Here is a 72089-nt window from a genome sequence, read left to right on the forward strand (position 1 = left end):
CAAGAAGAGTAACAACTAGCAGCTAACATTTATTGAAAGATTGCTGTGTATTAACCCACTAGTGGAGAGCCTCAGGAAATTAAGTATGATCAGGCATAACGATATTGAAAGTACAGGCAGCCTAGTGTTCAAACAGAGTATCTTTCCTGTTTTTGTTTTAAATTTTCTCCAGTAACCATGGTCAACACTCTTAGGTCACTTTGGACTTAATTAATGAGCTAATCTCCTAATTGGTCTCCCTGGCTTTTTTGCCAGGCCCACTGACAAACCTGCTCTGTATTTCTCTTAAAAGTGATTTATGAATGTATCATAGATTTCATAACATTAGATATATAAAGGATTTATTTTTGAGAATAATAAAATGAATACCTTCATGCCCCTTAGTGCATCTTCCTGCTTCTCTTTTACTCTCTTACACACACACACACACATACACATTTTGAGATTATAATAATATATAATACTAGTATAGTACTATCCGGCAGGCATTTAAAATATTTTTTATATATTAACTTATTTAATCCTCCTAATAATCTTATGAGGTTGGCATTAGTATTTCCATTTTTGAATGAGCAGAATGAGGGACAAAGAGGTTAAGTCAAGGTTACACAACTAGTAAATGGCAGAGACTCTTTTATATTTCTGTACAGTATAGTATCTTGATGGGCTTTGGGGTTTTTAAGGTTTGTTCATTTGTTTGCCAGCTCTTATAAACAGTCCTGTTGTGATCATCTCTATATGTTTCACATGTGCAAAATTTTCTCTAGCGTGGCAGTTCTCAAAGAGTGGTCTGAAGACCTTTGGGGGTCTACAGTGTCCTTCCTTATCCAGCCACTTTGTGGGAGACCAGATTCTTCATGTACATCAACCAAAACAGAATGCAGAAGCAAAAAAATCTGGCAGCCTTCTTTAAGCCAAGAGTTAAAGAGATTTGCAAAAAATGTAAAACAGTGCCACTCTTTTCACTAGTTTTTTGGATGATATAGTTATTTTTCATTCAAAAATTATATTCATGATAACATCATGGGTTTAATATTTTTAAATTAGTAAATATCTTTACATTTTCTCTGTTATAATTTTTCATGTGATAAATATCAATTGATATAACCCATATAAGCAAAAGCTTTTTGGGATCTTCAGTAATTTTTAAGAGTATAAGGGCATCCTGAGACTAAACAGTTTGAGGTGCAGTGATTTGTAAAACGCAGCTTTGGGTGGTGGGTTACAACTCAGTAATGGGTTGTAGTGTATGTTTAGAAATTTAGGACTGACTTTTTTTTTTTTTTTTTTTGAGGAGAGAGAGAAAATAGTTCAGTGAAATGCTGGGTTATAGAGTGTGTGCATCTTTGGCTTTATTTGATAAAGCTGAATTGTTTCCCAAAGTGATTGTACCTGTTTACATTCCCATCAACAATCCCCTTTATATCCTCTTTAACCGGTGGTGGTGTGTCTTTTTTTTTTTTTTTTTTTTTTTTTGCTGAGAGATGAGTGTGATGTGGTATCCTGTTCTTATTTGTGTTCTCTGATCATTGATGAACATACACTCTTTTTTTCATAATTTTACTAGTCTTTTGTGGGTTTTGTTCTTTTTCTGTGAAATGCCTCTTAGTACCTTTTGCCTGTTTTCAATTGGTTTGTCTTTTTTTTCTTGCTGATTTATAATCATTCTTTATGTATTCTGGATGTTAATCAACTATTAGGAGTCTTCTAATGCTCTTTGGCTTGTCCTTTTATGATATGTTTTGATTAGCAGGAGTTCTTTATTTTAATGTAAAATTTATTCTTTCTTTTGTGATTATTGCTTTTTGTCTAAATTCTTCCTTATAGCCAAGGCCTTAATGATATTCTTCTATATTTTTCTCTACAGATTTTAAAGTCGGGGCCTATTGTCTTTTATTTGCTTGAAATTAATTTGTGTGCTTATGAGGTAGGGATGTTTTATTTATGATACGCATTTCAGCATTACTTGTTTAAACTCATCCTTTCCCCAGTGGTTTACGGTTCCAGCTGTCAGTATATTAATTTCCATATGTGTATGAACGTGTTACTGGGCTCTTTGTTCCACTGTTGTATTTTTCTATACTCACTGTCTTAATGATTTCCTTTTTTTTTTGGGTCTGAGAGGCCAACTATCTTCCTTGTTCCTCAGAAGAAATGGAGCTAGTCTTGGTCCTCTGCTGTTCTTCAGTAGAAATTCTAGAATCTGGTATTGGAATTTTGATGGAAATTGAATTGAATTTCTAGTTCATTTTGGGAATAACTGATGTCTTCAGGATATTGAGCTGTCTATCTGAACATGTTATTCCAGTTTTTTGGAGTAACATTTATTTGAACATTTTTCAGTAAAGTTTTATAGTTTCAGGTCTTGTATATTTATTAAGTTTATTTCTAGTTACTTTATTTTTTATATGTTTTCATAATTTGCATTTTCTAACTAGGATATAGAATTATTATTGATTATTGCATATTAATTTAACTCAGCAACTTTCCTAAACTCCAGTTCTAATAATTGAGGGTTCTTGGTATTTTCTGTTGAGACAGTCATAATCAGTGGAGTTTGGATTCTTCCTTTACAGTTTTAACATCTGTTATTTCTTTTCATTATCTTAATGTGCAGGCTAGGAAATAACAGCACAACATTGACTAGAAGTTGTCTTGTAGATAATCTTTGCCTTGTTCCTGAATTTAAAAGGGATGCTTTAAATTTTGCACCATTAAACATGTTGCCGTTTTTTTGGTAAATTTTCTAATTACTATAAGAAAAAAGTTATTTAATAATGGCTAGATATTAAATTTTATTGACTACCCTTTTGCATTTGTTGCTCATATGGATTTTCACTTTAATGGGATGGATTGCATCAAAAGATGTTCTAATGTTCACACAGTTTTAGTTTCCTGGAATAACCCCACCTTGGTCATACTGCTTTATCTCTTCTATGTATTTGTGTATGGTCTGCTAAATGGTATTTAAATTTTTATGTTCCTGATTTTTATTTCTTCCAGCTGTGTTGCACACTTCACACAGTGTCATACATGGAGATGTTTCATAAATATTTGAGGGGACTTCTCTGGTAGTCCAGTGGTAAAGAATCTGCCTTCCAATGCAGGGGACACGGGTTTGATCCCTGTTCGGGGAACTAAGATCCCACATGCCGTGGGGCAGCTGAGGCCACGCGCCACAACTACTGAGCTCACGTGCCTCAAGGAGAGAGCCTGCGTGCTGCAGACTATGGAGCCCACACACCCTGGAGCCCATGCGCCGAACTAGAGAGAGAAAAAGAGAAAACCCGCATGCCACAGCTAGAGAGAAGCCCAGGCACCACAACGAAGAGCTTGCATGCCTCAATCAATCAGTCAATAGTCTTTTAAAAATATAAATAAATAAATAAATAAATAAATAAATAAATAAATAAATAAATAAATAAATAAATAATTGAGATATAAGCGTTCCTAAGTAGGATGTTTGCCCTAACAACTAAAGCTACCGGGAAAGAAAGTGGTTAGGTTAAAAATTTTGCCTTTAATCCTGAAAGTTTTTCCTAGAATCCTATCATTTTAGTTGGAAAAATATTTGGAAGGAGGACTGGATTAGGAGCTGGACTTGGGCTCCTTAGTAGCTGTGAAACCTGAAGCAAATGGTTTATGTTTTCTTAGCCTCTATTTTCCCCTACAAAATGGGGACAGTAATATTTGCTCTGCTTGCTTCATAGGGTTCTTGTGATAATTGAAGGAGAATATGAGTGTGCTTAGAGAAAACAATGTGCTAACAAATCTAAGATACCATGTTCATTGTTCTGAAAATAAATCCAAGTATATTTTCCTGAACTATAAAGTGGAGATACTTTCTTACTTGTCAGGAATGTTGTGAAGATCAACCCAGATAATGAATGTGTAGGTTGTAAAGTGCAAGGTGAGTTTGAGGATTATGGGTTGTTTTTAGTATTAATATGAGAGAAGATAGCATAAACAGTATGCTTAAAGGATCCTTTGCCCTTCCATAGTTCTCAGGTACCATGATTGGATGCATATGGCGTTGAAGACAGAAAAGAATTCTCTTGAAATCTTCCATAATTCTATATGACTTGTTATTTTTAGAAAGGACTGTTTGCAAGGTTAGCTCTTCCTTGGCATCTGTGAACTTGAGTGGTAAACAGTTTCCTACACAGATCTAGAACTTTAACCTAAATCAGGAAAGAGTGGCTTATTGTGCTTAAACTGTTTATGCAAACAATGTTGAACACCTGTTTTCCTTCTGGGAGTCAGGAATATAACCAGCCTCAAATGAAAACCGTGGCCACTGAGTCTAAAGAGCTTCCTTAGTCGACGCCACTTGACACAGCTGTCACTATTAGTTGCTCGAGGAATTAAGCACATCCTGTATGACTCTACCTGGAGAGGAATTTTCAGAGCTTGCTCCTGATCTCCTGTAGCTTTTCCCTTTCCTGATTTTGCTTTGTATCCTTTTGTTGTAAGAAATCATAGCCGTAAGTATAACCCTGTGCTGAGTTTTGTCAGTTCTTCAAGCAAATCATTGAACCCGGGGCTGGTCTTGGGGACCCCTGACTCTAATGGTGACAATATTTGGAACCTTGCCAAAATTCAAGTTCCAAAATACCAGCCAAGAACTAACCTTGCAGGCAGACCTGGAGTCTGCTATGTTAACTCTTTCTACACAGCCTCCCTATGATATTTGTGCTATTATTTGGTACAAAAGAAACCAAAAGCTTTTGTCTTCTAAGAGATTATAGTAACTTTATTGAATAGGATTATTGAGTTTTATAAGCATTATGCACTTTTCATGTTTTGTAAAATATTTATATAATTAATTCGTTCAACAGATTTATTGAGTGTCTATTTGGAACTTAAACCCTTAATGGGGTGACTATATTTTTCCAACATGCAATTTTTCTATGCCAGCTGGGTGTCTTACAATTCAATTCTGACACTAGTTGGAGATAGTACAAACAGCACAGGTTAAGACAGTAGGTCCCGCAAGACTGCCTCTATTTCAGTTGCCACCTGCAAGTCCCAGATGTCCCCAAGGAACCTGTACTTCTGCGCAGCCAACTGTAGATTAAGGAGTTCTGACTCTTCCCCCGTCAGATTCAGTAATTTGCTACAGTGACTCACGGAACTCAGGAAAACACTACACTTACAATTAAAACTTTTTTAAAACTTTTTCTTAAAACGAATACAACTCCAGAACCATCAAATGGAAGAGACACACAGGGTAAGATGTAAAGGGACTTCCAATCTGGACACTCCTGGGACCTCATTGAACGAAGAGTTTTTTAGGGAAGTTTCATTATGTGGGTAGGATTGACTAAATCATTAGCCGTTGGTGAGTGAACTCAATCTCTAGCCCCTCTTCCTTCTCTTGAGGGCAGGGGGTGGGACTGAAATTTCTAACCCTCTAATGGCCTGATAGGTTTTTCTGGCTATCTGCCCTCATCCTAAAGCTATCCACGGCCCCCACTATTCCCATAACAAAGACACTCCTATCACTTAAAAATTCTGAGAGTTTTTAAAACTCTTTCAGGGACCAAAACTAAATATATTTTTAATTTTTCCACAGGGCATAGAGATGATAATAAATATATCAGGTAGAAATAGTGTTTCTTAAAAGGGTAAGGAGATAGAGTGACAAAAGGTGCTACTTTAGATAGGATAGTCAGGGAAAACCTCACTGACAGACTTTTGAGTAGATAACTGAGTAGTGGGAGGAAGGGAGCTTTCCAGGCAGAGTAAATGTAGCAAGTGAAAACAGTGTACTGTGCATTTTAGAAATCCAAAAGTTGGTCAGTATGGCTGGAAAATATGGGGGGGGGGGATAGGTGGTGTGGAGAGAGACTGCTAAGGGATGAGGTCAGGGTTAGCCTGGGGTCAGTTAATGTGGGGTCATGGTAAGAATTTTGGATTTTATTCTGGGATGGAAAGCCATTGAAAGGTTCTGATAGGGGCATAACTTGAATTATTTTCTTAAAGAATCATAACGGCGACTATTCGGAGAACAGACTGGGGGGGACCTCGACAAAAGTGGTTAGGAGGCTATTATGGTAGTCCAGACAAAAACATCACAGTGGTGTCAAGCAGGGAATTAGTAGTGGAATTGATGAGAAGTTGAAGACTTTGTGTATATATGGTCAAGACAGAGACCCAGCCAGATACACTGAAAGACTGGATGTGAGATGTGTATGAGAAATGACTCGTGCAAGGGTTTCGGCTTGAGCAGCTGGGTAAGTGGTGGTGCCAGTTATTGTGGTATGCTTTGAGGAGTTGGTTTGGGAAATAGATTCAAGAATTTGGTTATAGACATGCTAAGTTTGGGGTCCTCATATTGACATCCAAGTGGAGACAGCGAGTAGGAAGGTTGATTTGAATATAGAGTTTCAAGAGGGAGAGCTATCTATATATAACATATTTACACTTGAAAGTCATCAGCAGATAGAGGCTTTTTGAAAGCCCTGAGAGTTGATGAGATAATCAGAGGTATCCGTGTAGATGAGACAAGAGGAGGAAGGACTAAGCTTTAGGGAACCTCTAGCATTTAGAAGGAGGAAGGAGAGAGCCCAGGAGATTCTGAGGGAGACGCCTGGTGTTAGAAGGAAAATCCGACTGTGGTGTTCCATCCACTGAAGGAAGTATTGGGATGAGGTGATCTGCTGTATCACATGCTTCTGGGAGGTCAGTGAGTTCAGCACTGTAAAAGTCACTGGTGAATTTGAAGAGCTGTTTCTCTGAATTGGTGAGGATTGAAGTCTGGAGGGGATTAAAAGGGAAGGTAATTAAGAAGTGGCAGCAATTACAAGCAAGTAATTTGAGGGACTTTGTTATAAAAGCTGAGAAATGAGACAGGAGCTGGAGAGGAGTGCTAAAGGTCAGAAAAGTCTATCTTTCCTTCCTTCCTCCCTTCCCTCCGCTTTCACTGTTGCCTTCTGTCTCTTCCTTTCCTCCTTCCTTTCTCTCCTTTCTCCCTTCCTCCCTCCCTCTTTCTCTCCCTTTCTTTCCTTCCGTCCCTTCCTTTCCTTCCAAATGGCAGTATGCAAGGTCTAGTAGGGAGGGAGAAATCGATGGCATCTGGAGAGATACCATGTCCTTTAGAAAGGACAACCAAGACTTTGAGTAGGTGAGTGGAGATAGGTCTGTTATACAAAGCTCATTCCCTGTGTTATGTGTGTGAGAACAAATGCAAGTAGGTTTGTGGGTTCTCTTTTGAAAGCTAGTTAATTTTTCAGTTAAACATAGAATGTGATTGCCCTGATTCTACTGGAGGTCAGGTTGGTGTGACAACTCACTATTTTCTTATTATCTTTAGTTGTTTACCTAGTACTTTATCATCTTAACCATTTTTAAATGTACAGTTGAGTAGTATTCAACATATTCACATCGTTGTGAAACAGATCTCCAGAACTTTTTCATCTTGCAATACGGAAACTCTGTATCTGTTAAACAACTCCCCTCTGCAACCTCCCCCCAGCCCCTGGTAACCACCATATTTCTACTTTGTTTCTATGAGTGTAACTACTTTACCTCATGTAAGTGGAATCATAAAATATTTGTCTTTTTGTGACAGGCTTATTTCACTAAGCATAATATCCTAAAGGTTCATCCTTTATGTAGCACGTGATGGGATTTCCCTCCTTTTTAAGGCTGAATAATATCGTATGTAGGTACCACATTTTATCCTCTACAATTTTTAATAGACACTATGTGTATGTAATTGAGTTATCAGTTTCTTAGTTCTTGGTTTAATTTTATTTCAAAATAGTTCTTGTAAATAATTTTTATAAAGCCATTTTGTTTTCTTTCTTCCTTTTGCTTTGGGTTGATTTATGTATTCTTCCTATTCTTTGCTTCAGACTTCTGGCAGCAAATGAGGACATTGATCCAAAACATTCATAGTTAACAATGACTTTCATTGCTTAAACCCTGACATTCAAAATGAGGTGACTGACTTAGAAAATGGAATATATTTAGAATTACTATTGCAGAAAAAAAGTCTCATTATAACTTGCATTTTTATATTAAGACTTTTCTTAATTTGTCAACTGACCCAAGCAGTATTTTGATGATGTATATGTAACAAATTTTGTTGAAAGACAAATATTGAACTGTTCATTTTATAAGAGCTAGCAGGCAATGAATTTAGCAAAGATGGTTTGTTCTCATTTCTTGATGGGGTGTTTTGTTTTTGTTTTCTTTGGGGTTTTGGTAAATTATATATGCATAATCCTTCTGTTAATATCTGTGCAGTGTTTGGTAATACTAATACAATTCATTTTGAAAATCATAAGTGAATTTGCTCATGGTTTATGTTCACAGATATGTTAAATGCTTCCTAACCATTGTTCTTTGAATGGTAGTTGTTAAATGAGAAGATTCTAGTAGGTTGTATGGAGACATGAGGTACTCTGTAAAGAACAATATTTAAAGTTAAGCTATGTGATTGATTATGCATGGTGTTTTGCAAGAGCTTTGGCAGTATTATATATTTTAAGAATTGAAAAACACCCTATTTTCTAGCCACCTGCAAAACTTGATGTCAGTTTGCCCCAAAGTTGAAAAAATGCCAACTATTAGTCCTTGTTGCAAGTGAACACATGTTTCACGGTAGAGTAGCATGGGTTTAAGTACTGCTTTTGAGACTTACCTCCTACCCTTTCCAAGCTCTTTGCCCTCTCTTTTAGTTTTCACAGCCATAGTGTATGTTTTGTATTTGCTTTCTTAAATCAACTGGAACATTGCATGGTTTTTAACATGGAAATACAGTCTTCAATTTTTAATAAGATTTAGATACGGTATGGTTTTTGATGGCCTTTTATCCCAGGAGGCGGTTTACTGTATTGTAAATATTCATTGTTCCTTTTTAACTTTCTGGACACAGGTTATTCTGGTACTTTATAGTCATAGTTCCCCAAGGTAAGAGTTGAGAACCTAGTTTTCTGTGGCTATTTGAATAAGAAAAATGGATGTCTGAGAGTTTTGAGCAGCTAGCAGTCATATCTTCCACCTGAGCTTTTCCCACTCTAGGTCTTTCTACCAAAAGGAAGTCACGTACCAAAAGCAAAACAGTTAGCATCCCCTGCACTGAAAATTATCATGTGGAATGTAATCCCAAATTGAACAGTATGACAAATGCAGAATGGTATATGTGTGGAAATAAAGTTTTATATTGATGTGTTTGATAAGCTTTTATGTTTTCTAATGGCTTCTCCCATTTTTCCCCCTAACTAAATGTAAAATTTTTGAGACAAGAAATATGGCTTATTTTCTTTCTATATACCCCAGAGTTTTGGACATTTGATAGATACTCAGGAATTGTGTAGTTGATTGGGGAAAGATTAATTTAGTCATTTCCTAGCAGTTTCTGATACTGTAAAAAGATAATATTTACTTTGCTGAATATATATCTTACAGTACATATTTTTAAAATAAACTATATTAATAAATTTAATTTATTTTATAATAAACTAATTAAACTATACTCACAGTATTCATTGTGAGTACCATATTTAAGTATCTGCAGCATTTGTATTCAAGTTGTGTGAACATTAATTCCTTTTATAGTATTTGCCATATGGCTACATTTAGATATATGAAACACATTAAAAGTTTTATTATTTTCAAGTAATGTTTGAATTCTGTTGTGTTTGGTCAGTGGACTTTAGTTTTTGCCTCCATCAGTGGAACATATGTATATATACACATGCTATTTGTGGTTTAAAATTTTGAAAGGTAATTTCTGTATTTTTATTTTTCAGAACATCTTAGCAGAACCATCAAAGTCTAATGGAAGTATGGTTCACGATTCCTCATCTCCATATGTAATACATCCACCTGATAGGCCTTTCCTTAATAGTGATCTGCAACGTTCCCCAAATAAGCCTACATTTGCCTATCCAGAAAGCAACAGCAGAGGTAATAGAGCCTAACAAAATGGAGGTTTCTTTTGTGTGTTTACTCACTGCTTAAAAGCTCTTAATTGTGTCTTCCATGTATTGTAAAATGAGAGGGGGAGAGTATACTTCCCCCTTCCTGTTTTTAACCTTCTCACAATAGAATGCCTTTCTTTTGTTCCTTGATTATTAGGCATCATCATCCACCTGATCATCAAGACTATGTTACTTTGAGTCATCTAGGACTGCTCTGTCACTTCCAGCATCACTCAGGAGCCAAGACTTGTGTTTTGCTTCTGAAATATCCCCAAAACTTACAGGTTTTCTCTGTTTCTTCATTCTCATTGGTTTGGTTCAGGTTCTCATCATCTATTGCATAGTTAACTGCAATACACTTTTAACTAATTTCCCTGCCCTTGGTCTCCCTCTCATCCCCAGTTAACAGCATTGCTGCCATTTGCTGTTACTCAGCGTCTCTCCCACTGTGAAGAAAAGCTTCAGCACCTCTCCATGGCTTAACTAATGAAGTCTTAGATTTTTTATAACTTAGGCTCTACCTGCTTTATCAGCTTTATCCCTAGCCACCCTTCCATTCTTCCTTCCCCACACATCCTTTGCTTTGGCTGCTTTGAAATACAGTTGTTCCTGAAACTTGCCATCTGTATTCGTTTTCTTGCTGCCTTAACAAATTATGACAAACTGAGCAGTCTTAAATAACCAAAATGTATTATCTGAGAGTTTCTGTAGGACTAGCAGGGTGCTCTATTTAGGCTCCTGAAATCACGGTGTTGACTGGACTGTGTTCCTCACTGGAGAGTCTAGGGAAGAACCTGTTGCTAGCTCATTCAGATTCTTGGCCAGATTCTGTTCCTTGTGGTTGAAGAACTGAGGTTCCATTGTCTTGCCGACCTTCAGTCAGCACCAGTCTTTGCTTCTAGAATCTGTCTGCATTCTCGTGCTTTTCTTATGGTCCCCTACAGGAATGGTGGGTCATGTCTCTCTCATGCTTCCAATTTCTCTGACTTCTCCCTCTGCTTCTTTCTAATTACAGCCAGAGAAAATTGTCAGCTTTTAAGGGTTCATGTATTTTAGTTAGATTGAGCCCAGTCAAATAATCAGATATAATTTCCCTATCTGTAAGGTCCATAGCTTTAAGTACATCTCCCAAAGTCCTTTTTACCATATAACAGGTATTCAGAGATTCTAGGATTAGGACATAGGCATCTTTGAGTGTCTGTTTTGCCTACCACACCAGCCACGGTGAAAATTATACTCTTTTCTCTAAAGCCTGGATTGTGTATTATTTCTTCATGGAAGTCTTCTTCTCTACCAGCTTCCTCAACACATACCTCTCTCTGCTGTCTTCAGATGTCTCTTCTGAACTCTCTTGGCCCTTTGGTCATACCTCATAGCCTTTACTTTTTTGTCTGGGGCGAGGGGTGGTGGTTTCTGTGTCTATCCATCCTATACTGAACGTAGGTATCATTGGATTGATACCAGAAACACTGTAGAAGTATAATGGATCATAATGATTATCTTGGGGCATTGCTACCCAGTTCATAACACCATGTTCTGAAGAATAAAAGAAGCTTATTTACTGTCTTCCAAATTATGTTTTCTCATTTACTTTCTTCTTCCTCTCCTTTTTTCTGCCCTTTCTCTCTCATTTTCCTGAAAACAACTAATTACTCACAGGCAGAATTTAGCTTTATTGCTAACACACTAGGTTAAATACTTGCTAACCTTTGCTCTGTGAATAAATCTGCCCCATTTAATTTTTCTTTTTCATGGATTCTTTAGTAATTTGCTTTTCTCTGAACTTAAAAAAAAGTTTCTTTAGATCTATGTATAGATCAACGTAAAGATCAAAACCAGATGAAATATCGTGATGGGATTAGTATCTAATTCTCAGACCTTATGTTCCTGCTAGAACTCTTGCATGTTTTTGTGTGTGCTTATTTTTTTAAAAGGAATTATTACTAAAATTTAACTGATTTTTGCTCCACTGTGGGCTTCAGTTATTTGTGTTTTGCTTTTTTAACCTATGTTGTTTGAAGGTTACACAACTTTGGTTATTTTTCTAAATTGCCAGTCTTTAGCTGTTGTATTCTGATGAGTAGCACTTTATCAATTGTTTTATTAACTGTTAAATTAATTAGTATTTTCTTTATCATCATCTTTGAGATACAGTATCTTATGGATAAGATGTTTCTAGTTAGTAAATTGAGTATCACCTATTGAAATTCTTAAAAGACACTTAAAAGAAATTCTTAAAGGCCTCAGGTTAAATTTATTTCAGCAAACACTTCTAATGCCCCATTACAGGCTAGGATTTACCTTGGTAACTCTACTTAGATATTGTTACCTACCTAGTATTTTATTATACAGCCAGTACACAGTTTACAAACCAGTGTTAATTTGAGATTGATTTTTAAGATATTTGCAATGCATTTCCCAATTGAAACAAAAGGGTTCCTAAACTAATTTACAAACAGCTGTTTAACCCATATGTGGCTAAAATATAACACTTGTTTTATCTAGAAAATAAATATAGTTGTCACACTACTGATTAAACACAACTTTAAAAAAAAATGAAAGGAATGAAATGTAGTAACATTTCAGACATAGCAAATATATTTCATTTCATCCTCTCCGGAAAACTGTATAAAGTAGGTATATTCAAAATTAACTGATGAAGAAACATCTCAAAGATGATTACTTTAACATATGCAGTATCGAAACCATTTTCTCCTCCCACTTTTTCCCTGATTTGTTCAGTGAACCCTCAAATATTTACTAAATGAATGAAGGCTTATTTTGAATAGGTACTTGGCTATGATAAACTTTTTCTTTTATACTTAGTAAATGTTGTTTTCTCACTAATACTTCAGAGGGAAAAACTTGTTATTTTTTAGTTTAGTTATGGTTTAACATTTTCATTGATAAATTACCATTTCACTTCACTATGTGGAAATCACTTTGTAAATATAATTTGACTAATGCCATGGAAAGAGATAAACTGTGCTTCTTGTAATTCTCATATTAATTTTGAACTTTAGTTAGAAAAGAAATGAACAAGAAATTCAAAATGATTACTGACATCAAAAAATGTACTAATGTTTTTAGAGAGTTCTTTAAAAAAATGGTAACATCATTCCAAAGATTTTCAGTATAACCCATAGCTCATGTCACTTGTTCAGTATATTTCAAATGATAATAATGTGAAGAATGGCTTGGATGTTTGAAGCAAGTTAAGAAGCTACAAGGTAGTTCTACTAGGCCAGTGGTTTCCAACCTTTCACATACCATAGTACATCTGGACAATAAAATGGTAATATATATACAGCACACTGAGATAAACTGGTGGGGTTGGTGGCAACTAATCTGGGGTCTTTTACTGTCCCAAGCTACTCTTGATCCCCCTAAGAGCTGAGTGTAAGAACATCTTGGCGTATCTATTACAAATTTGTGTTGGAACACTCAGTGTTATTGGGACCAGTGTTATACTCAAGTTATAGCTATTGTGTTAGGTACTGATAACAATTTACTGCCCATCTGTTCTTCTAAAGCATTGGTTCTCAATTTTTTTTGGTCCAGGAAACCCATTACATGTGTACATAAGTATTTCAATGAAGAATATTTTTCCAAATTTAAAAAACATACTATAAAGAGTGGCATTGTTTTATTTTACACCGTGTAAATCTCTTTATTTCTGGCTTAGTAGAAGACAGCTTAACTCTCATATCTACTTTTGAATTCCACTTGTGGTGATAAACTGTTCTGATTGAAGTATGTGGGAAAGAAAATCTGGCCTTACACAGATACCCAGTTGGAAAACGAGTAAATTTTAATAGCCTTTCCAACAATCTGTGGCTATTCTTCTTTGACGCTACATCACAAGTTGGCAAATACAGTTTCTTAAAATTTAGCTGCAGTGTGGATTATGGAAACATTACTGAGTTTTTCATACTCTGGGACCTCCGGACCACATACGTGGTTGCATATTAACTAGAAGGATTTAAGATGCAGAAGCAGTTGTAATTACACCTGTGGTTTATTACAGTGGAATCTGGAGAAATCCAGATTCAGGCTTCCAAAGTTTTTTCTTGTGATCACATAAAGCACACTTCTTCCTCCGGCAATAAACTGCGTAACTAGGCTCAGAGACAAGGGCTTTTATTTGGAGTTGGTCACACAGACACTTTGTGCCTGCTCAGCCAGTCAAGATATTCACCATAAAACTTATTGTTTACACAATCTAGGCAGACTTCTGCAGCAGGATTCAGTGCCCTAGTCATACAAAACAACCTTATCGGTTAGTAACATAGAGAACATTTCCGAAGCCAATTCCCAGAAGTTAGTCAAGGTTCAAGCCTGTAAACCGTTTTTATTTTTGTTTTTTGAGTGCTATTCCACTGAAATTCATTGGTTTGTTTTGAACTTTGAATGGCTCTTTTCCCCATGCATGACTTGTTAATTGTATTGACTTATACACACTCGTAAAATTTGACATTTCTTTATACAATATCAAAAAGATTACATTTGTTAATATCACTTGCTCTTGATGGAAGAAAATCTTTATATTGGGAAAGTATAAAGCTCACAGAACAGATAACTTTTTTTTTTTAGAATTTTAACTTTCACTTGAATTTTATCATTGGCAGCAATTACTGTCAGCTCTTTGAAGGCCCATGTCATTTGAGAAATTCAGGACAAGCTCATTAGGAAAATGACTAAATACCCTAAGTCTGAATAGAACAGAAAGTCTGAACAGAAGTTCTTTCAAATAAAAAGGGTGTTCCTTTGAAGGAAATGGTTTTTATTCCGTTCTCAAGTCAAACATTTGTACATCAAGACCATTGTCCTTTGTTAAGTACTTTACAGATGTGTCCTTCCCATTTTGTCACACAGTATTAAGTAGATGTGTACTCAAGGCTTGAGATTTAATGATTTTTACTGCTTCATCGAGGACAAACAAGCGGCTTTGTTTTTTCTTACTGGGAGTGAATGGCTGTGATGAATACAATGCCAAAATTATTGTCAGTGCCAGTGCTTTGATTTGTGCTAAAATTAGTAGTTCTACCCAACATTGCTCTTGCATCATCTTTGCAAATGTCAACACAGTGAAAAGAGTGAATAAAATCTTAGTAGTGTAATGAAACTAGTGTTGATCTCACAGACCCTGGTGATGAGCCCCACCTCCCCATGGGGCCATGCCCCATGCTTTGAGAACCAACATAGTAAAGGCTCTGAGTACATACAGAGTCATGTTTTCGTTTATGTAAATATTTCTCATCAGGTGTGGGAAGAGTAGATAGTAGCTTCTCTTTCCAGAAACTAGAGAATAGCTCCTTGAAAGCGAGGAGTATCTTAATTATTTTTATGTTCTCTTCTTCATCTTGCATAGTACCTTACACATATGTGCTCTATAAATGCAGAACTGAAAGTTAGGTCAGAAATTCGTCTAAACGGAAGCAATGCCAGTTGGGATAGAGAACAGGAGACTGATTAAGGAGAGATTTATGCATATTTTCTTGGACAGTGAAGAAGAAGTGCAAGATTTCTATTGTGGGGAATGGTAGTGTGCTTAGGACAAACTACAGGAAAGCTAGAACATTTCAAGGAAAGATAATGAATATAATTTTGGCTATATCAAAGTTGAGATGCCTATGAGTTAGGTGGAGATAAAATAGTAAGCAAATGAAAATAAAAGTGGAGTGTAAAAGAGAACTCTGCACTAATGAACTCAGGCTTGAACAGGGATACGGTAGTAAATGAAGCTATATGTGTGTGGAGGGGTTTCTCTGGAAAGAAAGTAGAGGGGGAAAGGGTTTTGGAAAATAGCACTGTTTAAATAGTGAGGTAAAATTAGTGGGAATAGTCAGAAGGGTAGAGAACTATGAAGACAGAAAAATACTAGGGAAGTTGAAGATGTGTACTAGTGATTTGGGTCTCCTCATGTCCCCCCCACCCTTAATCTGCAGTAAAGTCGTGCTGATAAGTTAGTGATAGAAATATTCCAGATAATAGACCCCACTTTGTTGTTAATGAGATGATACTGAGGTCTGCTAGGCTTAATGTACCCCAGATTCTGAATGAATGACAAGCTGGATTGAGAAGAGGAGAAAGTCTTTCATTCTTTTCGTGCTCTAGATGTTATTGGAAAGTTTTCAAACTTTGCACATTAGAATCACCTGAGGAGCTTCTTGGACTCCTGCCTTTCGTTCCAAATATTCTGTGGTGGTTTTTGCTTGTTTGTTTGGGGTTTTGGGGGTTTTTTTCTGTTTTTGTTTGTATCGGGTATGGTCTGGGCATTAGTATTTTTTAAAGCTCACCAAGTAGTACAGAAGATGCAGTGAAGGTGGGGAATCACTGATTGTCTTAGGGAAAGAATGAATTATAAATTACTAAGATGAGGTTTAATTTTATTAGGTAAAGAGTTAGAAAGAGATTGCTGCCATGCCTTCTAATTGATATTTTAAATTAATAATCGTGGTGACTTCCCTAGATATGTTTATTGAAACATCTACATACCAACTATGTGCCACACATAGTATGTAGCATTGGCATTTGAATGATGAATAATAGGTTGTCTCTTTCCTCTGCAGAGTTCACATTTCAGAGATGATTAAAGTTTAAGGAAAACTCGGTATCTATCTTGGACGCTAAGTTTTCCAGAGGCAATTTGCACTCTCCTACTCAACTAACCAAAATGTATTTCATTTTGAAATGTATGTTCAGGGATACTATGGGTAAGGAGGATAAAAATTTTAAATCTAGTGTTTGCTGTGGGAAGGTCTGTTTGTGAAAATACAACAAATATGTACAGTATTATTATATTTTAGTATGTCACTTTTTTTCCATCTTTCAGTGTTTGAATTTGCTTCTTGTTCTAGAAATATATTTCCCACTGTACACCTTCCCAATATACGAAGTTAAAAATGTCTCATTGTTCATTTCTATATAGAACACTTTTCACTCAAGGGAATTTCTAGGTAATGTGGTTATTTGAACATAAATGCAGTGGTGCATGACCTCATAGATGTGAGGGCAGTAGATGGGAGAAAAAAGCAAGAGCTCACTCACATACTTCCCTAAGGAAAAACAAAAAACTTAACATCCATCATTTCATCACCTAGAATGTTTTTTAACTCAGTAAAGCAGGCATGTTTGTATGAAAACTAAATATAAAGCTGAAAAACTATGCCAGATGTAACTCTTAAAGAGAAGATATAATGTACATGAACTTCCTTTCATACAAAATCTCATTTTTGACATAGAAAATGTATTCAGGGATGTGTGTGCATATGTACTTAGGTGTTTATATTTTACATATATATTAGGCATTTGGTAGAATAAAGTCATTTTGCATCTTTATGGTACTGGATTTATTTAATAAAAACTTAGAAAACAAAGAGCAGTTAATGAAAACCTAGCTATTAGTGATAGACATTACCAGTCTGAAGTAGCTTTGGCAAAGAATATTTTTGGTTTAGAAACATGCTAGGGAGGATTGAACAACCAAGAACAGAAAGGCAGATATACAGGTGGACTTCAAGAACATTAGAAACCAGGGACTCAAACATGACCAACACTTTCTCCCTGTCTATTTTTTAAATTCTTCTTCTGGCTAGCTTCATTCTCTCTAGCCACAGAAGAGCTTTTCCACATATCAGGAAACATGGCTACTAAAAGCTTGAGTTTTAAGTTGAACTAATTCTGGCTTCAGCTTTTGGGGCCAGAGTCCAAAAATCCCAAGAAGAAAGCCATTGTCTGGGCTTCAGTTGGGTATCGCTGTGGGTCAGTCAGCTGTGGCCATATTTGTGAGAGGGTACTAAAGGAACACATCAGTTGTATTTATAGCCATGTTGAGGTAAGAGGAAATTACCAGGAAAAGACATGTATAAGCCAGACAAACAGTTCCCAAGATGTATGCTATACTTCATCCAGTAAAATATAATAATAAAGAAAAATCAAGGAAACAAAATTAGGAATCGTAGAATATAGTGAAAAAAAATAGGGTGACATTTATCAGATGTGATGACATTGATTATGTTAAAAAGAAAAAAGAAAAACTCAAGAGTCAGTATATGCTTTTTAAGCCAAGCAGAATGACACAGATTAAAAGTAAAAAATCTGGCAAAGGCATGTTAGGAACATAACAAATAAAAAGGATGACGGGCAAGAAATTTGGCCTTAAAGAAGACATAGTGTAGGAGCTGAGGGAAATGTGCGATCAAGGGAAGGTTTTTGTTTATCTTTTACAGGTAGCAATAGCTACCTTTCCTTCATTCCTATATCCAATACATTAGCAAGCCCATTTAGGTCTTTGTCTAAAATATATCACAAACCTGTCCATCTCTCACCTACTACCCAGATGACTCCCTGGTTCGGGCCATTATTATCCTCACTTGGATTCATTCAGTAGCCTCCTAACTGGTTTCTCTGCTTCCATTCTTATTTTGTTCCTGTCATTTCCAAACCACACAGCAGGGGAAGTAAATCAAACATGGCACCTGGAATACAACCCAAACTCTTGGTCTTGCCCTGTAAGACTGGGTATGATCAGGACCGTCTCCTACCTCATCTCATCCCATTTACACCCCCCAGCTGGAGTGGTCCCCCAGCTCCACACCCTTGATCCTGGTTTTTGTTGTTTTTGTTCTTGCCTTGCTCACTGTTCCCAGAGCTTAGCAAGCTTCCTCCTAAATCTCTGAGTAGCTGACTCCTTTTCATTATTCATGACTCTGCTCAAATGTCACCGCATCCAAGAAGTCTTCCCTGACCTTCTTAACCCGCTCCGTCCCCATCCTCACTCCCTGTTTTATCTTCTTTTTGGCTCTTATCAGCTGAAATGAAGTTGTTCATTTATTTATTTATTGTTGATTACTTACATCTTCCCATTAAAAGTAAAGTCTGGGGAAAACTGGGTGAAGTTTATAGGATTATTATGTATGATCGTTTGTGTGTATTGCGTATTATGTATTACCATGGATTTTTTTAAATAAAAAGAGTGTGAGTTTATATCTCCCCCCCAAAAAAATAAAAATAAAAAATAAAATAAAAAGGATGATGGCAATATTACTGTCAAAGACAGAATAATTGTCATAGACAAATATCAGCAGTTTCATGTGATAATAAATAACATAACCCAGCTTTAAATTAAGAAAGGGAAATACCTAGGTGCCAGAAATAAAATGAATTTAAGGCCAAAAGCCTCAGGGACACTATTAGGAGTCTTGGTATTAGATATAAGCCTTAGGAATTGGGGTACAATAGGGGAGAAGTTGGGATTTTAAATCTAGGTAGCGACTGGAGACAGAAGCTTTAGGCCCAGGTGAAGTGGCTTCTGGAATAATGCTTCCTTTGCAAATCTACTTTGGAGAAAAGGAACTGGAATCGCTCAGCCACCTGGCCTGGGAAAGAAGTCATGGTAGAAAAGTCACCTGAGGTAAATCATCCTAGGCCTGTTCTGTGTGCTCTGTGAGGAGAATACTTGAAGACTTGACTAACTGGAGCTGTGCAGTGTTCCTCAGTGGGAACTCTTAATATTGTGAATATCACTTAAAGAATGATGTGTGAGAGCTGCATTTTTTCTTTTAATAGAAGGCTTCACTCATATAAAGGATGGCCTCACCATGTCAACTAATAATAGATTATAGAGCTATAAAAATAGGAAGTGTGGTTTGAGCCGGTTCAGAACTAGACATTAGTGGAACAGAAAGTTCCTAGACAAGTATGTATAAGGGTGGAACTCTATAGACTGACATGGAGAAATACTCATATTTGAATAAGTGTGATATCAACTAGCAAAGGGATAATTTCACTAACTTATAAAAGCATAGAAAAATCCAAAAGGATTTCAACAAAATGTTTATAATTATTATACTGAGATGATAGGATTGTGGGTAGCTTGGTTTTCCTTTTCATTTCTGTTTTTTCCTAAATCCTGCTTAATGTGCATTTATTCAGATTTTTTGCAAAAGAAAACGGTTCAACATTACATACTTAAACTTACAGATTGCAGTACTTGGAAGGAAATTCACATAATCTTAAATACTTTCATTATCGAGCAAGAAAAGAATGAAAATAATTGCAGTTAACACTGCTGTATGATATATAGGAAAGTTGTCAAGACAGTAGATCCTAAGAGCTCTCATCACAAGGAGAAATTTCTTTTTATTTGTATTATATGAATATGAGATTTAAAAGTTAACTAAACCTACTGTGTTAATTTCACAATACATATAAACCAACCCATCATGCTGGACACCTTAAACTTATACATGGATGTATGTCAAGTATTTGTCAGCGAAACTGGGAAAAAAAAAAAAAACCTAAGCATTAATTCAAATTTGTTAAAGAACCAGTAGAGCTAAGAAAAGTGGGAGAAAGAAGTAATGTTTGGCTTTGTTTTGTTTTGAAATAAAAATGCTGAAGATTCCAAGGAACTTCTGAGAAAGATTCTAAAGAAATGCTAAGATTGTAAGGAAAGAACATAAATCAGTTATTCACAAAGTTAGAAATAAGGAGAATATGATAGATGACTGTAGGACTATTAAGTTCAGTTCTCTATTAATAAATTTGGGTGTCCTAATAAAATATTTCTAAACATAGAAACGAGGGGGAGGGGGTTGACTAGAAACAAATGTTTAAAACTGTCAAAGTCTCGGTAAGGTTCTAGCCCCAAGTAGTTTTAGGGAATATGTTTTGAGAAATGTTTAAATAAACCATCTCCATAATATATTAGCCATTTCAGAATGCAGTGAAGGAAAGCATATACTTTTGGGGTCTTTTCGTTACTCCAGCATATCCCTGCGATATCTTAGTGGCCGATGTATCAAACAACAATAGAGTGTTCCAGCCAATTGCAATAATAACTGTAAATACAAAACTAAAATACTAGCAAAATCATTTACTGTTAGGTACAGTTTAATGAAGGAATGCAAGAACTGTTTGCTATTACAAAGTTTAATAAATACTCAGTGGTTCAAAACAGGCAAAAAAACTCAAATGGCATGTATTAATTTTCTCTTTTTCTATTATATTTTTTATCTGATTATTCCAGGTATATCAAAGAATTATTGTTCCTTTAAATACTAGTCTTATGTCTGGGCTCTTTTCCTATTCTCATAGTCTTCTCAGTTGGTTTTTTCCGGTTTCTGAGTGTGTGTATTCGTTTCATATCTGTGTTCTTTCTAATTAGATTGTAGTCTCATTGCATACCAGCAAGAATAAGCTGGCTGTATTATAAAATGTATCATTCTCCTGTTTGGGGCCTGTCACATCCTAGGCACTGAAAAACTTGGTGGATTAATGAATTATGTTAATACATGGGAATGCGTGCCTTGTTTTGAGTGAGAAAGCTCGATTTTTAAAAGATGGTCGTTCTTCCTACTTATTGTATAGTTTACATGAAGTTTTATTTAAATTATTGTTTAGGCGAAATGATTCTGAATATTTAATTGGTAAGAATAACTTGGAAATGTTTTAAAGATTTATATACTGTAGGAGACTGGCAGAACTGATGTTTATATTATAAAGTTTTAGTAATGAAAATACTGGCATAATATTAATGAAACCAGAGTAAAAGAAAGTCCTGAAACTGTCTTGGGTATGTGTAAGTAATAATTATATCTGTATGTATTAGATATATGTGTGAACTTGGTATATGATAAAGTTGCCATTTAAAGTACTTCCTTCCATACAAAAATGTTTGTACTGACTTTTATTTGACTTAAAGAATTAAATGTAAAAGTGTATGAAACTACAATAAAGGAAAATACAAAGTTTATCTAATCTTGAGGTTACAGAAGAACTTCTTAACAAAGAACTTGATGGGAAAGATTGTTAGTTCTAGCTATGAAAAATCAAAACATCTTTGTATCAAAACTAGAATTAAAGACAATAAAATGGAACAGGGAGACTAATGAAAATTGGGCACAGGAATTCATAAAAGACGGCCAACAATATATAATAAAATATTTAAACTTTTAATAGAAATGCAAAATAAACTCACCAGAGTAGCATGGGTTTCTTAATCAGAATGGTAGAGATATTGTCTATATTGGCAAAGACATGTACTTCTGATGAAAGTATAAATTGATGAAACCCTTTTTGAAGGTACTTGGCTCAGGAGTCTTTAAAATATGAATGTTCTGGGACTTCCTGGTAGTCCAGTGGTTAAGACTCTGCTCTCTCAATGCAGGGGGCCCGGGTTCAATCGCTGGTCAGGGAACTAGATCCCGCATGCCACAACTAAGAGCCCGCATGCCACAAGTAAAGATCCTGCATGCCGCAACGAAGATCCCGTGTGCCACAGCTAAGACCAGCTGTGGCCAAATAAATAAATATGTTTAAAATAAAAATAAATAAATAAATAAATAAAATATGAATATTCTTTGATCCAGTAACTTAGTTTTTCAATTTCTAGTTGGTCACAAGGAAATAATCTTTTAAGTCTATCTGATTGCATGAGGGAATGCTCACAGTTCCATAATGCTAAGTGAAAACACTTAGATCAATTTTGATCTCAATTTATGTTATACATATAGGAAAAGACTGAAAGAAATGACCAAAATTGATAGTCATGATCCCTTAGGATTATCGGTTCTTGTCTTTGTTGTATTTTCCTGTGCTTTCTGCAGTGAGTATGTATTATTTTATAATCAAAAGCTTTTTGAGGGGCAGAGTGCTTAGGTTATTTTTGGAGATTGAAAAGAAATAGGCCTTTATGTGCTTGACTATTTTTAGCTCTATAATTGGATTCTGCATGTGATCCTGTTAGTAAAACAGAAAAGATATATAGTTAATAATGTGCCTTGGGACAGTTTATGTATTTTTTTGTGATTAGCTAAATATTTTTACCATTTTATAAAATCTTTGAAATGTTTTTAGCATGGCATTCTGCTTTTTACTTGAGTACCTAGCACATTTCATAAACTCAAAAGATGTCTTTAAATGGAGTTTTTTAAACAGTTACCATGTGATGATAATTCCCAAAGAGTGATCCTCCATCAATTTTATTTTTTATTTAAATGAGTTTATTCTTTTTCAGTGAACTTTTTCCGTATGTATTATAGTATCCATGTTTGTATTTGGCAGCTATATTTTCTGCTCTGAAGAATCTTCAAGAGGGCTTCCCTGGTGGCGCAGTGGTTGAGAGTCCGCCTGCTAATGCAGGCGACACAGGTTCGTTCCCTGGTCCAGGAAGATCCCACATGCCGCGGAGCGGCTAAGCCCGTGAGCCATGGCCTCTGAGCCTGCGCGTCAGAGGCCCGCATACCGCAAAAAAAAAAAAAGAATCTTCAAGATAAAATTCGACATTTAGAACTTGAAAGGATTCAGGCAGAAGAAAGTGTAAAAACCTTGTCTAAAGGAACAATTGAATATAAGAAAGTCCTGGATGAACAGTTACCAGAAAGGGAGAATTCAAAGAATGAGGAATCAAAGCACAATCAAGGTTTGTTTAATTATGAAAGAAATGAAACACTATCAAAATAAGTATTATAAAATCACTCTAAAAGAAATTCCACATGAGTGTTTTCTAGTGCTTAGTGTCTTTGAGCACTACAGAATTACATTTATATTTGGGAGCATTTTGTGGAACAAGTGCTGATGTCCTGTATTATATTTACTGTCTGAATTCAAGGCAGATTAGACTAACATACAGAAAGAGAATGACTTAGGTCATCTGAAAAGGCTAGAGCTACTGGAAAATGTTTATTATATATACTGTCGATTCATGTTAAGCAGCTTGTTAAAAATAAAACTTCTGCGAGTGAGCTAATTTCTGCTTTTCTTCTGTATTCTTTTTAGAGCTGACATCTTAGCTGTTAGCTGCAGAAAATAAATGTGATCTTTTAGAAAAACAATTGGAATACATGCGTAACATAATAAAGCATGCAGAACTGGAGAGGACATCTGTATTAGAGAAACAGGTATGTTACTTCATAGAGTCACTCTCAAGAAAAGTTAGTTATAGAGAAAATTAAGTTGATATAAAGACCTTTTTTCTCAGTGAGGACTGATGGTGCTGTTACAAATAATCAATTCTCTGTCCATCTTAAAAGGTAATAGTAACAGTAGTTCATTTTGAAAAAATGCTAGTGGAAGCTTTGAGAAAAACGTGGTTTGTTTTTTCAGTGAAGCTAAAAAGAGGAGTTTCCTTTTTGGATGACCCTCACACACACTGCCATATCCTGTACACACAGCTTTGACAGCTTCTGCTTTGGAACAGTACAACAGCACAGGACTGAAGTTACTTGGGATCAGTTATGGTGTCTGAAGATTTGATTGGTCTTCATTGTTATTGCTGTATTTGGTAGAGTTTTACTTAAATGGGGAAAATACTATACATTTAATAGTGTTTTCTTTCCAAGTCATGTTAACTTCTTTGTACACTATGAAAAGTATAAATAAGCATATTATGTACCTCTCTGCCTCTTGAATTTTGTTTAAAGACTCAACTCAGGTAGCACATTTCAAGGTTCTTTATACTTTGAAAAACTTTTTTACAGTTGTTATTTTACCAAAAATATTTTGCTCTGTCACACCAGAGGTATTTTAATTGAGGTAACCTATGCATTTATGAGAGGACATCTGCAACATCAGTCTCGAATATATATTTTAAAAACATACCTCCTTTTCCTGTTATGAATATAGAATTTGAATTCATCATGAATACCACAGTTTCTGGCATCTTCACTTTATTATGCAAAAGTTGAATGTTTATATGCTTAATATTTTGCTGGGTACTCTGCAGTGTGAAAGAAATTAAATGCTTTCCACCTCAGTCAGCTTTCAGTCATAGTTGGAGATATCAAAGAAATATTTGATTGCACAGCAATATTTAAGAGGATGTTTCAGCAATTTTCATTTGTATTATAGGTCTCTTTACTATGCCATTGAGTTTATCTGTGACCATATTTTTTTGTTTCCAGTTGGGTCCTCTGCAGTCCACCTATTTTTGTTGTTATTTTAATGTACCATTACTTTGCTTTTTATTCCTTCATTTTATCTCTTTGAACACTATAAAAATTCCCAGTCTTTTTAAAATCATTTTTTTCTTATGAGAACTGTATACGTATATATATATATTTTTTATGATGAACTCTTATTCTTTGGAGGTATCTTGGGAATTTCATACTTCTAAGTTGTGTAGGCAGCCTTATGAAATGGTGGTGGATTTGCCTTTGCTGGGGCTTGATGGGTTTCCCTGGTTCTGGTCTGCATTTATGATAGTTTGTTGGCTTTGGGCTCTTGCACCGTGCAGATGGTATATTGCCTGAGATTTATGTCATGTTCCTTGTGTATCTTATACACCAAGGCTATAGTCTTGCCTCATGTAATATTTGGCTTCAGTATTACTTGCTTTTGATTTATCCTTTTTGCATCTGAAGTGTTCCCTTTCTTCAAACTTGCTATGCAATTATTATTATTTCTGTGTTTTCTCTGACACTTTTATGTGATGGATGGGGTTGGGTGAGGGATGGTGAGTTAAATCTGCCACATGATTGGAAATGGCAAAACATTATGTACAGTAAGTAATACGCAGTTCTCTTCATCGGCATATTTCTGTTCTCGGGTTAGAAAGCATCTATACCACAACAGTGAGATGTCTTGACTAATATTGATATAGCTGTTAGACATACATATATATATATGTGTGTGTGTGTGTGTGTGTGTGTCTTTGAATTAAGCCCTGTTTTCATCAGTAAAGTTTGAGTAGCCCATTTTATAAGAGTCGTTCCAATAATGGAAGTGAAGTGTGATTTGTGCCAATATTTAACTTAATGTATTATTTCAAGGGCAGTAACTATCCACTAAGGTGGGTAGGAGGAAATTAGTAGTTCACACAAATTCCTGAGAAATCTATTGGTTTGTATTACTTTGTCATATTCAAATTTCTGTTAGTATGATACCTATTGCTACAGACTTGTATATGAAGATACACTGTTTACAAGTTCGCATGCTTAATGTTTTGCTTTTTACCAGTAGACCTCAGTTTAGCATACTTCCACTTCTTATCCTACTTTACTGGTTTATCCTGTGGCTGTCAGTCCTTAAATCTGATAGGTGGCAGTCTTTTCAAATCCTTGACCCTAAGCCTGAAAACAAAAAAAATGATGGATGTTATGCCTAGAATTCAGAGGAAGTGTAAATGTTACATACCCAAACCGTGATTATTGCCCTAATTAAGAGATTAACTAAGTAAGAGAACCAGACTAATTACAACTATTTGTGTGTAGCCTATATGTCTAGTAAATACCTTCATTCAGAGCGTATTAACAAGTCTTAGTATAGAGAACCAAATGTTATAATAGTATATAGTAAGAACAAGATTTCACTTGTATTTGTTAATTTTCCTCTGGTTTCATCTTAATATTGTTTTCCTGGAATTCCTCTGTAGTACCTAAATCGTTGTATGAAAAGCTAAACAACATCCCTAGGACTTATTTTACTTGTAACTGGACGTTTGTACTTTAAAATTTTTATTTTCTATTGCAATGTGGTTGATTGACAATGTTGTGTTAGTTTCAGGTATACAGCAGAGTGATTCAGTTATACATATACATGTATCTATTCTTTTTCAAATTATTTTCCCATTTAGGTTCTTATAGAATATTCAGCAGAGTTTCGTATGCTATACAGTAGGTCCTTGTTGGTGATCTATTTTAAGTATAGAAGTGTGTACATGTCAGTCCCAAACTCCCAATTTATCCGTTCCCCCCATCTTTCCCCTTTGGTGACCATAAGTTTGTTTTCTAAGTCTGTGAGTCTGAAGAAACTCAGTATTTTTTTGATTTTTCAAAGGACTGATTTGTAAAAGTCAGTTTTACAATTGTCTAGGTCATAGCCTACCTTTTCTCAAGTAAAGCTGGTTAGTCTCATTTTTGGTTATTGGGTTTTTTGCCTGGTTACGTTTCAAGGTTTTATATGGTGAAGCAATCTCAGATTCCTTTTAATTTTTTCAGGGAATTTAGATTACTTTTGATTAAGACCTGTAGATCAGATACTTAGGATAGAAGCATCATGAATGAAAAGCTATTCATAGGAACACCTTTCTAAAAGTATTATTTTCACTTGTCCAACAAGTATTTATAGCCACTGTACTAGGCAAGTGGAGACCACAAAAATCAGAGACTACTGTGATTGTGATTTATAGTCTTGTAATATAATAACATATATGTAAGTATAAAATAGTACACTAAAAATATAATATAAGAACTCTGAATAATCAAAAAAAAAAAAAGAAAAAAAAGAAAACCCAGACAAGTAACATACAACATAGTTCTCTCAGTGTTAGTTTTTCAGTTTTTTGTCAAATTATTATGCTGTATTTAATATTGTTTCCCAGGTTTCCCTAGAAAGAGAATGACAACGTGATCAAACGCATGTTCAAAACCAACTTGAAAAATTGGATCTTCTTGAACAGGAGTATAACAAGCTTACCAGGATGCAGGCCCTTGCAGAAGTCAGTGAAAATCTTCTTTACTCATCAATGCATAATATTGGTTCTTATGTAAAACTGGTTATTTTATAGGAAAAAAAGTGACCTTGTAGCAAAGAAACATATAGGAATTTTTTTAAAGGAAGAAATGTAAATTTGGAGAGAAAGTTCACATTTTACCATCTTAGTGTACATAAAGAAGGAGTTCTTTTTGAAAATGTTGAAAGATGAAGTGTTTTTGAGTATCCTTAAGGCTTGTATCACTTTGTTTTTGTTGTCTGAACTAATTTTAGTTTTTTGTTTGTTTGTTTTTCTAAAATTTTTATTTATTTTTGGCTGCATTGGGTCTTTGTTGCTGTGTGCGGGCTTTCTCTAGTTGTGGTGAGCGGGGGCTACTGTTCGCTGCAGTGTGCGCACTTCTCATTGCGGTGTCTTCCCTTGTTGCAGAGCATGTGTGCTAGGCCCGCGGGCTTCAGTAGCTGCAGCACGCAGACTCAGTAGTTGCAGCACATGGGCCCTAGAGCACATGGCCTTCAGTAGTTGTGGCTCGCAGGCTCTAGAGCTCAGGCTCAGCAGTTGTGACGCATGGGCCTAGTTCCTCCGCAGCATGTGGGATCTTCCCAGACCAGGGATCAAACCCGTGTCCCCTGCCTTGGCAGGTGTATTCCCAACCACTGTGCCACCAGGGAAGTCCTAATTTTAGTCTTAATTGATTCATTTGGAAAGTATTTAATACCACTGAGACTATAAAGCTTCAGATTCAGCTTCCATGTAGCCCAGGGGTCCCTAACTGATTAGGAACTGGGCCACATAGCAGGTGAGTGGTGGGTGAGTGAGCGAAGCATCATGTGCTGCTCCCCATCGCTCATGTTACTGCCTGAACCATCCCTCCCACCTCATGCATAGAAAGATTGTCTTCCGTGAGAAACCGGTCCCTGGTGGCAAAATGGTTGGGGACCGCTGATGTAGCCTATATGGCTTCATACACAGGCTGTGTTCTTTGGCCGTGAATTTTACCCATAATTCTGTGGAATTGCAAAGGAGAGTCATGGATAAAAATTTTACAAATAGACACTGACACTCTTTTCAATATTATCACTTTTAATATTTTTATCACTAGGAAAAAAGGCAAGAGTTAGAAGCAAAACTCCATCAAGAAGAACAGGAAAGGAAACGGATGCAAGCTAAGGCAGCCCAGGTAAGTTGAAATGTGAGCAGGTAGGCTTCTCACATTTCATGCTACTCTTTATATATAAATAGATGTAGATGTGCGCTGCTTTGATTATTTATCATTTGGAATGGTCCAATATATAAATTTGCAGACTTAGCTTAATATGGAAAACTATAAACATACTTTTATAGACAGAAAGTGAAAGCTGAGCAATTCTTTAGGGTTTTTAAAATTGTGGAATTTCGATCAGCTTTATTATTTTTTTTAATCAATAGACTAAAAACTATCAGCGACTGTATACATAATATAATACGTAATCATCTAAAACTTTTCACATTAGTCACTATTGGAAATGTTTGAAAGCCTCATTCAGTATCCTGCTTGTAAGTGCTTCCCTTTTTTGGTGGCCTCAAGACACCAGGACAGTAGCTGAGGTAGTGGGCTGCCCAACAGGTGGTGACCCATACTAATTTACAAAAGCCACCATATAAGGAAAATGAGCTCTGCTCATTCCTAGCCTTGAATTTGTATCCCGTGCAGTGGCCACCAGGTAGAATAGGTGAGGCAGTGTGAATTCACAGAATCATTGAGTTTATAGATACCAACTAGAACTGCATTTCTAGAAGATATAGCAACATTTCTATTTGCAGCAAATCTTACAGGCTAAATAAAATACTTGTGTTTATAACTGAAGACTCTCCCCATGTGAGCTTATTAATTCAAATACCTCTCATTTATTGTCCCTCCCCTTCCAAAGTCTTTTAAGTTTTATAACATTTACATGTATCTTTTCTCATAATATGAACACAAGAAGCAGGTTCTGATTCCAAAACAATTCGGAGAGGAGGCTCTGCAGTTCAGGTTGTGGCCAGATGCTAATGGTGTCCTGAGCTCACTTCATAAATGTGCTCGCAGGACAATAAACATCTATTATCTCATCTTTGTTACCTTGTCTATTTTTTCCAGTGCTTCCCAGAATTCATTGACTTAACATATTCTCTTTCTATTAAACCCAATATATTTTCTTTCTCAAATATTTACCTTCTGATCAATTTGTATGTATTTTTTGCGTCTCTGTGTTTTTGGAGTTATATAGTTATGTGGCTTTATTTTTGACCACCAACAAATTTTGAAATTACTTGATTTCTCTCCCCATTCCACTTTTTAGGGTAGGCAGGCCACTTTACGTGCCTCTGTTTCCTCACTCATAACATGCAAACTTTAAAGTTATGCTTTATATACATTGTGGTGGTGAGTTCTATTGTACATAAAATACAGAATTAACAAGTTCATTATTTTATGAATTTAAAAAATTATGTTGTGGTAGTTTTGTTTTGTATTTAGCAGGCAAACAGATGGGACCAAATCAGTTATTAATGATAATATATCAGTAAAGGTTTTAAGTTCTGATAGTGAACACTGCTGTGGTAGAACAGGAGCCGGGGTTGATACGTGGTTCCAAGTCTAACCATAATTTGTGTACTCCTGGGCACTTATAAACATGTGGTCCTTCTTATAAACTTAAACTCCTCCTTATAAACTTATAAACACTTATAAACCATGTGGTCCTTCAAACTTGGATGAATAAATCTCTTTCATTCTCAGTTTCTTCATTGGGAAAATGGGGATAAGTATTATCTAGTTCTAAATTTTCACCGACAGTGAGATTATATATATGAAAGTGTTAGAACTACATAGCACTGCACAAATATTAGTTATTATTCAGTATCGCATTATCTTTTGCACTTAAAAGTTTGTGTATATACATATGCCCGTGTGCGTGTGCGCGCGCACGCGCACACACACACACACACACACACACACACACACAGTTTCTCTACTGAGACTGTAACTGTTGTTTTGTCAGGAGCTATTTTTTCTTTCCTAGCCTTTCCTAGGCTAGGATATGTGTTGACGAGTATTATTAGGAGCTCCAGACCATAATGCCAATAGAGATAAAACAAGCAGTAGCCCAGCAGTAAGCTGAAGTTTCAGATTAGTCCTATATATAGCCAGCTTTTATCATCATGTGAGTAAAATTGCTCTTCTTTCTTTTCCATGCAGAGAGGTTCTAGGAACTATTTTTGCTGCACAACCACATTATAGATTATGCTTGGGTGATATGCCTCTTGTAGCTGGAAAGGTGAGTTGGTCGAACTCTGGCTTTTTTGTACAACTTAGATCTTTGAATTAAATCCACTCATCTGCCTGTATCCCTATAAACAGTGGAAATATTTTTCTGCTTTTTTACCAGTTGGATCATAGTGATGTGAGAATGAGATGAAGGAAAGTTTTATGGGACTGGGGGAGCAGGGAGGAGACTGGGGGGACACTTTAAAGCAGGTAGAGTATATGCAGAAGGGAAGTTATGAGCAAAAGCAGAGACTCTGGTTTGCAGAAGGTGTGGTTGCAGATAGGAAATAGTTTATTTGTAGCACTGGATTTTTAGTATCAGCCCTGTTGATTTGTATTTAGATAGAGATAGATATTTAATTATAAAGAAGTCACATCCTCTTTGTCCTCACATGCTTATTACTTATATATAGGATTCATCCTCCAAGAAGCAGTCATACATAGACTTGAATCTTAAGTTCCTTTAGTGCTTAAAAATGTGGAGATGATAATTTAATCAAATATCAGCAAGTACTGGGTGATTTCTAAGGAGTGCTTAACACTTTGTTAGTTTATACCACTTTCTCATTAATGTTTGTGTTGCTGGTTGTTTCATGTATAGATGCCTTGAGTATCCAACTAGATTGTGAATTTGAGAAGCTTGAGGAGTAAATTTTAATTTTAGGTATTTATTAGTTTATTTTAACCCCACAGTAAATCCTCACTGAAAGCTTAGGGAATTAAGTATTTCCTAGCTTTTCCACTTGCCCTTTGTAGATGCGTGCGGCCAAATCACTTTTAAAAAGTTTTGTCGTTGGCTCTCCTTTACCCTAAATTTAACCTCTTCTTAGATTGCAGACCATCTTTTGACCTACCAAGGTCAAAAAGTTCATCTTTGAACCTTTATTCCTACCCAAGGTTCTTCTACTTTGCCATAGAATCTTTGAGTTGGGCTGGAAACAGGTTCTCAAAGGATGACCAGCTGCATCAGAATCATTGACTATGCATCTGAAAAAGCAGGTTACGAAGCCCCACCACAGTTCTCCCAAATCAGAATTTTCTGGGTGTGGGACCTAGAAAGCATAGTCAGTTGTTCCTGAGTCTCAATCTAATGTTCATTTAGATTTGGGACCCACTTAGTACAGTTCCCTGTCCAATGTTTGCATTATATAAACATCCAGAATAATGGTCATGTACTCTGTCCAAATACATCTGATGAGACCTCATTATACCCTCAAACAGCCCTTCCCAGTTCTAGACAGCTTTATTTGAAAGTTCTTAAGTGAGATGAAATCTGTCACTATAAATTCTACTCATTGGTACTTTTTTCTGCTCTCAGGGATCCACATAGACCAAATGAACCCATAGCTTTAGGAAAATTTTAAAACGTTCGAAGATAGCTGTATCTTTTTTTTAACCTTGTATTGATAATAGATTAGGTCAAGAAGACTAATTGAGGAACCAGTATACTGGTAAAACTAAACTGCATTTTTAACATTGCTTCTGTTTATTGGGCAAAGGAAATTTTGTTTCAAGTATAAAAGTGAGTGAAAACATAAGGAGTATGTAGTTTAAACATAAATGTTTAAAGTTCCATGTTGAAACTCAAGATGACCTGGTAGATAGCTGAGATTGTGAGTTCCAGGACAGCTGAGACCATGTTTTATACACTCTGTGTCTCCAGCAATTAGCCCTGAGCCTAGCCCACAGTGGGGAGGAAGGCACTCAGTGTTTGCTGAATGAATAAATAAGTGTCTCCTCTATGCACATCAATATTTGGAAAAGAAGAGTCCATCTACTGCATTAAATGGTCCTCCTTCACCCACTGAACAGACTTGTCTTCAACATTACTGCCATAGACTGAGTGTTTGTCTCCCTCCAAAGTTCATGCGTTGAAACTTAAGTGATGGTATTTGGAAGTGGAGTTTTGGGGAGGTGATTAGGTCATGAGAGGAGAGCCCTCCTGAAAGGGATTAGTGCCTCTAGAAAGAGACCACAGAGAGCTTGCTTGCCCCTTCTGCCATGTGCGTATACAGCAGAAAGACGGCCATCTATGAACCAGGAAGCTGGTTCTCACCAGACACTGACTCTGCTGGCCCCTTGATCTTTGACTTCCCGGCCTCCAGAACAGTGAGAAATACATGCTTGTTTCTAAGCCACTATGATATTTTGTTATATCATCCTGAAAGGACCATGAAAATACTAAATAATATTAACAGGGGTTAGGCAAGAGAGCCAAGCCAAGCAGTTTATCCATATCTGGAGAAGGTGGATTTTGGTCATCTTGCTTCATCAGAACCTCCATTTCCTGTTGGTATTATAAAAAGACTCAGTGCCTTGGTGATCTATGAACAGCTAGTGAAAATGAAATACTCCTGTGAGTTTTTCTAAAATGTATATTTATGAAAGCTACAGTGGTTTCCAAACTTCACCTGAATTTAATACTATCTGCTTTGAAAAAGAATTTCATTATTTCTCTTGTAAGATAGTTTTTCTGTATAAAATTTTAAATACACAAAAATAAAACAAAATACTTTTACTTACCTATCGTGCAAAGGCAATTATGGAGCTTTTCTCAGTCTTTTATTATACTTTGCGTATGTTCACACACTGTGATCATACCATGCATAAGATTTTTTTGCTACCTTTCTAATTATTCTTTCTATTATAAACATATTGATAGAACTTCGTTTTCCTTTTCTCCTGGAAGGTAAAAAAAACTTTCATGCTACAAAGGCAATATATGTTTTTTCCAGTTAAATAAAAGAATACAGATGAAAGATACACAGATTATTGAAAATGAAGAAACTTTAAAATGTGGAAGTTTAAACAGACTGTTCTGCTTTCTCCCGTTGACAGTCGAATACATTTTAAAAGGGAACACGCAATCAGCAAGAAACAAAAGGCCTGGGAAGCTCCTTTTGATCAGCTGTCTAAATATATAACATGCACTCATGTCAGCGTGTCTGCCATCTGAATAAACTCCTTTTGGGGGCCAGAGTTGAGCTGAATTAAAGTTGGTAGGGAAGGCTTAGGAGTAGCTTATAGAACCAGTCTCCAAGGTTCACTAGAGCATCACTGGAACTTTGCTGGTATTTAAAAAATGTGTTTATTGCCTCTTCTCTTAGGGATAGCGGAGTCTAAAATTGGAAAAGAAGACTTTCATTAGTCAATTGGGGAATGGTAGTCCAATGATCACTATCCTCTTAAGGAGCACTTGGTTAACTTAGGGCTTTGGATTTGTTCCCTAGTATAGATATGTTTGGGGTGAGAGCTGGATCTCTGAGCCTCACTGTCAGAGCTCGTACTTCTCTGCTGCGTCTCAGAGTACCAGTCGCTCTAATAAATGGTTAGGAAAAGAATGTTGACATAAAGAGGCATCAAACTTTTATCTGTCCAAGGTATTCACATCTCAGTGGGTCTCAGTTATATCACTTTTCTGAAATCTTGGCTAAGATAAAGGGATGGCTACCAGATGCTTCCACCAACTCCAGGCAAGTATTAAGAGCAGCTTCTCTCTTTGCTGGGAAATGGGTCAGTCATGTTATCATTTGCCATTGCTATCTTGGACATTTGTTTAAAAATGAGCTATATAGGGCCTCCATGGTGGCACAGTGGTTGGGAGTCCGCCTGCCGATGCAGGGGACATGGATTTCTACCCCGGTCTGGGAAGATCCCACATGCCATGGAGCAGCTAGGCCCGTGATCCATGGCCGCTGAGCCTGCGTGTCAGGAGCCTGAGAGGCCCACGTACCGCAAAAAAAAAAAAAAAAATGATCTCTATAGGTTGGCTGTGATGAAGTTGGAAGAGTTATATATATTTTATATCTATAACATCTATTAAATATTCATTTAGTACTGTTTATGTGCTATGTATTTTTCTAAGCTCTTTGTAATCTGAATTTTATCACATGTAAGATACCACTGATTTTAAGCTACACCATTATTTTTCATACCACTGAGGTAACTAAACTATGCTATGCTATTGACTGTAAATAGCACCTCAATTTCAGACATGTTAAAATGTGAAAAATGCATGTCTTAGAATCAAGGAAACATGGTATATTAATGACTGTTGTCATAATTAAAACAACTCTAGGAGGTAGATTCTATCATTATCCTCATTTTGTAGATGAGGAAACTGAGGCGTAGAGAGGTTCCACAGTGTGCCCAAGATCACACTGCATTTGCACCCAGACAGTCGAACTCCAGGGCCCAGCTCATAACCACTACACTCTTCTCCCGGCAGATAAGGAAAGTCAAAAAAAAAAGTTTCCGAAACGTTATTTTAAATATTTATCTGTATGAGGAGACTCAAAGTTATTCCTGTCTGGATTTGTCCCCTAACATCGGGACCAATATCCAAAAGCTGAGCAATCTGGAAGTGCTCAGGACTGTCTTTTTAGTGCAAGCACATGCGGTGAGAGTGTGCATGTGGACACATGGCTTCTTCTATGAGGACTGAGGTGGTCTAGTGTTACTTCTAGACATCATCCAGGGTTTACCTTTGCTAGAAAAAGACAGTTCTGCCGTAGGTTCAGGAGAGCAAGGTTCAGCCTCCTGTTGGTGTGGGTGTCAACCACCACTTTTGACTCTGAGGCCTCTTCTGCTTCTGACTTGAGGGTTCGGCCTGGTGCACTTTCTAAGGTTTAGTCATGATTAGGAACATGAATTCAGGCATCCTCACCCAAATAGGAGTTACTCCTCAGCCTCCTTGCCTCCTCATAATACACATGGGGTTAATTTCCTCACTACCTGTCAATTTCATACAAGTGTAAGACAATCAACAGAGAGGAGTGACAGGAAGCGGCTTCAGGGTCCTACAAATTTAATCAATATTCTAGTTGACAAGCCACAGTTTCAACATATCTCATCATTAAGTATGATTTTACACCATTGCTACTGTCTTTCCAGAGCTACTTCTCCCCAGATTAGCCTCCGCGACCCGTCTCTGCCCTCATAGCACATAGCTCTCTTAAAGAGCACTTCTCACACTGTATCAAAACTCCTTGTCTGTCTGTCTGTCTTCCCTAGCTACTTCAAGTTCTGTGGTACAAAGTTCTGTATCTGTCTTGCCCTGGGCCAGAGGTGACACAGCATGAAGTCTACGTTACAGAACTCACTCGTGGCATGAAAGTTCCCCAGCGTTGCCCTTCCCTGTCTAAGGTAGAGCATCACTTAATATCTGCTTTCTTTTCTGGTTACCCATGGAGCCCTGCGCGGCGCTGGCATGAGAGCAGCGGCCAAGTCTAACCTCGTTCTTCCCTGAACACTCGGCATCTAGCCAGTGCTCATGGTAGATGTTTTAAAAACATTTTGAATATAAATGAATGAACTAGAGCCATGAGACTCCAAATGAAAGTTCATGGAAGGGTTTTTCTCCCTTTCTTTTATTCATTTATTTACTCACTGTGTTGAATGCTTACTGTATAGCAGGCACTATGTTTATGTCTGAGGGGGAAGGTAGCCATTAGATACAGGGGACATACTGGGATTAATAGGCACCATCAGGGAATTCCTTGGTGGTCCAGTGATTAGGACTCCGTGCTTCCGTTATAGGGGGACTGGGTTTGATCCCTGGTCAGGGAACTAAGATCCCACAAGCTGCAAAGAAAAAGGCACAATCAGAAAGGGCCCTTAACATCACATAGGGCAGGAGGAGGGCAAGGGGTGAGTGAGTACATGCTTGTTAGGAAGATGGATGACTTAAGGAACTAATGTTTAGCTTGACTGTGTTTAAAAAAATAAAAATAAAAGGTAAATGAAAGAGATTAAAGGATGGGAATATAAGGTGAGAATTCCAGGCCAAGGGAAGTATTTTGTGATGCAAAGTCTCAGGGACAAGAGAGAGTGCTGTCTGTGGTAGAAACTGCAAGAAGTTGAATAGTATTGCTCAGAGCGTAGATGGCCAGGTGGCTCGGGCCAGAGGTGAGGCCCAAGAGGGAGGGATCAGATCTCAGAGGTTTTGGGGGTCAGGTAGGGAGCAGGGTTTCATCCTAAGGCAAAAGAAGAGCGATTGACGGGCTGTAAGGGTAGGATGATGTCATCAGATTTATTTTAGGAAGTCACTCCAGCTGCAGAATGGATTGGCGGGGATGAAGGGATTAACAACTGGGTATGAGAGATGAGGTGGTGAGGACTGCAGGGCTGGAGAAGGGTCTAGTTTGACTCATGTCTTCAAACAGCCTGAAACAGAATCAGCCAAACAACGGAAACCCAAGTGGAATGTCATTTTATTCCACATCAGCCATTATTCTTCCCCTTAAGGTCTTTGCTGACAGCTATTGACAGATTTTGGATTGGCGTGGGTGTGAGTGCAGAGACCTAAGAGGATCTGGTTTGAAACCTCGTCCCCAGGAGAAGAGAGTCAGTGGCAAAGAAAAGGGACCAGAGGTGATCAAATGGAGACAGTGAATTACTGCTCGTAAAGATGCTGTGAAAGACAGGCTTCCCCTAGAATGAGCCGTCAGTAAAAACTTCAATTAGATCAAGGTACTCCCATGACGTAGTGTGTTCTAGAATCTTGGGGTGAGGACATTTGTAATTTGCAAAAGTAGATTCAATATCATCATATAACTTCTCTTTAGAAAGCAGGCAAACGAAAAGAATCTCTCGTTTGTACTATAAACTAAAAGGAACTAAAGTAGACAAGATCATCCTGGCTGTGGGAAGTGCAAATGTTCTGTGTTAATGTGCGTGTTGGTCATTGACAGGGGTCTGGGAAAAACTAGAATTTGCCGAAGGGGGGGGTGGGGGAGTAGTGGCAGAGATAGTTATGCTTATCGGGGCGGGGGCAGGGATCAAGAAAGTTTGAAAAACACTGAATTAAAATCATATAAATGCTTTAGTCATAAAAACTGAGAATTTATTTTTATATTCTGCATTTTTTCAAACACAACATAATTATCCAATTTGACATCTATTACTCCAGACTCTGTGGTAGCCAATGGGACCCAGAGACTAAGAAGGGACCACCCTGTCCCCTGAAGTACATGAGCTAGTAGAGAAGACAGACAGGAATGATTAATACCCTTACATGACAAGTAGCATAGTAGAGCATGTATAAGGAACATGAGAAAGAGAGGTATTGATTTCTAGTTGTGTAATTGTGTTTAGAGTTGACAACCTGAATCGCAACTGGGGAACATGTATAATCCTACATAGTAATAAAAATATTTTAAAAGAACCCATGAAAACCCTAATCCTCACAGCCTCCCATGGAGGACGTGGCAGAGGTGTAAAAGAGTAAGGATGACCTGGCTGAGGCACAAGTACCACACGACCAGGGTCATCAACTCCAGATCAAAGGGGACTCCAAGTCAGGTTGGTACTGTGACATCACACTGTATGTGTCTTTTTTTGTTTTTGTGATTAAGAAATAAATTTAGATTTCAGGGGCCAAACATAGTCAAACTTTTCAGGTATTGAAGCCTCCAAGGAATTGGTTCTTAAGCTCCAAAATGTGCTTTTCTGACAATTTCTCCCCTATTTTAGAGGCTCACCTCATGGATTTGCTGTGACTTAGAGGAAAGGCCAGGCTTAGGAAGCAGATGGGCCTGGCTCAAATCTGGCTCAGGATTCACTGATTATGCCATCTTGGACAAGCATCTGAATGCTCTGGTCCAGTTCCCCACGTGGCACACTGAGGAAATAAGATGAAATAATAAGATGTGAGTGAAGGCACCCTAGTAGGCACTCTCCTTCTGTCTCTACCACCACCACAGTCCAAGCTACCATCTCTCATCTGGATCTTTATAAATGTTTTTCTTCATTGATTCTGGGCCACTCCAGTCTGCCCATTTCTGCCAGAAAACAAATGTGATTGTGTCTGCGCCATTGAAAGATCAAAAGCCTCAACATGGTTTATATATTTCTTTCCAAACTGTAGGATATCAGCCATTAGTGGGTCATAGAAACAACGTTTTGGGTTACCAGCAGCATATTGTTTAAGGTGGAACAAAATAGAACACAACAGAAATTCTAGTTTGCAATGTCAATTTTAAGCATAAGGATTATTACATAAAGCTTCTTTTCTCAATATGGGTCCGCGTTTTAGTATTTTCTGAGAGATGAAATAAGTGCACCTGGGAACAAAAATAGGATAATGGTGGGGGGCAAGGAAGGAAGCTATATACACTTGAAAAAGCTAAGGGGACAGAAATGAGGTCTTAAAAATTAAAAGTTTGCTAGGAGAAATGAAAAAGACAATAGAAGTAGGTTTACAAGGTAATGATGAGCAAAAATTTCAGAAGATAAAGCACAGTGATAAACGGGTAGAAAATTGGAAGAAGAAAAGATACAAAAATTGGAGGTCCAGTCCATGAGGTCTCATATCAAAATACAAGAGTTAATGTACACAGGGAAAAACTAGAGGAAATTGTCAAAGAAGGAACTAAAAAGTTTTTATAAAACTAAAGAACCAGAATTTTGAGACGGAAACAATTTCAGAGCACTGGGACAAAGAAAAGCTCCTGTAAGCTAATAGAGAAGAACACAGCCAACTAGGAGGAGGAATCATCCTTACATCTCCCTTCTTCCTTACACCGTACTCACAAAACAATAAAGTTAATAAACCCAAAAACCTCAGGTAGTAATAAAGGTATAATTAAAATCGAAATTAAAAGTACAATTAACATATAAAAAGGAAAAACCCCATAAAATATTTATCTGTCTCTGGTTGGGCAAATAACTTTCTACCTTTTTAAACATAAAGGCCATAAAAGGCATTATAAATGAAAAGACTGACTCAGCATTTTAATATATTAAACTGAAATGTATGCCAAAACTATTTAAAATTAAATAAATGTCAAAGTAGGAAAAAACTATGAACAGATTAAAAAAAGGGTTTAATCTGTAAAATATTCACATGAGCAATGTGTAAAATGTTCATATACTGTGTAAAATATGCAAAATAGTCACATAATATATAAAATGTTCCTGTAAGTAGATGAGAAAAAACACTAGAACCATATTAGAGAAAAATGGGCCAAGGATATGATTCCATACAAATGCTTAGCATTCATTGAAGAAGAAAAAGTCAGTCTTAGTTGTAATCTAAGTATAAATTAAAACTTGAGCTACACTTTTTCACCAAAATTTTTCACAATAATTTTCTTACCAAATTATTAAAGATTGTTTTTCAGAGTAAAGTTAACGGTGAGGATGTAAAATGGTATGTTTCTGGAAAGTTTTGGCAATACATGTTAAGGATTTTAAATGTTTAAATATTGCAGTACGGTAATTCCATTTCTAGGTATCTAATATAAGGAATTTCATTATTTAACTAATGTTTTACCAAATATACTGATCTAGGTACTGAAGTATAGGATATTTATAAGGGATTAGTAATAGTTGGGGAAAAGGAAAAAACAAAATAACTGTCCAATAATAGGGGGAAAGTTGAGTCATTATCTCCATCATATAAAATTTATTTAGCCACGAAATATTATGGTTAGAATTATTTTCAATAAACGGTAAGTAGACTTTGTAACTTGAGAAGAAATTTATTCAACACAGCACATAGATAATGGCTGTCAGCAGAAACAATGGCTAATGTCTGAGGCATTCTGTCAACAATCCTCATTTGAAATAATAGCTTTGAAATATGCATGGAACATGAAAGACAAGAAGGCTTTCCTGCTGTCCTGAAATTGTTCAGCAATCTGTACAATAAGCAATCTGGACAATGGCCACAGTGAGTGGATTTATGAAACTGACTTCCCTTCTTACCTTCCCCAGTTTAAAACACACACACACACACAGAGTGAGTGGATTTATGAAACTGACTTCCCTTCTTACCTTCCCCAGTTTAAAACACACACACACACACACACACACAAACACACACACACACACACCAGGAAAGCTTGGAAGAATTATTCTTGAAAGACTGCTGATTTCCACAAATCCATCAAGTCTAATCATTCTGATAAAAATACATGTCTTCAATTGTCAGAATTGTCATGTTTCCTTAGGTGAAGAATTTCCGTGTTACTGGGGATAGATACCATGAATATGGGTAAAATGGAAGAGTAACTGAAATGAAAGGGTACTTATTCTCAACTAGTACCTGTGGCTCCAATTGAAAGAAACATGGAGGCAGTTTCACAGTAAAAGCGACCATCTGAGACCCATAGAGAAGCCATTTGTCTGGAGCACTGAAGGATCACCGTAATTGTACCCAGCAAATTCTGAGAAGTTTTGATTTGAGCACAGAGTTACACTTACAAACTCAGAGTGTTTCCTTTGGATGCTCAATATCTGAAGACTAATGTGTATCTAGATTATTTATTTTATATAGATGGCAGCCCGGCCTCATTCCTACTAGGATCTTTAGAAATGTAAAAAGGAAATAATTTAGTTTATAAAACAAATACAGGACACTTCTCCGGCAGTCCAGTGGTTACGACTCTGTGCTTCCACTGCAGGGGGACGGGTTTGATCCCTGGTCAGGGAACTGAGATCCCACATGGCACGTGGCAAAGCCAACAAAAACAAAAGAAAAACAGATACTCAACTCTAGCCTTGTTTTAGTTATCTATCAATAATTCAATAAGAAATGAGGGCCTATGTGATATTTATAATCAGCATTTTATGAATGAAATTGGGTCATTTGTAGAGAAGTGGATGAATCTAGAGACTGTCATACAGAGTGAAACAACTAGAAGTCTGCAAGCATACACCAATGAAATGACAGAATTGAGGACTACTGTGGTAACTGTGCACATGGAGCAGAATGGAAGGAAATATTACAAGAAAAGAAAATGAATATTTCAGTAGGGTTGGCAGCAACAAAGATCTGGTTGCTTCAGTTTACTTCCTAAAATGAAAGATAACAGGAAGTACAAACCCAAGCCTAAAGCAAATAAATGAAAACAGCATAGAGCATTATATGCTCTTATCATAGAGTCTACATTGTAGAAGACTCTTGTAGAAAATACACAGAAGAATATTTTACAATGTGGGTCTAAACACACTATATGATGCAGAAGATTTCTTTGTGTACCATGGCATTTTTCTTCCTCAACAAATATCTACCAGCTATCTCACGTGACTTTCATAATTAGACATGTCCCTCTCCCTTCTGTCTTACTCCAAGGTACCATGGTATATTTACACATTATAAATATCTTAAATGTTTACAGATCTACTAATATGTCACAAGATAGCAGGATGAGAGGTGTTAATGAACTATTAAGGGAAATTGCCAACAGAAGTTTCTGGTTTGCCTCTCTCTGTTGATTTTCCATAAGCAAAGGATTAAATTACTCTTTAGGAAAAAAACAAAAATAAAAAAAACCCTTTTGCATAGATGTTCATAAATAACTTTTGTCTATTGCTCTCACTATGCAGTTTGTCAGGTTTTTCTATCAATGTTGTGCTTACTTTAAAACTTTGAATTATTTCTTGTTTTTGAATGCCTAAATAGGTTTGAAAAGATCTGCAGGTTAAAGGTTTCACACACTTCCCCCATGAAACTACTTGGTACTAGTGATTTTTGCAGAGGCATATCTTTTGACATCTTTCTATATTTCTTACATAGAAATTTATGTCTTAGATTTGATTTTTTTATAATTACTTTTTAAATCTTTATTTATTTATCTTTGGATGCTTTGGGGTCTTCGTTGCTGTGAGCAGGCTTTCTCTGCTTGTGGTGAGCGGGGGCTACTCTTCGTTACAGTGCGCAGCCTTCTCACTGCAGTGGCTTCTTTTGTTGCAGAGCACAGGCTCTAGGCGTGTGGGCTTTAGTAGTTGTGGCACTCAGGCTCAGTAGTTGTGGCTCACGAGCTCTAGAGTGAAAGCTCAGTAGTTGTGGCATACGGGCTTAGTTGCTCCATGGCATGTGGGATCTTCCCAGACCAGGGCTTGAACCCATGTCCCCTGTGTTGCCAGGCAGATTCTTAACCACTGTGCCACCAGGAAAGTCCCTGTCTTAGACTTTCTGTCTCTTCTGAAATCTGTTTTAGTTAATTAATTTTTCTAGAAATGTATCCAGTTGAACTCTTTGTTGACTTGTTAGTTATATTATTTTACAGTTTTTCTAACTCATTTATTTCTGCATATGTCCTTATTAATTCCTTCCTGCTACTCTCTTTGTTTTTCCCCTAACTTTATGAGACAGAAACTTAATCCATGTAATTGCATACTTTTAATTTTATGGATAAAAATACTTAAGGCTGTAAATGTTCCTCAGTATTATTTAACTGAATCTCATATATTCCGAGGTATTTCATTCATTTTTAAATCTAAAAACACTCCAATAATGCTTATTGTGTCCAGGCATCAGTCTTAGCACTTCGCAAATATTAACTCATAGAATCAACCTACCCATCATATGAGGTAGCTGCTATTACTATCCCACTTTACAGTTGAGGAAACTGAGTTATCATGAAGTTAAATAATTTGCCAAAGTCATACAAACTGGTAAGAATAAAGCTGGGATTCAAAATCAGGCAGTCTGGCTCTAGAGTTTATACAGTTAACAAATATTTATTCTATGTCCTTGTCTCCAGGGTATTTAGCTATTGTGGTTTATATCCCTCTAACCTACAGGTCTTTTAATTGAGAATTTTTAACTTTCCAGGAAGTACCTGTATATTTCCCGATTTTTAAAGTTAATTTCTAGTTTTATTGCATGATAATTAACGAGTTTGATTCTTTTCCCTTACTTTGGAATTTATTGGTGTTTTCTATTCACCCAAATGTATTGTCAGTTTTTGTGATTGATACTTTGGTAATGACAAAACTGAGTACTCTATTACCAGGTATGTAAATTCTACCTTACTGTTAATGCTGTCAAAGTTTTCTACATCCTTAAGTTTGGTAAGTAAGGTAAAATGGGGTTCCATGCCCTCTCTAGGTGCAATACTGTCCCCAAATGCCTACATGTTCACCGACCCAGAATCTCCCCAAACTTCATCCTTCTGGGGTTTTATGGAGACTTCATTATATATGCACAATTGATTAAATGAGTGGCCACTGGTGATTGGTTCAACTTCCAGACTTTTCCGCCCCTTGGAAGTCTAGGGTGGGACTGAAAATTCCAGCACTGTAATCACGGGGTTGGTTCCCCTGGCAACCAGCCCTCACCCTTAAGTGACCTAGGGGCATTCCAACAGCCACCTCATTAACATAACAAAATCATAAAACATAACTCTCTTTACTTAGGAAATTCCAAGGATTTTAGGAGCTATTGACCAGAAACAGAGATGAGGACCAAATATATATTTTATATTATAAATCACAATATCACATAAGGTGACTTAAATTCTCCTATTTTTAATGCATTTCTTTCAACTTGTTTGATTTTCTGTAATTTATACTTTATCAAAGTTGCATGGGTATTCATGACTGCTACACCTTCATGGGGAAATTTAGCCTTTAGAGCTCTTTCATGCACATTTGAGCCTCAGTTATACTTCGATACAAGATCCATGACTTCTGCTTTCTGTTTGTATTTTGCTTGGTATAGTTTTGTCTGTTCTTTTAATTTTAACTTTTCTAGATCACTCTGTTTTAGACTGTTAAAAGGTAAACTGAGGCATATTAAACATTTCAAGAGTTTATTTATGCAAAATTCAAATTTGGCAGCATTCAGTCTAGCAGGAAGGAGCACCGAGGAGCTGTACAAAATAAGAGATGTAGGCAGAAGGGAGTGGGAACAGGAAGTTACACTAAGCAAAAGAGCGGGTTGGTTATTGCAAGGTTACTTTCCTTTAGGGGATAATTCTGATTTTAAAAATATATTTTAAGGATGTTATCTTTCTTTGTTTTGCAGATACACATTGGGATAACAACTTTAATAACCATCAATAAAGTTTAAAAATCTATGAGACAAAACTAGCAAACAGTCCCAAATGGGCAAAGGTCTAGTTTAGGCCATGAGTAGTGGCCTGGGAAGAAGGGGGTGTCAGACTCACAGGCGTGTGATGTGAGAAGCTCCTGAGGCTTGCTTGTGGTTGCAGCACTATCCACTGCAAACCACGGTCAGTGACTCAGAGGCCCAGATGAAGTTTGGGGATGGAAGGGGCTCAGCCAGATCCTCAGCATTATCCAATGTTGCCCCAAATTATTATGGGGTCTAGAGGCACACCACTGCAAGAAGGTTCCCTGAGGGTGCCATCGGAAGCAAGCAGTTTCCATACCATCTAAGCCAAGGCAGAAGCCAAAGGCCCATCAATGTTCAGGAGTGGTATGAGAATACCTGAGAGGTACAACATTCTACGGCAGATGTCTCTGTGGGAAGGTCCACTTCAGAGGCTGCTAGGAGCCCTGGTTGTCATGGTAGGAGAAAGCATCTGGCAGCTTGGGAAATGTGTCATTTCTAGGAGATAAAGCATCTCCACTGAGGACAGGCCCAGCCCAGATTGTTGCTTGGCTGGGAGCTTCTGTGGTTTCTGGGGTGGAGGGTCAGATAAAGTCACATTTAGCAAATTCTTCAGTAGTCATGTGCGCACAGATTGAAGACCATCCATTGGTGAGGAACTCGAGGACTCGAGATGCAGGTGCCTCTAGCTTTAGCCCCAGGGGATGACAGTCAAGGGTGCAGTAGACTGGTCTCTGCAGCTGGGACAAGACTCTTAGAGGCGTAAGAGTGGTCCAACCTTACAACCTCACAGAAGTTCACAGGGGCCCTGCAGTTCCCAGCATCGTCCCTGGGGAACACTCTCAGAGTCCCAATGTTGGCAGGAATCAAAGGGATGCTGTCAAGGATACTGGATGTAATACCCTCCAGAGATTGCAGGCATGGGCCAGGGTGCATCGGATTTTCGGAATCCAATGGGGGACCCAAGGGTTGAAGATCAGGGGCACAACAGCACCCGGAAGCCTTAGAAGGATGCTGGAGCCGTGGGCTCAGCAATGCAGGGTTGTCCATCAAGGGTTCTCCAGCAAACAGGAGCTGAGCTTCGAAGTCCAGAGATGTGTGCGTTGTGTTTAAGGAGAGGCACCTCTTAGCCCGGGCCCGGACAGTCCGGTCCCGAGTCGCCTCTTCCCGAGGACGACGACGAGGACCATATCGGCCAGTAGGGTGGAGATCCGGGGCGGATGGACCTGGGGTCAGCGACGGAGTCAGGCCGGGCTCCGCGGAGCTGTAGGCAGCAGCAGCCCCGAACTTGGCGGCAGAGCGAGAACCCTGGGCCGGCGAGGGGGGCGGGGACGCAGGACACACAGGGGATTGGCGGCGGGTCCCATGGCAGGCGGCCACGGAAGAACGGCGGTGCGAGGCGCTGCGGGACGGACAGTGCCTCCGGCGGAGCGCGGGTCCCCCGGGGGCGCGGACCACCCTGCTGGCGTTCAGGCCCTGGCTGCCCGGCGCCGTGGGCTGCGTGTGGTCCACCACGGTCCGGTCCTGCCCGCGTTTCCACAGCTCGTAGCGCTCCGGTTGCAGGATGCGCACGAAGGCGTCCATGGAGAAGGCGACCCGGGCCTCCCCGCAGCTGCACTGCGAGGCCACTTTGCCATAATCGATCCAGCGCGGGGAGGCGAAATTGATGGCTTCCGCGCAGTTGAAGCCATGGTTGAAGCCAGAGTGGTAGCCATAGGGAAACGTGACTATGAACTCTCCAGCCTCCTGAGTGACCCGACCGAAGGGGATGCCGTTGTCCTTGAGGACCTTGGGCGAGATGAGAGCCACCTTGTGCCGCAGGAAGGCCTCACAGCCCCGCGAGCTGCCCGGGAAAAGCTCCCTGGCCAGGCGTTCCAGGCGCCGGCCGTGCTCCGGGGGCACCGCGTACCACGTCTTGGGCTCCCCGAAGTGCAGGTAGTTGATGCTGTAAAGGTCCATGTCCTCCGTGTGCCAGGCGAAGGCGGTCTTCCACATGCCGAAGTACAGGTAGGGGGTGTTGACGCCTTCGATGACCACTCCGCACTCCTGCTCCAGCAGGTCCTGAATGGTTCCCAGGTGTCCAAGGTTCCACTGCTTCGTGTTGGTATCGAATAAGGAGCCACTGACGTCCGCACCATATACTGGTGAACCAAAGAGGCGTGTTTTCCAATATTTTCGCTCCAGATCCTCAAAATCAGAGTAGAATGGAGTCTGGTGTCTTTCACTGTTTGTTAAGCGGCGATACTCGCTCACGGTCATGGCTTTCTTCTTTTTGTGGTGTTGCGTAAACACACCTGCCTTCCCAGTAGTCACCTGCTGGAGGGGAGCAGCTATTAAGATGTCATCGATATCATCGTACGTCTGTCTGGCTTTCCATCCTTTCGGTGGAATTACCTTGGCTAGGCCAGCTCGGTGTGCACCTTGCGACTCCATGTAAACAATATATTTGTTGAAATCTTCAAATTCTTCCATGGTTGGGTGGAAGATCATAATCTTACAACTTGGGTTCTGGTTACCAAAGTGCTTAGACTGCATGGCTGCAATAGAATAAGCAACGGACCCCCAGCTTCTTAGGTATGCTTTGGATACCTGAGAATGCTGGGGAGTAACCTCTTCCCTATACTTTCTTTATTTTTAAAGAAGTTTTGATATATCTGAGAGGCAGGAACTCAGACTTGAACTTTTAAATAAACAAGGTGGTATCTTCTCCAGGCTTGTCAATCCACCAGAAGGACTCCACTCTTGTCAGCCTTTTGGAGCCAAAGGAAATAGAATATTTCGCAGAGGAGAGGGCTCTCTGAGCCAAGTCCTGCCTCAGCCTGCAGCTCTCTGAGTTTCCTCTGTTGGGGGTATAAGTGCCTGAGGCCTCTCCAGGTTCCCAGGCTTGAGTGCATGGGTGGCTTCTCACCTCACTGTAGCAGAAAGTCTCTTCATGGAAGTTTCCAAGCCAAACTTAAAGAAAGTACAAAATATTGAAAATAAGTGGATGACAAAACAAACTGATTTAACATCAAGTTCAAGAAAATTGTATAGCAATCTTAATTTCAAAGTTTGAATTTAAGGGCAAAAAGTACACTCTTTTGGTAGGCATGTAAACTGCTGCAGCTATGGTGCATACTATGGAAAACAGTATGGAGTTCTTCAAAAATGTTAAATAGAACCACCATATGATGCTGCAGTCTCAGTTCTGGGTATATATCCAAAGGAATTTAAAACAGAATATCAAGGAGATATCTGCCCTCTGTCATTCTTTGAGGCATTATTCACAATGGATAAGATATGGAAACAGCCAACATGTCCAGCGATGGTTCAATGATTACAGAAGATGTGGTACATATATACAATGGAATAGTACTCAGCCATAAAAAGAAGGAAATTTTGTTATTTGCAACAACATGGATGGTCTTGGAGGGTATTATGCCCAGCAAAATAAGACAGAGAAAGACAAATATGGCATGGTATCACTTATATGTGGAATCTTAAAAAAAAAAAAAGTAAAACTTACAGAACCAGAGTAGAAACGTGGTTGCAGGGGAGGGTGAAGAAGGGAGGAAAAAAGGTTACACGGTGAATAGAGTCTCAGGAGCTAATGTTAACCGTGGTGTGTATAGTTGATAACACTGTGATGTATAGTTGAAATTTTCTAGAAGAGTAGGATTTAAATGTTCCAAAAAAGGTAAATATATGAAGTAACTGTGTTAATTAACTAGATTGCGGGGAATCCTTTCACAATGTATATCCAATCACCACAAAGTTCACTGAATATTTACAATTTTATAAGTCATTTATACAGCAATAAAGGTGAAATTTAAAAATAAAGAATTAGGGCAAATCATCAGAACGAAAAAGAGGAATATCTAACTGAACTGTAAGGACATTAAGCAACCTTGAAAATAAAGACGTTAAGCACTCAACTCAAGAAATTGGATGGCTTAACCCAAAAGATAAATTAGGGAAAGGAAAACAATGATATAAGCTGAAACAATTACAAAAGAAAACATAACACCCAAAAGAAATGATGACTGAAACCAAAATGCAATTTGTAAACCATTAAAAGTGTAAAAACATAAGCATAACAGAAAAGAGAGAGAAGTACAAGCAAATCACGTTATAATAAAATAGGGGACACAGATAAAAATCTACAATTATAGAAAGAGTGCCTATGTAAATGAAAGCAGGAAAAATGTACAGAACACGAATGTACACATCCTTAACAAGAATTACCTTTAATGTGTAAATACTTGAAACATTCTAGTTATAATCTAATCATCAATTTGCATTGATAGACAAATTATTAGAAATATAGGGTTCACTCAGAATGGGAGAAAATATTTGCAAATGAAGCAACTGACAAAGGATTAATCTCCACAATTTACAAGCAGCTCATGTAGCTCAACATTAAAAAAACAAACAACCCAATCCAAAAATGGGCAGAATACCTAAATAGACATTTCTCCAAAGATATACAGATTGCCAACAGACACATGAAAGAATGCTCAACATCGTTAATCATTAAAGAAATGCAAATCAAAACTACAATGAGATATCATCTCACACAGTTCAGAATGGCCATCATGAAAAAATCTACAAACAATAAATGCTGGAGAGGGTGTGGAGAAAAGGGAACCCTCTAGCACTGTTGGTGAGAATGTAAATTGATACAACCACTATAGAGAACAGCATGGACGTTCCTTAAAAAACTAAAAATAGAACTACCATAGACCCAACAATCCCACTACTGGGCATATACCCTGAGAAAACCATAATTCAAAAAGAGTCATGTACCACAATGTTCATTGCAGCTCTATTTACAATAGCCAGGACATGGAAGCAACCAAAGTGTCCATCAACAGATGAATGTATAAAGAGATGTGGCACATATATACAATGGAATATTACTCAGACAGAAAAAGAAACAAAACTGAGTTATTTGTAGTGGGGTGGATGGACCTAGAGACTGTCATACAGAGAGAATTAAGTCAGAAAGAGAAAAACAAATACTGTATGCTAACATACATATGGAATAAAAACTTTTTTAAAAAAAGGTCATGAAGAACCTAGTGGCAAGATGGGAATAAAGATGCAGACCTACTAGAGAATGGACTTGAGGATACGGGGAGGGGAAAGGGTAAGCTGGGACAAAGTGAGAGAGTGGCATGGACATATATACACTACCAAACGTAAAATAGCTAGCTAGTGGAAAGCAGCCGCATAGCAGAGGGAGATCAGCTCTGTGCTTTGTGACCACCTAGAGGGGTGGGATAGGGAGGGTGGGAGGCAGGGAGACGCAAGAGGGAAGAGATATGGGAACATATGTATATGTATAACTGATTCACTTCGTTATAAAGCAGAAACTAACACATAATTGTAAAGCAATTATACTCCAATGAAGATGTTAAAAAAAAAGAAATATAGAGTTCAGCCAAGTTTCTAGACACTGATTAGCATACAAAATCTATAGATCCCATACACCAGTTAACAATCAATTATAAAGTGAAAGAGTAAAAATGTTTTAATCCCTTTAATAACAGAAGTACATGGCCCCAATGAAGAAATCTAAAAGTGATATGCATGCAATGCTTGTACTTTAAATTCATAAATAAATGAGAATTTTACCAGGAAAAAAAGTTGCTTTCTGATATGAAATGTCATCCTTTTCATCTTTATGCTTTTTTTTTTTTTTTTTTTTTTTTTTTTTTTTTTTTTTTTTTTTGGCGGTATGCTCGCCTCTCACTGTTATGGCCTCTCCCGTTGCGGAGCACACGCTCCGGACGCGCAGGCTCAGCGGCCATGGCTCACGGGCCCAGGCGCTCTGCGGCATGTGGGATTCCCGGGGAACGGGGCACGAACCTGCGTCCCCTGCATCGGCAGGCGGACTCTCAACCACTGCGCCACCAAGGAAGCCCCCATCTTTATGCTTTAAAGGAAAAAAAAAAAAAAAAGGCCAAAGAAGTGCTTGCCTTCTGCTAGTGTAAAATCTTAATTCCAAATGCAGATACACTAGGACCCAGAAAATTGTTTCCTTGAAGGATTCAGCCTCTGAATTAAACGGGCTGTGCTCAAAGTCTGGCTATATATGTCCCACAATAATTTCAATTCAATCAGTACCACCCCAATTCTAATACCCTCATATCCAAACAAAATCTCTAATTTGATCCCACATATTTTTCAAGTCCCTTCCAATTGACACACTCCTTACCCAGTTCTAGAAACCCTCTCATTCCCATTAGATCGCAGTTCACTAAATGAGGTGCTTTTTCCTGAAAATCTTTGTGACTTTTACCAAGAAAATATTAAGAAAAAAATTAACTTCTCAAGTTGGAAGATAGTTTAAAAATGAAAACTCAAGGAAAGGACGTCCCAGTGTATAGTTCCCCCTCTCTCGCTCTCTCTCTATATATATGCATAAATAATGTCATTTTTTAAAACTTCTGGTAGAAAAAGAACTCTTTTGCTCATAAGCACAAATTACAGAAATAAAGTGACCTACCTTCTACCAACAAAATCCTGATTCCAGTTGGAGATATTCAAGGACCCAGAGAGAGAGAGACAGTGTTCTCTGGGCCGCTGGCCTCCAAATGCAGACCCATGTCCTGATGGCTCTGGCTTTCTACCTGGGCAAAGGTATAATTTGATCAGCACCAATCAACAGTAATTGCTCTGGTTGGTCAGCCCACTTTGTCTGCACCTTTTGATTGTTTAAACCAATCTTACAGCGAACTAAGAGGTTGAAAATAAAAGGAGTGGGAAAGTCAAACCAAGCAAATATTAAACAAAAGAAACCTGGTCTAGCAGCAAGTAATATCGAATGTATTTATAAGGTAAAAGAAGGACAGCTTATAGTTATCAAAAAGAAAAACTCATGGGAAAGATTACAATGATGCACTTTATGCACCTAGACACATACCACTGAGACATAGAACACAAAGACTGAGAATTATAAGGTAAAACTGACATATTTGCAATGATGGTGGGAGTTTCTTTTTTTTCAAACACCATTCTCTCAGAAACTGATAGATGAGAAGAAATTTAATAATGTTATAAAAGTTTAAACAATAAATTTAACAACTTTGATTATATTACCTGCAGCAACCACACAGCAAAATGCTTTTCAACACATGTAAAACATTTACAAAAATTTATCACTGTAAGACCACATAATAAATCTCAATAAAAGTTCTATAGAATCAACATATTGAGTACCATCTTGATCAATCTTTTATTTCAATCATGAAATAAAATTGAAAGTCAATAATCAAAAAACAGAACACAACCATAGTTATTTAAAAATGAATATCCACATGACATCTACAACAATATCCATATAATAGCTAAAAATCTATTGATTTTTATGTTGTACGCAAGTAGTTAGTAAAAACTAAACCAAAATACCTCAGAATTATTTGAAAGAAAAAAATATAAAAATGATAGAACAATTCAAAAAACAAAAGGAAAAACAACCACATACAAAAATATAAATGATTAATAAAATAGAAGTCTGTTACTTAAAAAATAAAAGAAAGAAAGAACTAGTTAATAAATTATAGAGTACTCCCTGCTAAAGGAAGAGTGGGCTCCCTGAGTGAGAGACGCAGGTGCAGAGTGGCTTGTGGGGGTGGGTGTCGGCGATGGGTAGTAATTTTATAGAGGACGACCCTGCCAAACACCATTGTAACCAGGTCAACATCAAGAGTCATAAACTGGGAATTCTCTGGCAGTCCAGTGGTTAGGACTCCACGCTGTCACTGCCTAGGGCCCAGGTTCGATCCCTGGCCAGGGAACTAAGATCCCACAAACTGCGAGGCATGGCCAAAAAAGAAAAAAGCCATAAATCACTTTGATAGTATATGTCGTTGATATGATGTGGTTAAAGTATGATAAAATTCCCTCTATAATCTTCCTCCAGAAAAATACAGAAACCCAAAATAATCATAAGAAAAGCATCAAATTCCAATAGAGGGGCATCCTACAATATGCCTGACCAGTATTCCCCCAAACTCAGGTTTCTATAGAAACTTTTGGTCAAAATCACAGAAAGTCTGAGAATCTGTTACAGCCAAGAGAAACCTAAGGAAACATGAAAACTAAATGTAATTTGATATTTTAGATGAGATCCTGGAACAGAAGAAGGACGTTGGGTAAAAGGTGAAGAAATCTGAACCAATGATAGCCTTTAGTAGACAATAATATATTGACATTGGTTCATTAATTGTAATCAATATACCATGGGAATCTAGATGTTACTAATAGGGGGACATGTGAGTGGGGTCGGGGTCAATACTCCCTGAACCATGTGCTCAACTTTTTGTAAATCTAAAACTGTCCAAAAAATTAGGTATCACTAAATATAATATTGTAAATAATAAATAAACAGGAGAAGGCATCAATAAACAATAGTAGAATGAAAAAAACTACACACATAATCTGAGTTTTGGAAACAGTCTACAATACAACACAATATAAACCAAATGATTCTATGAACCACTATGTGACTTAATTTTCAGAGCACTTTTAAAAATATTTTAAATTATGAAATAAAAGGTGTTCACAGAAATCTATAAAGCATATATGTGGACTTCAACAAATAACTTTAGAGTGAACAGAAGTGGAGCCACTACCCAGGTCAAGAAATGCAACATTGCCAGGCTCCTGGCTGCCTTCCTGGTGCCCTTTTTCCCAGATTACAGTCCGTTCTGCCTCCTAGACTGACCTTATCCTAACTACTCACAGAGTAATTTTGGTGAGCATTGTAAAATTAAAACTCTGTCCATTTTTGAAAACTTTCTATAACCTTGAAGAAACACAATTGTATTTATGTACTTTAATGTAATTTTGGTGTATTTTTCCATCATTTACGCCGTTGCATGCAGCTGGACTTTTCTGTTCCAGGGCTGGAAAGTATTCAACCATATAAACTTTCTACTGTTGATGGGGCTTTACGTTTTTTCCACTTTTGGCCTCTTACAAACAGCATTGCTCTGAAAATTCTCTGACGTGTATACTAGCCATAGAATATGTAAACTTAAACTTGCCAAAATTTTCCAACACATTTTACCAGTTTATGCACTAGCTGCATGCAAGAGTGCTCATCGCCCTTCACTTTTGCAAACCTTTGGTGATTTTCTGGCTTTTTAGTTTTAGCTGATCAGGTGAAGGCATAGGGGTACCTCATAATGATTTGCATTTACTTGGTTACTAGTACTGGTGAACCAATTTTTCTGATGATTATTGGCTGATTGGAGGTGCTCCTTCAGGAGCACCTGAAGGAAGCACCTCAAGTATTTTGTCCATTTTTCTGCTGGGTTGTCTGTCTTGATAGTAGTTATATGTTCTGCTTATTAGTTCTTTACTAGGTATGAGTAATACGATATCTGTTCTCACTCTTTGATTTGTCTTTTCACTCTTTTTTTCATTTTTTTTGATCAACAGAAGTTTCTCTGTACCTCTAACAAAACAAATATTATAAAATAGCTAATATATGGTGACTGTCGAATGCCAGACACTGTTCAATGCTCTCTGCATAGAATAATTTATTTATGCCTTATCTTCATAATGACCCTATAAGGGAAATCCTATAAACCCTATTTCTCATGTGAGGAAACCGCATCAAGGAAATATTAAGAAACTTGCTCAAGGTGAGAGATCTAGTAAGTAGGGAAGTATTCAAGTAAGAATCTCCAAGATGATTCCTTAAAAGAAGAACAAAAAGGGTTGACTTCTCCTCTACCAAACTGTGATATTTGAGCTGCAATGGACAAATATATCTACGTGCAGAATAGAGAGGCCAGACACAGACACATGGATATGTGGGAGTCTGCTTATGATGGAGGTAGCATACCAACCCAATGGGGAAGGATGGGCTATTCAATATGTGGTAGTAGCATTGGCACTATTTTGGGTGGTGGAATTGGAGCGTGACCTCATACCACTTACATAAATAAATTTGAGGTGCATTACAGATGGATACAACACAGAATTTTAAGAGAAAATATTGAAGAATGTCTTTATGAACTCAGGGTGGAACAATGTCTTAGGGAAACAAAAGCACCATGACGGGAATGTCTGATATATTTAAATGATTCCAAACTAATGACTGTGATGGTTCATTTCACATGTAGACCTGGCTAAGAGATGCCTAGATAGTTGGTAAAGCATTACTTCTGTGTGTTCCGCATGGCTGTTCCGTGAAGAGATTAGCACATCAGCAGACTGAGTAAAGATCGCCTTCACCAATGCAGGTGGGATCACCCAAACCACTGAGAGCCCAAATTCAACAAAAGAGCAGAGTGAGGGTGAGTTCACTCGCTCTGCTTGAGCCGACGCATCCGTCTTCTCTTGCTTTGGGACTTCTGACATGGGCACTCCTGGTTCCCAGGCTTTCGAACCCAGACCCAACCATATTCCCCGTTCTCCATCTTGCAGGCAGCCCATCTGACAGATCGTGAGATTCCTCAGCCTCCATAACCCAATGAATGAGTTCCCCTATTAAGAGCTATACATATAACTCTTATCGGTTCTATTACTCTGAAGAACCCTGACTAATACAATGACGTAAAAAATTAAAAGAAATTACGGTCTAGGAGAAGTTTGTCATCATACATGAAATAGACAATGAATTAGTATCCTGAATATCACATAACTTCTGCATAACCACAACAAAAAATAGTCAAACCAAAAAAAGTAGGCAGAGCTTTAGAATAGGTAATTCAGAAGAGAGGAAATCCAAATGGCTAATAAATACAAGAAGATGTGCAGGATCACTAGCAATCAGAGAAGCTATTCTCTGCCCGTTTTGATTAGGTCTGACAATATAAAAAAGTGGGTCAAGATATGGAGAAACCAGAACTCTCCCACACTGCCAAGAGAGGTGGAAATTGGAGGGCAAGCTGGCTTTTCCTAAAAAGTTAAAAGTGAACATAAATACAACCCAGTAATCCTATATACAAAGCTGTTGTGTAAAGCACTGTTTGAAATTACAAAGATTTGGAAATAACCCTATTGTCCATCCCCAGCAGAATGAATAAAATAAAATAAATTACACAGATCTAGTTGACTTTGTTGAACTGACTGAGAACTATGGATAGGAAAGTCTTTAGATCTTGTAACTGTAATATTGACTTTTCTAAAAGGTGATGGTGGGGGTAAATTGTTAAAACCACACGACATACTACTTTCAGTTTCGCAGCCTTTTGTCTGCAAACTTGATGAATATACACTGGACTCGTGATTGTTATTTCTCAGAAGTGGAGAGAGGCCTAGGAGAGACTGTGGCAGTGAGAACAAAGGTGGCTCTATCCTTGCCTCTGTGTAGATGTCATTGTCAATGTCCCTGGCTTTTCCATATTAAGTATAGCAAAAACTTACTGGACATGGAACAACAGCTGGATTTGGGCATCTTTTCCTGAGAAGAGTGGTCCAGATTGTGAGTAAACAAATTGAGTGTGCCAGTTGTAAAGGTTATTACAAGATATTGAATACAGTTCCCTGTGCTATACAGCTAATCCCTGTGTTTTTTTCTTTTGTTTGTTTTGTTTTGTTTTGCAAATCCTTGTTGCTTACCTGTTTCCTGTACAGTAGTGTGTATCTGTTAATCCCCCTAATTTATCCCTCCCCTGCTCCCTTTCCCCTTAGCTAACCACAAGTTTGTTTTCTATATCTGTGAGTCTGTTTCTCTTTTGTACGTAGATTTACTTGTATTGTTTTTTAGATTAAACATGTAACTGATATATTTGTCTTTTTCTGTCTTACTTACTTCCCTTAGTATGATATTCTCTAGGTCCATCTATGCTGCTGCAAGTGGCAATATTTCATCCTTTTGTGGCTGAATAATATTCCATGGTATGTATATGCCACTTCTTAAACGAATCATCTGTTCATGGGCACTTGGTTTGTTTCCATGTCTTCGCTATTGTAAATAGGGCTGCTATGAACACTGAGGTGCATGTATCTTTTCGAATTAGAGTTTTCGCCTTTTCCGGATATACGCCTAGGAATGGGATTGTTGGATCATATGGTAGCTCTGTTTTTAGTTTTTTTAAGCAACCTCCATACAGTTTTCCATAGTGGCTGAACCAATTTACATTCCCACCGAAAGTATAAGAGGGTTCCCTTTCATCCACACCCTCTCTAGCATTTATTATTTGTAGAATTTTTGATGATGGCCATTCTGACAGGTGTGAGGTGATACCCCTCTGTGGTTTTGATTTGCATTTCTCTAATAATTAGAGATGCTGAGCTTCTTTTCATGTGCCTGTTGGCCATTTGTATATCTTCTTTTGAGAAATGCCTACTTAGGGCAAGAAGATTAATTTAGGAACCAGTATACTGGTAAAACTAAACTGTATTTTTAAACATTGCATCTCTTTATTGGGCAAGGGAAATTTTGTTTCAAGTAAAAAAGTGAGTGAAAACATAAGGAGTATAGTGGAAGAAATATTTTCCAAAATTTATTTTGTTTCTTTTCCTTCAAAATTCCCAATTTTGTTATGTTAGGCTATTTGGAGCCTGTATCTGCCGGGAAGAGATTGTGATATCCCTGAAATATAACAAGGAAAATTTCAGTTTCTAAAATTTAAAATAGCAATATGAGCCACGCTACTGTCTTCATAGAGACTTTTCAGAGTTCCCTTACTTCTCTGCACAGCCATATCCACAGCTGACCTAAATTAAAGGACCAAAAGCCCTCAAGATGTCAGTTACTTGTCACATGAAAGTTTACTCCTTGCTCATATGAGATCTACTATGGTCCAGTTGCTCTCCAGGGCTGCTGCCTTCCCAGTAATTCCAGTCTGCTTCCATCATGTGGTTCCACCATCTCAATACAGGGCTTAATCCTCTTTTCAGCCAAGCATCTCACTGCCATCCTCCACTGAGGATCCTGAGTTCAGCCCCTCAGCTTCAGTTTTCCACAGAAGATACTACCCCAGAGTTGCCCGGCTGCATGGGGATGGGGATGGCACATGGGCTTTGGCTTCTCCTCAATCACAACTTCAAAGAAGCCTTACTTTTTCATTACTCCTGCCTGTAGTTTTACATGGTGCTTCAAATTCCAGAACCTTACTGAGATTCTGTAGGGGAGAGCTGGAGGGAAGAGAGATGTGGTTTGATTGTCTGAAATGTTTCCTTCTGCATCCAAACTATCATTTTCAATTTCCAAAATTTATTCTGAGTTTGGCCGCTTCTGTGCATTCTCAACACTATGGCCAAAGTCAGTAACCATCAGTTCTCACCTGTGTTACTTAGTTGTTCTAACTACTTCTCCTGCCCGAAAGGGGTGCACAGAACAATTAAGGTGATTACTTAAATGTGCAAATTATATCATGTCAAGTGCTGTTTTAAACTTCCAATGCCTTCTCATTTCAAGCTGAAGAAAACTCCAATATTTACTATGATCTGCAGGTCCTACATAGCCTGGACCTTGCCTCTCCCTTCTCTATGCCCCAGACACAAATGAGCTTCCTCTCTATCCACACAAAAACACCAAACTCTGTGTTAGGGCTGCTACAGTTGTTGTTTCATCCAGGTGGAAATCAGCTCTGGACCTTCCTTCTTGTCCTTTGGGACTCAGGAAGGTCTCCTGCTCTATGAAGTATCACCTGAGCACCAGAAACACACTGCCCATTCTGAACTATCACCCCAGCCCCTTTAATCCCTTCACAGAACTTATGCCCACTTGAAATTGTCTTGTTTATTTATTTGTGGATGTGTTGATTGGAATGTATCAATGACTTCACCATGTGAAATATACATACAGCATTGAGAAGGCAGTGGAGACTGGGAGAGAAGATTTTCACATGCTGGCCCTTTTTGCCCTATGTTTGCTCATCTCTCCTAGCAACTTGGATCAGCCAAGTGCCAGGTGATTTCCACCAAGTCATCCTCCAGATAGGGCTGCCCACCAAATCCCCCAACCCAGCCAGCCAGCTGGACCCCAACAATCAACCCCAAACTCACTCACCAAAACCACACAAGGCAACAAGCTCATAAAAATAAGTTTTGCTTGACATGGTTTGATATAATTATTCAGAAAAGCGCAGAAAAAACGACCACCTCTCAGTTGACTGAATGAACAAAACAAAATATAAAGTCAGATTTTAACGTTCTGGTTACCTTTAATATATTTAGTAAAGTCAGATTTTAACATTTTGGTTACCATACTGGCAGAGAACACATTTTCAATACATCAAAGACTCAGAAAGATGATCAGTTATCATCTGAGTCTCTACTGACCTAATTAGTCAAAAGGGCCTAGTTTGGCAAGACAAGCGGGAAGGGAAGGGGAAAGAGGAAAAGGAGAGACTAGTGACCTGCAATTACCCAAAGCTCTGAAATGTAAATGCGACCAGTCTCAAAGGATCCCCGCGCCAGAGCAGTGGGGTAGAAAGGCATCCCCTGGGCTTAGGGGACAGGGCCACAACCACACCCAGAATCCTTGGCGTGTTGCTGGAGCCCAAGGCTGAGCGGGTCAGCGTTGTCCGGCGAGGGTGCATCCACAAGCAGGGGCTGAGCCTCTGGGTCCTGAGCTTTGTCTAAGGAAAGCCTCCTCTTAGCCCTGGGGGGAGCAGTTGGCTCCTGAGTCCCCTGTTCCCAAGGACGACGACGAGGGCCACAGCTTCCAGTTGGGTGGCGATCCGGGGCGGATGGACCTGGGGTCGGCGGTAGGGTCGGGCCGGGCTCCCCGGAGGTACGGGTGGCCGCAGCCCCGAACTGGGCGGCAGAGCAAGAACTCCGGGCCGGCGAGGGGCTTTGGGACACAGCAGGCTCAGGGACTCGGGGGCGGGTCCCACCGCCCGAGGCTACAAGCCCACGGGGGCGCGGAGCGCGACGGGGCTGGTGGTGCCTCGGGACGAGAGCGGCTCCCCCGGTCGAGCGGATCTCCCTCCAGGCGTTCAGGCCCTGGCTGCCCGGCGCCGTGGGCTGCGTGTGGTCCACCACGGTCCGGTCCTGCCCGCGTTTCCACAGCTCGTAGCGCTCCGGTTGCAGGATGCGCACGAAGGCGTCCATGGAGAAGGCGACCCGGGCCTCCCCGCAGCTGCACTGCGAGGCCATTTGCCATAATCGATCCAGCGCGGGGAGGCGAAATTGATGGCTTCCGCGCAGTTGAAGCCATGGTTGAAGCCAGAGTGGTAGCCATAGGGAAACGTGACTATGAACTCTCCAGCCTCTTGAGTGACCCGACCGAAGGGGATGCCGTTGTCCTTGAGGACCTTGGGCGAGATGAGAGCCACCTTGTGCCGCAGGAAGGCCTCACAGCCCTGCGAGCTGCCCGGGAAAAGCTCCCTGGCCAGGCGTTCCAGGCGCCGGCCGTGCTCCGGGGGCACCGCGTACCACGTCTTGGGCTCCCCGAAGTGCAGGTAGTTGATGCTGTAAAGGTCCATGTCCTCCGTGTGCCAGGCGAAGGCGGTCTTCCACATGCCGAAGTACAGGTAGGGGGTGTTGACGCCTTCAATGACCACTCCGCACTCCTGCTCCAGCAGGTCCTGAATGGTTCCCAGGTGTCCAAGGTTCCACTGCTTCGTGTTGGTATCGAATAAGGAGCCACTGACGTCTGCACCATATACTGGTGAACCAAAGAGGCGTGTTTTCCAATATTTTCGCTCCAGGTCCTTAAAATCCAAGTGTGGTGGAGTCCCATATTTTTCACTGTTTGCTAAGTGGTGGTACTCACCCACAGTCATGGCTTTCTTCTTTTTGTGGTATTGAGTAAACACACCTGCTTGCCCAGAAGTCACCTGCTGGAGGGGAGCAGCTATTAAGATGTCATTGATATCATCGTAGGTCTCTCTGGCTTTCCAGTCCTTGGGTGGTATTATCTTAGCCAGGCCTGCTCGGTGTGCACCTTGGGATTCCATATAAGCAATGTAGTTATCGAAATCATTCAACTCTTCTTTGGTTGGATGAAATACCATTATGCTACAACTTAGGTTCTGGGCCCAGTTGGACTTAGAGTTCATAGCTTTCATTAATAAGCAAGAAACTCCCAAGTTTTTATTTATGTTCTGAATAGGAGAGGAGGCTGGAAAACACTACTTTTCCAAAAATGGGTTGGAGTATATCAGCAGGAACCCCCAGTAGACTTTAATGCAATGAGTTGATAATATTTCTTAGGCTTGGTGATTCTGCAGGGGACTCCACGCTGAGCAGAAGCCTTACTCAGGACTGATGCTGGCTGAGCCTGCAAGTCTGTGATATCCTCGGTTGACAGTTGGCTCTGTCCTCTTGAGTTCTATGAATCACCCAATCCTGGGTGGGTATCCCAAATGTAGTGTCTTCAGCGCAGTATTGAAAACAAGACCTAAAAAAAATAAAGAATAGAGACAGGTTGAAAACTAATGTTTGGAAATAGTTACTAGGGAACTACAAATAAAACACCACCATGGAATATAATTGCATATTCACATAAAGGCTAAAATTTCATAAGATTGACAAGAAATGGTGTTGTTGTGAACAATGGAAATTCTTGTACTCTAGTAAGGAGAATGGAAATCATTATATTCACTTTGAAAAACGATTTGGACACTATCCACTAAAATTGAACTTACCCATGTGTTATGATTCATGCCTAGGATAAGTGTATGTCTGTGCAATGAAAGTGAAGTCCAAGTATGTTCGGAACAACATTATTTCAGTAGCCACACACTGGAAACAACTCAAATGCCAGTCAACATTAGAATGGATAAGTACATTGTAGTATATTCATACAATGCAGTGCAATACAGCAATGAAAATAAACAAGAACTACATGAAAATATAGGAATAATTCTATAAACATAATACTGAGCAAAATTATTCATACTCAAAAGAATACCTATTCTATTCTTCCATTTATATAAAGAAAAAAAGGAGGCAATGTAATCCATGTTAGAAGTCAGAGTAGTGGTTACCTTTGTGAAAGAGAGAGGTTGTGAGTGGGGGTGTGAGGAAGTCTCTAGAATAATGTGAATATTCTGTTCTGACCCCAGGTGTTGGTTACACAGCCATCAGAATGGCTCATTGTCATAATTCATCAAGTTATGATGATTTTCACAAATTTCTGTAAAATAAATTTTTTAAAATTTATTAAATTATAAAATATAGTTTAGGGTGAAAAGCATTAAAGGAGACAGATATCTTTCATTGTACCAAAAGGAAAAGGAAGGGTGATTGAAAATATATGAACTATACATTCAGTTGAAGAAACTATAAACTAGAAGAAGAGAAAGAAGGGGTAGGAGTAAAAAAAAACAAAGAATAAAGACAAAATTAATAAAAGAAAACACATACAAGACACAACACTGATGACCAAAAATATTCTTGGAAGAAATTAATGATAGCAATAAACCGTGGGCATAACTGAGCCTAAGAAAGAAGGGGAAAATAAACCACTAGGAATGAAATAGTGCACAAAATAATTTTTAAAATCTCAAAAGAGAATCTTAGGAGACACTTGACAGCAACATTTTCAAAAGATAAGAGAATAGAATAATTTTCTAGAGAGGAAACATATCCAAAATGGATCCAAGAAAAACCAGAAAGCTTGAATAATACACCAGTATAAGAATCTGGCTGAAATTATGGCCTGTGAAAGTCCAGGAGACACATCATTCTATATGTAAATCTAGAAAAGTTTCAAGAAACAGTTAAATCTTACTGTGCAGATTGTTTCAGAGTATAGAAAAAGTTGGAAAGCTACTCAGATGAGGCTATTCTGATCTCCGATAGCAAAACGAAAATAGGACAATAAAAAATAAAGCCACAGGCCATCTTTGTTTATAAGTATAGATGAAAGCTTAAAGAGGAATGAAATACAGCAATATAATAAAAGGAAAATACATCATGACCAAATAGGATCCAAGGATGACTCAACATTGGAAAATTTAATGATATAATTCAGAATATTAACAAAGTAAATGAAAAATATCATCATCTTATAGGTACCAAAAAAGCACTTGATGAAATGCAAAATCCATTCATGATTTTAAAATTCTTACTTGCAAAGCATCAAGAGAAACTTGTTTTGTAACATACATAATTTCAAGGTAAAAAATACCAAGGATCATTCTTAACCTTGAAACAAAAGTAACATTCTCATTAAAGTTAGGAAAAAGAGATGCATCAACATGAAAAGCTGCTCAACATCATTAATTATTAGGGAAATGCTAATCAAAACTACAATGAGGTATCACTTCCCACCAGTTAGAGTGGGCATCATATGAAAATCTACAAACAACAAATGCTGGACAGGATGTGTTGAAAAGGGAACCCTCTTGCACTGTTGGCGGGAATGTAAATGGATACTGTCACTATGGAGAACTATATGGAGGTTCCTTAAAAAACTAAAAATAGAATTACCATATGATCCAGCAATCCCACTACTGGGCATATACCCAGAGAAAACCATAATTCAAAAAGACACATGCACCCTAATGTTCATTGCAACACTATTTACAATAGCCAGGTCATGGAAGCAACCTAAATGCCAATTGACAGATGAATGGATAAAGAAGTTGTGGTTCATATATACAATGGAATATTACTCAGCCATAAAAAAGAACGAAATTGAGTCATTTGTTGAGATGTGGGTGGATCTAGAGACTGTCATACAGAGTGAAGTAAGTCAGAAAGAGAAAAGCAAATATCATATATTAACGCATGCATGTGGAACCTAGAACAATGGTTCAGATGAACCGGTTGGCAGGGCAGAAGTTGAGACACAGATGTAGAGAACTAACATATGGACACCAAGGGGGGAAATCCGCAGTGGGTTGGGGATGGTGGTGTGGTGAATTGCGCGTTTGGGATTGACATGTATACACTGATGTGTATAAAATTGATGACTAATAAGAACCTGCAGTATAAACAAACAAACAAACAAACAAAAAACAACTAATACTAAACTTTCTTTGGGTTATTTGTATGGAAATATGTTAATATAAATGTTTCAGACATTACATGAAATTTCTAAAAATCTCATATTCTGGTATAATGTTATAAGTCATAATTCTAGTTATTACTTTAAAATGTGTATCTCGGAAATAACTAAATTTCCTTGTCAACTGCATTATTATGAACTTTCATCAAATCTTTAACCATGGTCATTTTTAAGTTTTTTGTCATTTACAGACAGTTCTGGGTGTACTCTGATACTTTTGCAAAAATATTCCTATAATAGGGTTTCATCTTCAAGGAATTCATGGAAACGACTCTGAAAAGTACAGGTTTCTGCTAATTGACTATACTGCTGAACTGAATGAATAAGCATTTTCAGAACTCTAATGGAAAACTGATGAATTCATAAAAGTGCTAACAAAAGATGAAATGGAAAAAATAATTACATGGGAATGAGCGAACTGATGACGATGATTATAATTTTTGTGACTTTCTGTTTGAATTAAAAAAAAAATCCCACAAGGGCTCAGAGGCAACAAATATACAAATCAATTTTCACTGCAAAGTTAAGGAGCTGCTTACAGTGGAGGATTACTTGACTCAATGTCAATATTATGACATAGTATGAGTGTGTTTCGTGTTTGGTAATTGCAATCATTGTTGCTTTTGTTGTGGTCATCCATTTACAATGCTTGTTGTCAGTTTATTTATCTCTTTTAAAAATAAAATACAGGGCTTCCCTGGTGGCACAGTGGTTGAGAGTCCGCCTGCCGATTCAGGGGACCCGGGTTCGTGCCCTGGTCCAGGAAGTTCCCAAATGCCGCGGAGCAGCTGGGCCCGTGAGCCATGGCCGCTGAGCCTGCACGTCCAGAGCCTGTGCTCCGCAACGGGAGAGGGAGGCCACAACAGTGAGAGGCCCGCGTACCGCAAAAAAAAAAAAAAAAAAAAAAAAAAAAAAAAAATATATATATATATATATATATATATATATATATATATAATAAAATAAAATACAGTGTGTGTGTGTGTGAAATAAAAGAAACATATTGGGCTTCCCTGGTGGTGCAGTGGTTGAGAGTCCGCCTGCCGATGCAGGGGACACGGGTTCGTGCCCCGGTCCGGGAAGATCCCACATGCTGTGGAGCGGCTGGGCCCGTGAGCCATGGCCGCTGAGCCTGTGCGTCCGGAGCCTGTGCTCCGCAACGGGAGGGACCCCAACAGTGAGAGCCCCACGTACCGCAAAAAAAAAAAAAAAAAAAAAGAAACATATTAAAAACAATGTCAAAAATAAATTTCACTATGTATACTCCAAGTTCAACTTGGACTGTATGGAGCTAATGTAATAGTTATAATTTTAGGACAGAAAATATATGTGTACAAAAAAAGAAAAAAATAAAGCAAACTATCTCATTAACCCAATTTCAAGTTCTCCCTTAATACAGTTTCCTAATCCTCTTAAGCTCCCCTAACTGCCATCGTTCAAATATTCTCTTTCACTTTCCCCTGTCCTCAAACTTCAAGCACACCTATTCCACCCCACTTAGAATCCTTCGAATGTCCTAAAAGTCCCTAAGGGATCTGGCTGACCATCACCTCTTGACCTCACCCCTTTCTACCCTGCTCCTTGCTCTCTCCTTCCAAACACATTCCTGGCTGTGTCTCAAAAAAGGCTGGTGTACTCTTGTCTGATGGTCTTTGCACCCAGGCCACTCTCAAGCCTCAGCCCAAACATCACCTTTTCAGAGAAGTCTCCTCTGATCGTCTTGCTGTGGATAAAATTAGAGACAATTTTCCGTCCAAGAAAACAGGTACTCTCTCAACAAAACATTTCCAAGTGAAACTTGAACTGATGGCCAGTACCCATGTATCTCTTCAGATTCTACTCAAATCAGCCCCACCCTAACTCCATCATTGCTGATTCCATCACAATTGAATGCAATCAGCTCTGTCAACTGTCTAGTAAAAGGCCTCATTTTTAATGTTATCAGCCCACAGAACACGGGTATCTTGCCTGAAATTTTTCCTTTAAGATTTCTTACAAGAAAATATATGGGATCTAAAGGTTATACAAATTTCAGGGTCCTTTTAGGTACAGAGGGATCTCCCTGGGAAAGCTGCCAGAATGGGAGGGGCTAGCACAGTGGTCAGGTCATTAAACACCACTAGTATCCGGTCAGCACAAGAACCAGGGAGAGGAGAAGAAAACCATGTTAAAGAAATCGGTGAGGAAGAGCTCAAATGCCTTTAGAGAACAAAGGCATTGAATCTTCCTCACCCTGTAGTCTCCCCAATAAGACCACGAAAGATCAGCTGGCCTGCCATTGTTCCAAGTCACAGAAACTCCCCACATCTCCTGTGGTCTGCAAGAGGTGCCAGAGGTCCCTATATCTTATCTGGGGTCCATTCAAGACAAGAGGAAGCTGGGGCTGGGGCCAAATCCTCTACCACCCTCTCCCCAAAGAGGTCACCACAATTTGGCTTAAACATAAAACTTTTATCCTTTGGGTCTGGGATCAGGGACAAAAAAATAACCAAGGAAGGGCTTGCTCTCTGTGACCCCTGCTGCTAGCTTTTGTAAGAGTGCATCAAACAAATGTTTGCTGCAGTGGGGAATACTAATGGCAGGGGTCCTTTGAGTGGGCAGTAGTAGCTCTTTGTACCTCTGCTCTGGAGCCTCAGGCACCATGGAATATGCAGAAGGTAGGCAATGGAGGATCAATACACTCTTCTCCTTTTCCAAATTTAATGTCAAGGGATCAAAGAAACAATCTGGAGGTCTCTGTAGAATTTACTGATAAATCAATGGTGGGGAGGGGAAATGATTGGCAATCTAGCATCCTTGAGGTAGTGTGACAAATGCAGTAACTTAGCCTCTAAAGATTGGGTGGAAGTCAAATAATATCTCTTTTCCTATTCCAGAAACACCTGGTGAACACCCAAGGGTCTTGGGGATAGATTGTTATGAAGGAGAAGCATTGTTCAAAAATGGCCCTTGATGTTCATCCTAAGATGCCTAAACAATAGGCTATCCTAGACTCCTTCCATGACTGGAGGGCTATAGCAGCCAAAAGGGCCCAAGGTCCCCAGGTGCCTCCTAACGTACAGGGCTGCTGGCTTTCCCAGACAGCTCCTGTAAATGGCTGGCATGATATCAAGGCATCTTAATCTCCCAAGCAGTCTGAAGGTCCCTTTCCTAATAAAGTTGCTGTCATCAAAGCCCCCTATATGAAGGAAGAGCAATAGGGAAGGGGCCTCCACTAGAACAAAACCCACCTCAACATGGGATGCCTCTCCATGTAGATGCTGAAGAAATGCAGAGCCTATGTGTGCCTTGGTCTTCATGTGTTTCCTGAACTCATATTGTATGACTTTGTGGAATTTTCCTCCATCAATAAGGGGACTCAAAAATGGGAAGAAAGCAAATAGTAAGGTTTCATCAGGGTTAGGGTTTTCCAGCCATGTGTATCTCAAGGAGAGAGGAACAAGTGTCTTGATGGATTGGATGGAAGGATAAGAGAGTGATTAAAATGATGGGCCAGTAAATTTATCCTGGATAAAAAATGAAATGAGAACATGAGGGCAATGTTGGAGAATGAAACAGTATTTGATTCATGGGCTGAATGTCTCCATTAGGTCAAATACTCCTTCTAGAACACTAGGAAATGTAAGCTAGAAAGAGAATGGGATGCTTGAAACATAGGTGGTACTATCATTATTCCCATTTTATGGAGGAAGAAACTGAGGTGTAGAAAAATTTATATTTAACTTAATAGCTTGTGTTCTCAATCTCTATAGTTATTTTTGTACTTGTCTTATCTTCCATATAAAAATACTTTGAGAGCATTGTCTAGGTCTTGTTCATCATCATATTTTCCAAGGGATCTTGGTACTTTATATAGTGCACACTCCAAAAATGTTTATTAAAAAAATAAGTAACTAAAATCATTTGGTGCACACTGCAGTCTCTCTCATCTTGGTTACACCCCATCTTTCTCCCAACTCTCCTATCTCAGGGGAAGAGAATATACTCCCCCTCTCCAGAGCTAATCTTGCCATTTAATCTCCTTAAATTGACACCTCCCATGCATTCCAAAACTACAGTCAATTAAATGATCACTATCACCTCTGTAAAGGCTTAAATCATCAGTCATCAGTCTGTTTCCTGATTTAAGCTGCATCCTTTCTCTTACCTTCCTTTCTATACCGAATATGTCAAAACATAAACAAAAATCATCTACCTTTACAAAAACATTTCCTCATCTCTCTCATCTTCTGATTCTGACCCCACTTCTCCACTGAAATTGATCTCTGTGAATCATCAAATTGTCTCTCAAGTGCAGCTCCATGGGTTACACTGTATCTCTCTACGTCATTGATTCATGGAACACCTCCTTCCTCCTAAAATGTCTCTGACCTCCAGGGTACTGATAGTCTTCTCTGGTTCGTTTCTTTCTCCTTGGTTCCACTTCTTTTTCTGCTATACAAATGCAGTCTTATATCAAAGCTCAATTCTCATCCCTCTTTTAACTCTTTTTATTTCTCCCATTAAATTTCTTTTTTATGTTCATGGCTTTCTTTAGTATCACACTCTCTCTCCTTAAAGATATTATTTATTGCCATAGCTTTCTCTAATAGCACTGACTTTCTCCTGCGGTTCTGGTTTGCTTTTCCTTCCTCAGTGGTCACGGAGCCCCTGAAAATCAACTTGTATAGTACATATTGATCATCTTTCTCCTGAAATTAACTTCCTCCTTTAGAAATCTTTTTTTCTAAGGATGGGAATACAGTAATCTAGTTCCGTTGGCTATTACATCTCCCTCTCCCTAGACGTAGAGTCGGTGATGACAGGGGATCCCTCGACAGTCTACTGTGAGGCACCAGGGACATCTGTGTACACCAAGGAGGCTTCCTGTGCTCTCCTTCCTTATACAAGGACCCAAGGATCCAGCTTGCCTTCCTCTCCTACTTATAGCTGTCACCACTCAAGCTAGAAACTGATCTACAAGTACCGGTCACATGTATCATGTGATAATCTGCCCATCTCACCCTCATTTTTAATCTTAAAAATTATTCTACAATGATTTTATTTAAAACTATATAAATATATAATCAAATTTTTCATTCTATATGAAAACTTCCTCTAAGGAAATGAAAAGAGAAGAGTGAAACAATTTAGAAGGAAAATTAATGTCAAAAATTTAAATACCATGCTAAGGGTCTTTCCTCTAATAAACCATAAAATGCTGATTATGAATATCACACGGGCCCTCATTTATTGTTGAATTATTAATAGATAACTAAAACAAGGCTAGAGTTGAGTATTTGTTTTTCTTTTGTTTTTGTTGGCTTTGCCACGTGGCACGTGGGATCTTAGTTCCCTGACCAGATATCATATCCCTCCCCTTGCAGTGGAAGCACAGAGTCCTAACCACTGGACTGCCAGAGAAGTCCCCTGTATTTGTTTTATAAACTAAATTATTTCCTTTTTATATTTCTAAGGATCCTAGGAGGAATGAGGCTGGGCTACCATCTATATAAAATAAATAATCTAGATACACATTAGTCTTCAGATATTGAGCATCCAAAGGAAACACTTTGATTTTGTAAGTGTAACTCTGTGCTCAAATCAAAACTTCTCAGAATTTGCTGGGTACAATTACGGTGATCCTTCAGTGCTCCAGACAAAAGGCTTCTCTATGGGTCTCAGATGGTTGCTTTTACTGTGAAACCGCCTCCATGTTTCTTTCAATTGGAGCCACAGGTACTAGTTGAGAATAAGTACCCTTTCATTTCAGTTACTCTTCCATTTTACCCTTATTCATGGTATCTCCAGTAACACAGAAATTCTTCATCTAAGGAAACTTGACATTTCTGACAACTGAAGAAAAATATTTTTATCAGAATGATTAGACTTGATGGATTTCTGGAATCTTAGGAGTCTTTCAAAATTAATTCGCCCAAGCTTTCCTGGTGTGTGTGTGTGTGTGTGTGTGTGTGTGTGTGTGTGTGTGTTTTAAACTGGGGAAGGTGAGAAGGGAAGTCAGTTTCATAAATCCTTTCACTGTGGCCATTGTCCAGATTGTTTATTGTACAGATTGCTGAACAATTTCAGGACAGCAGGAAAGCCTTCTTGTCTTTCATGTTCTGTGCATATTTCAAAGCTATTATTTCAAATGAGGATTGTTGACAGAATGCCTCAGACGTTAGCCATTGTTTCTGCTGACAGCCAATATCTAAATGCTGTGTTTAATAAATTTCTTCTCAAGTTAGAAAGTCTACTTATCGTTTATTGAAAATAATTCTAACCATAATATTTCGTGGCTAAATAAATTTTATATGATGGAGATAATGACTCAACTTTCCCCCTATTATTGGACAGTTATTTTGTTTTTTCCTTTTCCCCAACTATTACTAATCCCTTATAAATATCCTATACTTCAGTACCTAAATCAGTATATTTGGTAAAACATTAGTTAAATAATGAAATTCCTTGGATTAGATATCTAGAAAGGGAATTACTGCATTGCAATATTTAAACATTTAAAATCCTTAACATGTATTGCCAAAACTTTCCAGAAACATATATCACTTTACATCCTCACCATTAACTTTACTCTGAAAAAAAATCTTTAATAATTTGTTAAGAAAATTATTGTGAAAAATTTTGGTGAAAAAGTGTAGCTCAAATTTTAACTTATACTTCTTAGATTACAACTAAGATTGACTTTTTCTTCTTCAATGAATGGTAGCCATTTGTATTGGTTCATATCCTTTGCCCATTTTTCTCCAATATGGTTCTAGTGTTTTTTCTCATCTACTTACGCGAACATTTTATATATTATGTGACTATTTTGCATATTTTACACAGTATATGAACATTTTACAAATTGCTCATGTGAATACTTTACATATTAAACCCTTTGTTTAATCTGTTCATAGTTTTTTCCCAATTTGCCATTTCTTTAATTTATATTTAATTTTAAATGGTTTTGGCATATATTTCACATATGTATATATATATATATATTTTTTTTTTTTTAGCGGTACGCGGGCCTCTCACTGTTGTGGCCTTTCCCGTTGCGGAGCACAGGCTCCGGACGCACAGGTTCAGCAGCCATGGCTCACGGGCCCAGCCGCTCCGCGGCATGTGGGATCTTCCCAGACCGGGGCACGAACCCGTGTCCCCTGCATCGGCAGGCGGACTCTCAACCACTGCGCCACCAGGGAAGCCCTCACTTTAATATATTAAAATGTTGAGTCGGTCTTTTCCTTGGTAATGCCTTTCATGGCCTTTATGTTTAGAAAGTTATAAAGTTATTTGCCCATCCAGAGACAGATAAACATTATCTTATGGGGTTTTTCCTTTTTATATGTTAATTGTACCTTTAATTTGGATTTTAAATATACTTTTAATTCTAACTGGGGTTTTTGGGTTTCTTTTATTAACTTTTTTTGTTGTTCTGTGAGTGTGAGGAAGAAGGGAGACATAAGGATGATTCCTCGTCCTAGTTCGTTGTGTTCCTCTCTATTCGTTTATAGGAGGTTTTCTTTGTCCCAGTGCTCTGAAATTTTTTCTGTCTCAAAATTCTGGTTCCTTAGTTTTTTGGTTTTTTTAATGAATTAATTTATTTATTTTTGGCTGTGTTTGGTCTTCGTTTCTGTGCGAGGGCTTTCTCTTGTTGTGGCAAGCTGGGGCCACTCTTCAGTGTGGTGCGCGGGCCTCTCACTATCGCGGCCTCTCTTGTTGCGGAGCACAGGCTCCAGACACGCAGGCTGAGCAGTCGTGGCTCACGGGCCCAGTTGCTCCGTGGCATGTGGGATCTTCCCAGACCAGGGCTCAAACCCGTGTCCCCTGCATTGGCAGGCGGACTCTCAACCACTGCACCACTAGGGAACCTCCCTGGTTCTTTAGTTTTATGAAAACTTTTTAGTTACTTCTTTGACAACTTCCTCTAGTTTTTCCCTCTGTACATTAACTCTTATATTTGTATATCAGACCTCATGGACTGGACCTCCAATTTTTGTGTCTTTTCTTCTTCCAATTTTCTATCCCTTTATCACTGTGCTTTATCTTCTGAAATTTTTTCTCATCTTTATCTTGTAAACCTACTTCTATTGTCTTTTTCATTTCTCCAGCAAACTTTTAATTTTTTTTTTTTTTTTTTTCTTTTTGCGGTACGCAGGTCTCTCACTGTCGTGGTCTCTCCCGTTGCGGAGCACAGGCTCTGGACGCGCAGGCTCCGTGGCCATGGCTCATGGGGCTAGCCGCTGCATGGCCTGTGGGATCTTCCTGGACCGGGGCACGAACCCATGTCCACTGCATCAGCAGGCAGACTCTTAACCACTGCACCACCAGGGAAGCCCCAAACTTTTAATTTTTAACAGCTCATTTCTTTCCCCTTAGCTCTTTCAAGTGTATATAGCTTCCTTCCCTGTCCCCACCATTGTCCTATTTTTGTTTCACAGGCGCACTTATTTCATCTCTCAGAAAGTACTAAAATGTCAGTGGCTTTTGGAAGTATTTTTCCCTCCTGCATAGTCTGTTACTTTGAAACTTCTTTTTATTTTTTTTTCTTTTGTTTTGTTTTGTTTTGGTTTGGTTTCTCTCTTTTGTGTTTAAAGCTTTCCTCAAATGTCTGGCAATCCTTGGTAGTAGGTGCACATATAAGAGTACAGCATAAATACTTGATTAGAAGCTCAGGGTGTGGATGAGTTTGGAGATTATGCTTCCCTGAATGGTGAACTGGCTGGGCTGTTTCCTGGCTG

The 72089-nt window shown here is 38.3% G+C and overlaps 2 protein-coding genes and 1 pseudogene across 2 annotated transcripts; 1 reads left to right on the forward strand and 2 right to left on the reverse strand.

Annotated features, from left to right (window-relative positions):
• The first annotated feature begins 16644 nt into the window (after positions 1-16644).
• On the forward strand, positions 16645-47950 carry LOC131760293 (centrosomal protein of 57 kDa-like; annotated as a pseudogene).
• On the reverse strand, positions 45041-47079 carry LOC131759620 (lysine-specific demethylase 4D-like). The gene is given in 2 exon segments (XM_059069011.2): positions 45041-45173; positions 45175-47079. Coding segments are annotated over 2 exon segments (1950 nt in total). The 5' UTR covers positions 46992-47079.
• Positions 47951-58604: 10654 nt separating the features above from the next.
• On the reverse strand, positions 58605-60418 carry LOC131759616 (lysine-specific demethylase 4D-like). The gene is given in 2 exon segments (XM_059069007.2): positions 58605-59503; positions 59506-60418. Coding segments are annotated over 2 exon segments (1563 nt in total). The 3' UTR covers positions 58605-58853.
• Between the last annotated feature and the right edge of the window lie 11671 nt (positions 60419-72089).

The sequence above is a fragment of the Kogia breviceps genome, chromosome 7 (assembly GCF_026419965.1).
Source record: "Kogia breviceps isolate mKogBre1 chromosome 7, mKogBre1 haplotype 1, whole genome shotgun sequence".
Lineage (NCBI taxonomy): Eukaryota > Metazoa > Chordata > Mammalia > Artiodactyla > Physeteridae > Kogia > Kogia breviceps.